At 41.7% G+C, this 72,089-nt stretch overlaps 1 protein-coding gene, 2 pseudogenes and 4 gene segments (V, D, J or C); 1 reads left to right on the top strand and 6 right to left on the bottom strand.

Annotated features, from left to right (window-relative positions):
* Positions 1-1,686: 1,686 nt before the first annotated feature.
* Positions 1,687-2,188, bottom strand: LOC103118584 (immunoglobulin lambda variable 9-49-like). The segment is given in 2 exon segments: positions 1,687-2,015; positions 2,132-2,188. Coding segments are annotated over 2 exon segments (378 nt in total).
* Positions 2,189-30,692: 28,504 nt separating this feature from the next.
* On the bottom strand, positions 30,693-36,110 carry LOC132539103 (uncharacterized). Its single transcript, XM_060193307.1, has 3 exons — positions 35,815-36,110; positions 32,457-32,532; positions 30,693-31,493 (listed from the first exon to the last, which is right to left on the bottom strand). Exons 1-3 carry the CDS (start codon positions 36,033-36,035, stop codon positions 30,807-30,809), a joined length of 984 nt encoding a protein of 327 aa, XP_060049290.1. The 5' UTR covers positions 36,036-36,110; the 3' UTR covers positions 30,693-30,806.
* A 1,838-nt stretch (positions 36,111-37,948) lies between these two features.
* LOC103118560 (leucine-rich repeat-containing protein 19-like) lies at positions 37,949-39,150 on the top strand (annotated as a pseudogene).
* Positions 39,151-42,216: 3,066 nt separating this feature from the next.
* Positions 42,217-42,723, bottom strand: LOC103118580 (immunoglobulin lambda variable 1-40-like). The segment is given in 2 exon segments: positions 42,217-42,518; positions 42,649-42,723. Coding segments are annotated over 2 exon segments (348 nt in total).
* Positions 42,724-47,824: 5,101 nt separating this feature from the next.
* LOC103118579 (immunoglobulin lambda variable 1-40-like) lies at positions 47,825-48,404 on the bottom strand. The segment is given in 2 exon segments: positions 47,825-48,207; positions 48,340-48,404. Coding segments are annotated over 2 exon segments (429 nt in total).
* Positions 48,405-58,599: 10,195 nt separating this feature from the next.
* LOC103118578 (immunoglobulin lambda variable 1-40-like) lies at positions 58,600-59,103 on the bottom strand. The segment is given in 2 exon segments: positions 58,600-58,928; positions 59,058-59,103. Coding segments are annotated over 2 exon segments (375 nt in total).
* A 2,992-nt stretch (positions 59,104-62,095) lies between these two features.
* LOC103118577 (large ribosomal subunit protein uL23-like) lies at positions 62,096-62,542 on the bottom strand (annotated as a pseudogene).
* Between the last annotated feature and the right edge of the window lie 9,547 nt (positions 62,543-72,089).

The following is a 72,089-nucleotide window of genomic DNA, read 5'->3' as shown; positions in this document are numbered from 1 at the left end:
GCACACAGAGTTATTTTGCCAACTCTAGACTCTATTTGGTCCATAAGAGAAGAATATCATAAGACTGTGCAGAGGCACACTTGGTGGAGTACATGTGCTTCAGTACACAAGGACCCAGGTTCAAGCCCCCAGTCCCACCTGCGGGGAGGAAAGCTTCTTGAATGGTGAAACAGTGCTAGAAGTGTCTCTCTTCTCCCACTCTCTTCCTTCCCCTTGTTTCTATCAAATAAGTAAATAAATAAATATTTTAGGGAGTTGGTGGTAGTGCAGCGAGTGAAGCACGTGGCACAAAGTGAAAGGACCGGCAAAAGGATCCCGGTTCGAACCCCCGGCTCCTCACCTGCAGGGGGGTCGCTTCACAAGTGGTGAAGCAGGTCTGTAGGTGTCTCTCTTTCTCTCCCCCTTTGTCTTCCCCTCCTTTCTCCATTTCTCTCTGTCCTACCTAACAACAACGGCATCAACAACAATAAAAACTACAACAATAGAAAACAAAAAGGGATAATAAATATAAAAAATATTTTAAAAAACCACTAGAAAAAGCTTTTTTCCCCCCAAGAGATGAATGGAATAGGGGGGCATAGCTCACACAGCAGAGCACACACCTTCTTGTGAGGCTCTGGGTTCAAGTTCCAGAATCACATGAGAGCACCGTAGACAAGATTGGGGGAATTATATGGATGGTGATTCTTTTTTGTTGTTGATTCTAATAAAGTTTGTCATAGAGACAATAATTGTCCTTGATATATATATGGCATTATCTCTTGACCAATTATATACAGTGTTTCTTCTAAAGATTATCAAGGGGTGATAATAATCCTAAAATTGTCAAAAGAGACTAAGAGATGTACCTTTTTTACTTTCTTTTGTGTGATTAGTTGGGTAGCTAGAGTGATTTGTCCCTCTTAAACATAGAAAATAAATAAATAAAATAATAAAAAAAATAAAAAGGGAGTCAGTCGCGCAGCAGGTTAAGCGTAGGTGGCACAAAGTGCAAGGACCGGCGTAAGGATCCGGGTTCGAGTCCTGAATCCCCACCTGTAAGGGGGTCACTTCATGAGTGGTGAAGCAGGTCTGTAGGTGTCTCTCTTTCTCTCCCCCTCTCTGTCTTCCCCTCCTCTCTCCATTTCTCTCTGTCCTATCCAACAACAATGATATCAACAACAATAATAATAACTACAACAACAAGGGCAACAAAATGGAAAATAAATAAAAAAAGAAAATAAATAAATCAGGGGGCTGAATGGTAGGGGGAATGCTTCACAAGTGGTTAAGCTGGGCTACAGGTATCTCTCTTTCTCTCTCCCTCTACATTACCCCTTCCATCTTGATTTCTGACTCTCTATCTAATAAATAAATAAAGATAATAAAATTAAAAAATAAACCTTTTAAGGTCATAAAAAAGAGACCCTCAGGTGATAATCATGGCAAGACATGCTCAAGCAGAAACTCTCATTTCAACAAGTACTTGTGAAAAGATTTGACAGCCCAAGGGAGATTGTCTGTGTACTAAGAACAGATACGGTGTGCAGTTAGACCATCCAAAGACACCGTCTTATCAAATGTCTGGGAGGATGAAACTCTCAAGGCAGAGTCAGTAATCTCTTCTGACTGTTAGCCAAGACTATGATAGGGGTGGACACAGAGCAGGCCAGGGGAGGTTTTTGTCTCACTTCTCCTTGGCCTGTGTCACTGTGTATAGTTGTCCCAAGTTCCATAGCTAATCCCACAGTAGTAGTCAGCCTCATCCTCTTCCTGGACATTCTGGATGGTCAGGTATCGATCCAGGCCAGAGCCTGAGACTGAGAAGCGATCAGGGATCCCATTACCCTTGTTTCCAACAAGACCATTGGGTCCAACACGCATTACAAACCGGGGGCCCTTCCCTGGGCCCTGATGGTACCATTCTGCATTGTAGCTGTCATAGCCGCTCTGCAGTGTGCAGGAGAGCTTGGCTGAGGCTCCCAGGGAGACACTTATAGAGGGTGACTGAGTCAGCGAATACTGGGAGAGAGACCCTGAAACACAGACACCTTTTACGAACTGGAGGAGAAAAGATGGGGGGACATTCATTTCTGTGGTGGGAGTTATATTTGTGGGGCAGGGGAATGAGGGTACTGAAGGCAGTTCTGACCTGTGCAGTAGAGGAGCAGGGTGAGGAGGGAGAGAAGAGCCCAGGCCATGGTGCAGCTGTCCAGAGCTCTGCTGACACAGACAAGATGTAAGTCTTTTATCCCCTCAGACCCAGAGGAAGGGACCATATATGCAAATGTGCTTCTCTCACAGACCCCCTGCCCCCATACTTTTCTGGTCTCTGTCTATCTGTCTAATGTCAGGGCTTCCTACAGCAGGGAGTGGGCTGAGTCTGGCCTGACAATCCCCAGGGGGCACATTATGCTCCCCACTGCTGGGCCCATGACACTAAGTGGGGGCAGGTGTCTGTTTTCCCAGCTGGGAGGCCCTCCATAGACTTTAACTGAAGATGCATAGCGCCCCCTGCTGTCCTCATACCTCATATACAGCTCCCTCATATCTGTGAGCTGGGGCTTGATTTCACTGAGGATCCTACCTCCACCTTGTCTGGACCTCTGTTCACCTGATCCCTACTCACCGGCTGAGACAGACCCCTCCTCAGATGCAGACTCCCCCTTTGTTATTTTTTTCTGTTTACTTTTTTGTAAAAGTAAACAGAATGCAGGAATGAAATTCACTCCAGTTTATAAGGTACCCCCAGGGAAGGGGTATTCCATATATAAAATGTAAATAAAACAAATAGCAACAACAACCACCACCACCACCACAATTCAGTCATGAAATCACATTTTAGATAGCTCTGGAATACATGCCCCCCTCTCTCTCTCTTTTTAAATTAGCATTTAAACTTTTTTTTTTTTCTTATTATAAGGGTTATCAATGGGGCTTGGTGCTTTCACAATGAATCCTCGGCTCCTGGCAACCATCTTTTTTTTTCTGTCTTTTTCTCTCTCTCCCACCCCTTCTTTCTACTGTTTTATAGAGACAGACAGAAATTAGGAGATATAGAGAGGGAGAGAGAGAGACAACAACTATAGTTGGCGACCAGGGACCTGAACCCAGGACCTTGCACAGGATGATGTGCACTTTACCTGGTGTGCCACTGGCTGGTTCCCTCTCTTCTCCGTGATTTTCTGCTAGATTTGCAACAGGAAACAGTTTGAGTGTTTGGGAGAAAAACTTAGATTGCACAGAAATCCTCTGGGGAATGATGAGAAGACAAATGATGAGATTAGATCATGCTCCCGTGGTTAAAGAAAGTCAATCAGTAGACCTGAGTTTTTATAGGCAGTACAGAACCAGAGAGGTCAAGAAAAAGGGAAGACTGTAGGTATTCACTTCTAAGAAGTTATTTAGAAAGCTGTCCAGGTTTTTTTTTTTTTTCTTTTCTTATAATGTCTTTGATGACTCAGGAGTCACCTGGAAAGAATGAAACAAAGACAAGGAGAGCACAGATTTACAATGATGGCCTGGATCAGAGATGAAAATAGATGGAGGAGGACATTTTAGAGAAGACGACATGAGAGACCTGGAGGCAGTTTGGACACTAGCTCCGTGCAGCTCAAGTCGAGTCATATTTGCTTTTTTTTTTTTTTAAATAAAGCACTTAATTAATACATGTGACTATTGATATTGATATTCTACAATTGTATGAAGCTTCTTTTTTTTTATTTATAAAATGGGAATATTGACAAGACCATAGGATAAGAGGGGTAAATTCCACACAGTTCCCACCACCAGAACTCTGTAGTCATTTGTGCTTTTCTTCCTAAATTAGATCAGTGCTGAACATATCTCAGCTTGGTGGCTGCTTGTCTGGTTATATTTATTTAAGGATTGTGGCTTTCTTCTTCTTTTTTTTTTATTTACTTCACTAGCATCATTTTACTTGGTCTGGCATGATTCCACTTCTCCTAGTAGGCTTTCTCTCTCTTTCTTTCTTTCTTTTCATATTTCAGATAGAAGGCAAGAGAGGAGGACAGAAATTGAAAAATTTGCCCTGGGAAAGGTGGATTTGTTCTGCAAAGATCAAGTCGTAGCGATCACCCTGTGGGTATGGTAGAGCTTTAGCTAAGGAGGAAAGCCCCAGAAACTATGAATTGGACAATGGAAATAGACATGAGATGCCTGTTCTGAAAACCAAACAAAGAATACCATGTGTAGGGCCAGGAAGTGGCACACCTGGCTGAGCACACACCTTACCATACACAAGCACTGGGTTCAAGCCCCTGCTCCCCACCTGCAGGGAGGAAGCTTCAGAAGAGGGAAAGTGGTACTGTGTCATTTTTTTCTCTCCCCCAGGCCCCTTCCCTCTCGATTTCTCTCTATCTCTACCAAAAATAAAATAAAATAAAAGTGTATGGAAAAGAGATATATTTGAAAAAGTCATGTGATATATTTTTATAGCATGAATAGAAAATCACAATGTAGTTCTTCCAGGATTCTGCAGAAGTACAAAACTACCCAATTCAATAATGAATCCTGGCCACAATTTGTGATTCCATTTCTGGGGCTGTCATCTCCAGGGACTATGGTGGTGGGATGCAGAAGAAGCCCTATTCATTATCCCAGGGTCTCATAAATGGCACCACCTATAGAACCCCAGGACTCCTCACCAGAGTCTCCTGTTCTCTGCTGGGAAACAAGGCTGCCTTACCATCATGGTGACACAGGCTGAGGATGAAGTTGAGTATTTCTCAGCTCTGAAGCACAACAGCTTTCCAATAATGACAGGTCAGGTGGGTGAGATAAAAACACTTCTCCCTCTGCTGCTCTGAACTCCTGTTTTCTTTTATAGAAACTGCATCTAGTGGGTGTGAGCTCAGAAGGCTTGTTTTCCTTTGTTTTAGAGGGAAAGGTTAAATCCATTGAGGAAAACTTCAAAACACTTTATCCTTAATCCATTTTATAACAGTGTATGCAAAAAATTCAGTACAGAGATATGTTTCTATCAGTTGTTCATTTTTTTTACAAGAGTCACAAAATAAAAAGTAGACACACACACACACACACACACACACACACACACACACACACACACACACGATATTACCAACATTGAAGAGCAAACTTTGACATCACAGTAGCACCACACATTACACATGTAATGATAAACACACTATCAAAATCCTTAAGATAAAATACAGAGGAAACATTGTAAACAGGCAATTAACATCTCAAAGTCACCAAATTTTGTTAAGTCTAAAAATAAAATTGAGGTCTAGGGAGATAACATAATGGTTATAGAAATGACTTTCATGCCTGAGATTCTAAGGTCCTAGGTTCAATCCCCAGCACCATCATAAATCAGAATTGAACAGAGCTCTGGTCCACCATGCCTGTTTGTTTCTTTTTTCCTTCCTCCCTCCCTCCCTCCCTTTCTTTCTTTCTTTCTTTCTTCTTTCTTTCTTTCTTTCTTTCTTTCTTTCTTTCTTTCTTTCTTTCTTCCTGACTTCAGGATTATCAATGATGCTCAGTGCCCCACACCTATATCATTCTGTCTGTATCTTTCAAGTTATAATAAATATATAAATAAAATATTAAAATTTAAATTAATGAAAACTATCCAAAAAGAAACATTTCAAATGTAATTATGAATGCAGATGTCTTATATAAGTGATAAGCACAATTTATGCTCTGTAGAAGTGTAACAACATATTTGACCTCTTCCTCTAGAACAAGGAAAGCACCAGTGAGACGTGTCCTTCAAAACAAGTCTCTGTGTTTAGCTGCTGTTCTTCCTCTTTGGTTCAACTATGAGGTAAAAGGTTTTGCTCCATCCTAAACATTTTTATGTCAGAGATTCCCTTTAGGTTCTTGTCTGTTAATGAGTCTCCTTATTTTATGTTGCTATAAAAATTACTATTAAGCTACAAGTATAGATTTTATTTGGCAAGAATTGCTTTTTTAAAAATACAAAATCTCTACCCTCTCTCCAGACTCAGAAATCACATTTAGCAAAGTCCTTGGAAGATCCTATATAAAGTTTGAGAGACATTGAACTACAGTTATTTGAAGATACTGGTATATTTAACTATTGTTTTTTTTTAAATAAAGTTGTAAAATATTAATTTTGTATGATAGTGAAAGTTTCATGAGAAGAGAGAAGCCAGATGATCACTTTTTTATTTTTTAATTTTTTTATATTTATTTATTTTCCCTTTTGTTTTTTTATTATTGTTGTTATTGATGTTGTCGTTGTTAGGACAGAGAGAAATGGAGAGAGATGGGGAAGACAGAGAGGGAGAGAGAAAGATACCTGCAAACCTGCTTCACTGCTTGTGAAGTGCCCCCCCCCCAGGTGGGGAGCCAGGGGCTCAAACCAGGAACCTTATGCCTGGGGACACCATCAATGAAGGCTCCTGAGTCACCACAGCTTGAGACCTAGACCCTGAAATGGAAACAGACATAGATCAGGATTAAGGAGCAAAAGCAGAAGTATCCCACCATGGATTGTCATCTAACAGCTATATTAACCTGGACCAGAAAGTGAGGAGGAGGAGGAGGAGGAGGAGGGGGAGGGGGAGGGGGAGGAAGGGGGAGGAGGGGGAGGAGGAAGGGGGAGGAGGAGGAGGGGGAAGAGGAGGAGGGGAGGGGGAGGGGGAGGAAGGGGGAGGAGGGGGAGGAGGAAGGGGGAGGAGGGGGAGGAGGAAGGGGGAGGAGGGGGAGGGGTAGAGGAGGAGGGGGAGGGGGAGGGGGAAGAGGAGGAGGAAGAGGAGGAGAAGGAGGAGGGGAGGAGGATGTCTGGCCATGGTAAAGACTTTAGAAAAACCCTGACCCAGAGCAACGGATGGGTTCTTTAATGACTCTAGCTTCTACTGGGTTTACTAAAGTGTTGGGTGATTTATTGAGTTGTGCATTATGAAAATCTTGTCCCTTTACCCCTCTCTTCTATGAGTCCGATCCTCAACAAGTACACCATCAGGTAGAAGGTCATTTTTGACTATGTGTTAAGGATATAGCCCCAGGAGGAAACAACTACTCTAAAATAGCACACAAATGAGTGAGCAATTGTTCAGGGTTCATTAAATTTTAAACACTTGTTTCCTCAAATCCTCTAAAAGGATGCATAATGCCTCCTGGTGTTCTTTTAGGGTTAAGGGCTCCTCCCCTTATTTAACAAACAACTGTTGATTGATCTGTTTGACATCACAACTATAGTTTCCAGGTCATTTCACCTTTCTTGTTTGTCACTTCTCTGTTCATTTCTGTTTCTGTGTCTTTCTCTATTTGGTGTTGAAATCCCATACAAATGTCCATTTTAGTGTCACTAAATTTTCTTTGGAGTATTTTGAATGACTAACTCTCTTGAAATCCTTTATTTTTGAAATTCATGTTGAATTAACAATTGGCTAAAACCAGAATTATTTTAAGATTTACATTAGAGAATTTGTAAAAAGAAAATGAACAAAGATTGAGGAATTAAGTTTTTTTTTTCCAAAAAATATACTTTTATTTTAATAAAAGACAGTGAAAGAGATGGAGAGAGAGAAAAAAAATGAGAAAGAAGAACAGATCACTGCTTAGCTCTGTTTTCTGGTGGTGCTGGGGACTGACTGAACCTGGGATCATGGTGCCTCAGGCATGAGAGTCATTTGCATAACCATTATGCTGTCTTTCCAGCCCCAAGGGGTAAATACTTAAATGGAAAGTTAGGTGGGGACTATTGATAATTTTAGCTTGGGGAATAGTCAGCCCATTTCCACTCCCCACCTTTAGCTCTCATTCATCATCCCTCCCAAAGGATTTTACATAGCAAGCTTAGTAGAGCCTTTCTGCTTGATAGTACTTCATGCAGTCGTCACACATAGATGCCAGGAGAATGTGGCTGTGTCTCTAATTTCACTGGGAGAAAACATCTGGTAACTTGCACTTAATATTCAGTTGGGGGAGTCGGGCGGTAGTGGAGCAGGTTAAGCACAAGGACTGGCTCAAGGATACTGGTTCGAGCCCCTGGCTCCCCACCTGCAGGGGAGTTGCTTCACGAGCGGTGAAGCAGGTCTGCCGGTGTCTATCTTTCTCTCCCCCTCTCTGTCTTCCCCTCCTCTTTCCATTTCTCTCTGTCCTATCTAGCAATGACGGCATCAATAACAACAATAATAGCTACAATAACAATAAAAAACAAGGGCAACAAAAGGGAAAATAAATAAATTAAAAAAAAATTAAAAAATCAATTGGATCTTGCACATGTGCTTTATTTATCGGTATATTTTAATTTGTGTCTTTCTGGTGGTGTAAGCCACATTTCTGGATACAGACTTTCAGTAAGTAGTAAGTCCGTAAAGGGAATTATTAAAACTGATTAGGTCTTGAATTGAACCCTTGAATTTGTGGTTGATAGTAAATTTGAAAGTGTGTGTGTGTTTTTTTTTAAATTTTATTTTATTACTATTTTTTTTTTCCTCCAGGGTTATTGCTGGGCTCGGTGCCTGCACCATGAATCCACCGCTCCTAGAGGCCAGTTTTTCCCCCTTTTGCTGCCCTTGTAGCCTCGTTGTGATTATTGCCATTGTTGATGTTGTTCGTTGTTGGATAGGACAGAGAGAAATGGAGAAAGGAGTGGAAGATAGAGAGGGGAGAGAAAGATAGACACCCATAGACCTGCTTCACCACCTGTGAAGCGACTCTCCTGCAGGTGGGGAGCCGGGGGATCGAACCGGGATCCTTTTGCAGGTCCTTGTGCCTTGCGCCACATGTGCTTAACCCACTGCACCACCCCCCCTTTTTTTGGGGGAGACGTCTCTTTGGACTTGTAGATCCAAACTCACTTCAGTGATATCGTTCTGAATCACCTGTAATGAGACAATTCTAGGTTTCTTGAAGCTATGGGGGCAGCCGTAAGGGAGGGTATCCTGAGTGCTCATGCACACCTTTCTATTAATGAATTTTTCTAGTCTATTGGAAGTAGAGAAACTGTATCAAGCAGAAACCTTTCACTCTTTTATTGTGGTCATAAATTAAAAAAATGTAATGTTTAAAAAATATTTTTATTGATTTATTAATTGGATAGAGAGAGAAACTGAGAAGAAAGGAGAAAACAGAGAAGGAAAAAGAGATACCTGCAACATTTCTTCACTGCTCATGAAACTTCCTCCTCTGTAGGGGGGTGTTGAAGAGGAGGGAACAGCTAATGGGACCACTTCCCATTTCCCTCCTGTGGGGTTCTAGACTGATTTCTACATGGAAGAATCACAAAGAGGGTCAGGTGATATTTCAGGGAGAACACGAGCATTTATTGGGAGAAAATAAGGGCAGAAAAGAAGAAAGTACAAGCCATGTAGGCATGCAGACCGCTGAGGAAAAGAGAGAAAGGGAGAGGGAGAGAGAGAGAGAGAGAGAGAGAGAGAGAGAGAGTTGAATGCCCCAAGTTTCCTCATCTTCCAAGCTTTATAGTCCCTTCAGAGGAAGGGTGGGACCCTCAGGGATGTGCTTCAGACTTTGTTCTTCATGTGCTCACATCTTCCTCCATCTGCATTTCACAGCTTTTTGTAGTCAGGCAGGGAAGGAGTGCTGGAACAGGATATGCAGACACACTGGTGCTTCTGGCCTTGATTCTGGTTCCTGCAGAATGCGGTTTGAGCCCCCGGCTCCCTACCTGCAGGGGAATTGCTTCACAAGCAATGAAGCAGGACTGTTGGTGTCTATCTCTCTCTCCCCATCTCTATATCCCCTTCCACTATCAATTTCTCTCTGTCCTATTGAACAATAACAACAACAACAACAAATAGAAAAAAGATGGCTGCCAGGTGCAGTATATTTGTGGTGCACGCACTGAGCAGTAACCCTGGAGGCAAGAGAGAGAGAGAGAGAGAGAGGAGAGAGAAGTCTGCATTCACAGCTGAGCTTGTTTTGGGGGGAGGTGCTGGCCCTCAGGCTGTGAAGATGGTGCTTATTTCATTGTACTTAATCACTTTTTGAGCTAAAAAGCTTGGCCTGTTTTCCTGTGAAGACAATGAGTCAACAACCCCTGACACTCACAACACACTAGCTAAGATGTTTTCATACCTCGGTCAACACACTCAGTAGTTTTAAATATTTCCACTTTTGACTTGATTCTATATGAATGTTCAATGGAAAAACAGGCCTTTAAATTTACTCTCAATGTAGCAGACTATAGAAAGTGCTTAAAGTTTCAACACTAAATTTTGAGAGATTTACAGTGGATTTGGTTTTCAAAATATGCATTATATGGATAGGAATTGGCTGTTCATGGATCAAAATATAATATATAGATAAGTATTTAAAACAGTTAAAATATTAAAATTTTACCTCACTTCTTGTGTGTGTGTGTGTTTAAGGTTTTATTTATTTACTAATGAGAAAGATAATATGATGCCACGGACTGAACTCGGGACATCATGCCTGGGAGTCCAGTGCTTTATCCACTGCACCATCTCCCAGACCCCTCTTAATGGGTTTTAGACCACAGGCCTCCCAGCCTGTAAAGCAGAATCTCTACCAGGGAACTATCACCATGTCTCTACTGGCCCTGGATTCTTCTTGTCCTTTATCTTCCTCTAACAAATGAAAGAAAGCTGTTTGAAAGTTTCAGTACTAATGTTGGGAAGTGTCAGAGGCCAAGGGCCAGGTCAAAGGGCAGGCTTGAAGGGTTGAGGGGGAGAGACCTGAGAAGCTGTGTCCTTAGTAATTAAAAGGAAAAAGCACATGGAGTCAGAGCAAGGGAGAGAGAGGCCATGGGAATGTGAGCTCCACTTCAGCTACTTAGCTGTCCTACTTGCTAACTTCTGTTCTTTCTTCCAAACAGCCTTTATATATAACATCAATCAGTATCAGGTGAAAAGGTTAACCTCACATCAATCAAGCAAACCTCAAGCTTTGAGCCAAAGCTATCTATCATGTGCTTTCTGTCAGGGTGTAATCCTGTCCTGACAGGGAGACTTAAAAGTGGATTTGGTTTCAACATATGCAAAACATGGTTATGAGGTGGCTTATAAAAAAATCATGATGTAATTTATACATGTATTTAAAAATTTTCAATATTAAGAGTTTGATTCTTGTCCTTTGGGATTTGAACCTGAGAACTTTTGGCTTGCCAAGCAAAATCTCTATGAATGAGTAGACTATCACCCTGGCTCTCCTGCCCAGGTCTTCTTTTCCCTTAACTTTATCTGATTAATGAGAAAAAGCAGTGATTACTGACTTTACTACCTTTCATCACTTCTGCCTTCCCTTGCCCTGCCCTACCTTTGAAGTTGAAGCATCAATATTCCAACTCTTGGATCTACCATTGAGATACCACCATGGGTATGCTGGCTCAGCTCCACTTGCTTCCTCTAATGATCTCTAGTGAATGAAGGACCACTGTATAAATGCTGCTTTCCTTCACTCTAACTGCAGAGAGATAGCTGCTTCTAAGTGCTTGTAGACACAATCCATTGGGCCCTCCAATATAACACACCCACAAAATGACAAGATACTGACTCCACATGTCCAATGGTATTTTTATGCCTTCCACAACATTTAAGTATTATTATTAGTATTATTTTTTTGGTTGACATATTCCTCTTGATTGTACCTGGAAATTTACTAGGAAAAATAGTCCTTCACATTTTTTATTGATTTAATTATGAACAAGTCCATTGGATAAGAGGGCTACAATTCCATATAATTCCCACCACAAAAATTCTGCATCCCATCCGCTCCATTGGAAGCTTTCCTATTCTTTATCCCTCTGGGAGCATGGATCCAGGATCCTAATGGGGTGCAGAAGGTGGAAGGTCTGGCTTTTGTAATTGCTTCTCTGCTGGAGAAGAGTGTTGGCAGATCAATCCATATTCCCAGCCTCTTTCTTTCTTTCTTTCTTTTTTTTTTTCTCTCTTTCTTTTTTTCTCTTTTTTTTTTTTTTTTTCTAAATCTTTATTTGGTAGATACAGTCAGAAATTGAGAGGGAAGGGGGTGATAGAGAGGGAGAGAGACAGAGAGACATCTACAGCACAGCTTCACTACTTGTGAAACTTTCCCCCTGGAGGTGGAGACCAGGGGCTCCTTGCACATTGTAACACGTGCACTCAACCATGTGCACCACCACCTGGCCCCCTACCCAGCCTCTTTCTGTCTTATCCCTAATGAGGTAGGGCTCTGGGGAGGTGGGGTTCTAGGACACATTGGTGAGGTCATCTGCCCATTGAAGTCAGGTTTGCATCATGGTAGCCCCTGCAATTTGGTGCCTGAAAAATTATTAGGATATAAAGCAGAACAAACTGTTTAATAATCATGTACCTAAAGGTAAGAATACAGATATAAGATTTGAGCTCTCCATTTTGGGAAAAGTTAGGAAGTCTATTTTAGGTATATTCCAATATATTTACTAATTCTTTTTTATTTTTAAAAATTTATTTAAAGAAGGAGACATTAGCAAAACCATAGGATAAGAGGGGTACAACTCCATACAATTCCCACCACCAGATCTCTGTATCCCATCCCCTCCCTGATAGCTTTCCTATTCTTTAACCCTTTGGGAGTATGGACCCAAGGTCACTGTGGGATGCAGGAGGTGGAAAGTCTGGCTTCTGTAATTGCTTCCCTGCTGAACATGGGTGTTGACTGGTTGATCCATACTCCCAGCCTGCCTCTCTATTTCCCTAATAGGGTGGGGCTCTGGGGAAGTGGAGCTCCAGGACATATTGGTGGGGTTGTCTGTCCAGGGAAGTCTGGTCAGCATCATGTTAGCATCTGGAACCTGGTGGCTGAAAAGAGAATTAACATACAAAGTCATACAAATTGTTGAACAATCATGAACCTAAAGGCTGGAATAGTGCAGATGAAGTGCTGGGGGGGGGGGGTCCTCCATTTTGTAGATAGCTAGTAGGCATATTTTAGTTGTATTCCAAAGGGCCTGTAGATATACTAAGGTGTTTTTTTTTTTTTTTTTTACACTAATTCTTGCTTGAGCCTGACAGCTAACACGCAAGAGGGCTGAAGGTATTGTCTGGGGAGATGGTGTCAGAATTGGGAATCAACGCAGTAGACTGTTGAAAGAGCTTGAGAGGCTCATGATCAATCTGGGAAGTCCACAAAGGTTTTATTTAAATGAGTGATTGTATGCTTATTATTTCACTATATCATTTGCACGTGTGCTTAAATCACTTAAGATGAAAAAAAAAAAGTCCCTTCTTTTTATGGAATTTGCACTTACCATCCCTAGATTGCTAACTCCATGATTTAGCACAAAGTGACAGTGCTGGTTTTTCCAAGCAGGGCTTCCCCTCTTCCCCTAATACTCTCACGTGAAAGAGATATAGCTGTGTGAGAATGCTGCTTGCATCAACAGACATTAACCAAATACTGAGAAAAAGCTGGTTCTAACGGGCTGTTTACCCATACTGGCTACTAACCGCTCCTTAATCATTACACATAGTACACTGAGAAGACACTGCTTTCCATGCTGTGTAGTATTTTTATGCCTTGCACAATACACTTATGTAGTTTTTAAAGATATTTCCCCTTGATTTCATGGCACCTGGGATTTTCTTAAAAAAAAGTTCTTTACGTTTCTTATAGAAAGAGTTTGAACATTTTAGTACCCATATGGGAGGCTCAGAGGCTTTTGTTTTGTTTGGTCAAAAGAATACTGTCGTATTCCTTTTTAAAATTTCACTGTATCATTTGCATATGTGCTTACAACACTTACAGTGGAAATAATTTCCATGGACTTTGAATTTGGGATCTCCAGAATGCCAACCCAAAGGTCTACCACAAAGCTACAGCCCTGGCTTTGCTGAACAGGGCCTCATCTCTTCCCCTAAGGCTCTCAGGTAAACAAGACAAAGCTGTGTGGGTACTGCTTAACTGCAACATGGACCTTAACCAAAGACTAACCAAAGCTTAACCAAAGCTGGACCTTAGTGCTGCTAGACAGATGTCTCGGTATGTCTATATTCAAAGCACAGCATTCAACACAGTGACTACACATTGATATTAAATTCTGTCCAGTCTGCTTTTACACCTTGCACAAAGATAGAAAAATATTGTTGAAACATTTCTAATTTAGCTTGTCTCTGGATTTTGTTGATAGTCCTTTAAATTTATTCTACATACAATAAACTAAACAATCTACTTGAAAGTCTAACAACAATTAGAGGAAATCGTTCTTGGATTTTGTCATTATTTTTCACAACAGACATCATTATGGTTTAAAGAAAAATAAGAAAATGAAGGGAAGCTTTCTCATCTACAGAGACCAAGAATGTAGTCTGCAAAGAGTCAAGTAGGTGGAGTTGGGAATATAGGCATCCTTGTAAAAAAATCACCCAGCTATACTTGGTTACTACCTCAATGTCCAAAAAAGAGAGAACTGACTTAAAGATGGTATATAGCTGACACAGAATAATTGCCCATTCGGGGTGGAGGTAGATAGCATAATGTTTATGCATACAGACTGTCACACTTGAGGCTCCAAAGTCCCAGGTTCAATCCTCTGCACTACCATAAGCCAGAGATGATCAGTGCTCTGGTTAAATAAATAAATAAATAAATAAAAAGAATAATTGCCTACATTCAAACAGAATGACAATGTAGGTTTAACAGCATACACAGTATGGTTTGGTTTTCTAAATCTTCACTGCAAAAAAGTACATGCAAAACATCTACTCTTCCTACTCTCTGGACTGGTGATCCTGGGCATAGGCTTGAAACACTCTATAGGGAGGAGGGCATTCTATCCAGGTGGTGATCTGCTTCCAGATATATATAATTTTATTTTGGATCGGACAAAAGCAGGTAGGGAGTATGTGGGAGAAATGGGCACAGACTATAGTCAGGTTTGGGTGAGTTACTCTGCAAGGATGGTCAGTGGTATAATACCAGGGGCACTAAAGAGTCTAGTTCTGAGTATCTCTGCTGTGTCTGCTCTGTGTGAGCTGCATGCTAGTGGACACTGCCCACCCTTTGTGGGCAGTTCTGTTGTGTGGGTTTGGTGCTAAGCTATACTGATGGCTCTGTGCCCTCCTGGCCCCCTGAATCTCCTGTGCCCAGATTTCAGTCTCTCCCTTTCTGCTGGTTACAGGAAGAATCCCAATGTCAGTGCACAACACCTGTATCCCCCAGAGACCAGCAGGAAGACAACACTGGTGGCCACACCAGGACTCAGTTAAGCACAGAACTCTGGGCCACACTTATACTGATCTGATAGCATCCAGGGGTGTTTGAAGAAGAGAACACTGCACCCTAAGGACCAAGCAGCTTACTTAAGCACTCAAAACTGGTAGGAGACTGTGTGGTTTGGTTTCAATACCAGTTCCCTTAACCATCAAGCTAAGTGTCTATGAGGTCTGGAGGAAATGAGAAAGAGGTGTCTACCTTGAGAAATCATGAAAGGCTTTTTGCATGGTGGAGATTTCCAGTGGGTGGCAGGTGAAGGGAAGACTGAAGCCCCTCTGCCAGGCCCCTGAGACCTTCCTGATCCTTCCCCTCCCTGTTCACCTTACCTCCCTGGATCCTTTGCTCTGGCTTCAGGCCATCCCTGCTGCTATGGTTCAGCTGCCTCTGCTGGGCCCAAGGACTCTCATCCCAGCTTTGTCTGCTTCCCTGGCTCAAATGTCAGATCCTCTGATTTGGGGAGAAGGCAGTGACATATCAATGCTATGCAATGCTTGGTAACAGTTTAGAAACTGTTATTTATCCTGATCACAGAGTTTTGTCCCCGAGGCCAGTGCCACTCTGGGAATCACCCCAATGATCTGGACTTCTTTTACTGGCCTGTAGAATGTAGTTACTTTAATCAAAATGCTAGGGAAAATATAGGGAGTCCTGGAGATCCTGGGGCCTCTGGGATTAATCACAAGCAAAGCTCTGCAATGAGGTTTTATATCAACCTGCCATCAAGGGCCAAGCTGCCAGCTTCCAGTTGCCAGCTTGAATCTGACCATAAACTTGAACAACGAAGAATACCTTACAAAAGAAAAAAAATACACATCATTGAAAAAGTAACAATTCTGGGTAATAACAGAATATATTACATTTCTGATAAAAACAATGTCAGGATGCTCAGACTCTGGGGCAAAGATGAAAGGGCAGGGAGAGTCAAAGACACTAAAACAAAGGGGGAAGGGAGCTAAAGATAAGAATATGATAGAAACTATTAAAAAAAAAAACACCCCAGGCTTGCCAGTCACTATCTCCTCGGAGGCCTGCTTCTGTATTATGGAGTGTTGCTTGGACCATCACTTGCTTACTTCATAACTGGAATCTTTGCATAATGATTGTCTACTTACCTACACTGATCTGAGGAACTCCTCAATTCTGTGTCATTTCACCTCTGTGGCCCTACAGGCCGGCAAAGCATTGGTAAGTTTCTCCTGTCTATTATTCCAAAGTCAAGATCCTAACATTTTGGATTGTTGGAAAATTCCAACATGGTTCTTATGGGAAATAAGGACATAGTCACTGCTTGAGGGTCAGGATACCCATAGATCCTTAGTGGATTCAGCCATAAAGAACATTTTATCCAGGGACCTACCTCATGATCTTCCCTGGAGCAGACTCTCTCTTCACCCAGTAAGTCAACTCCCACTGTCCCCTTCCCTAATTTCTTGATCCAGACTTTACAACAGAAGATTCTGGAACATGAAAATGTGACCGACCAGCTCTGTGCTGGTATCCCTCCCAAGCTAAGTCCACACATCATCTTCCATATTAGTAACTCATTCCTTTAATATATGCAATCTCTCCACCATTTAGCACAGAACCTGGGGAGGTGAGGCAGACTCTTCTCTGAACCCTGAAAGATAAAGAGTCTATTCTGTATAGACTATCTCTCTCCTGGGTGGTTCCTTGGTTCTGAGCAAGAAACATAGAAAGGGTCAAATTAACATTTTATTTTATTTTATTTTATTTTATTTTATTTTTGCCTTCAGAGCTATAGCTGAGGCTTGGTGCCTATACTACAAATCCACTGCTCTTGGTGGCCATTTTTCCCATTTTATTGGATAAGACAGAGAAAAATTGAGAAGGAGAGAAAGACACCTGCAGACCTGCTTTACTGCTTATGAAGTGTCCCCACTGTAGGTGGGGAGCTAGGGACTTGAACCCCAATCCTTGTGTGGGTGCTTAACTGGGTGTGCCACTATCCACCCCATTCTCAGATTAATATTTTAAAAACAAAAACAAATCATGATTTACAGATTCTATATCAAAATAAAGATGATCTTTGTGTCATTGTGAGATTTGAATCTTTATTTTTCCTGAGAGTTCAGAGATAGGTTGGACAGGAAACTGAAAGAAAGGGTATTGAATCCAGGGACCTCAAATAAAATTAGAATATATTCAAGTCATTTTATTATTTGTTTATTTATTTATTTATTTTAGAATAGTTGGAAAGTTTTAAAAAATATTTATTTATTTTTCCTTTTTGTTGCCCTTATTTTTTATTGTTGTAGTTATTATTGTTGTTATTGATGTCATCATTGTTGGATGGGACAGAGAGAAATGGAAAGAGGAGGGGAAGATAGAGAGAGAGAGAGAAAGATAGACACCTGCAGACCTGCCTCACTGCCTGTGAAGTGACTCCCCGGCAGGTGGGGAGCCAGGGCTCGAACTGGGATCCTTACAATGGTCCTTGCTCTTTGCGCCACGTGTGCTTAACCTGCTGTGCTACCACCCGACCCCCTGAAGTTATTTTAAATGGGGAAATCAGAAGTCAGGTCTGTGAGCTGGTTGAGTTTTTTGTCCCACTTCCCCATCAGTATGTGTTACTGTGTCGTGGCCACTGTGCCCAATCTTACAGTAATGGTCAGCTTCATCCTCAGCCTAAAGCCTAGAGATGAGCAGAAGCTCTGCATTGCCTGAGGAGTCTTTGGATCCAGAGAAGCGGCTGGGGACCCCAGATCCTCGATGTTTGCTTGAATCTGAGTGGAAACTCAGGAGATATCTGGGAGGGCTCCCTGGATTCTGGTGGTACCAGAATACCCAGGGATTTCCAACATTGACATCACTGCTCAGGGTGCAGGTGAGCCTGGCTGTGGGACCAGGAGATGCCGGGAGGGAGGGAGGCTGAGTCAGCACAGGGTGGGAGAGTGAACTTGCAGACAGACACTCATGTTCTTGGGGCAAGAACTAGGATGAAATTTATCAGGGTTCCAAGCAAGGAAGTGGGGTGAGGATTATTAGGCCTTTTCTCCCAATGTAATCTGTACCTGTACAGTGAGAGAGGATCATGAGGAAGAGTGGAATCAAGGCCATGCTATGCACAACCCCTGCTCCTTAATTGGGGCTGCCTTCCCCGAGCTCCCTTTTTCTTCTTCACTCCTCTGACAGAGGAGGGACTGTACATGCAAATAATGTCCATCCCATGATTCCCTGTTCCCTCCCTGAAACCAGATTGTGGAGAATATAACTCCTGTGGTGTACCACCGTGCCCTCCTCCCCAACTCTCTGTCTCTTTCTATTTGAAAAAGTTTGCCTGTAATGGTGAAGCCCCAATGCTGATATAAATAAGTAAATATATAAGTAAATAAGTGAATCACAATTTATGAGATCAATTTAACTAATCTGTGAATGAACACTGACTTCACTGGTCAGCATTTTCTTTTCTGTCCACATTATGCGTGTTAAGTGTTACTTCTCAAGAACATTGTTAGCACATAGAAGTCACCCCAGCACATGTCTCCGCAGAAATGTCTGAATGAAAAGTGGATCAAAGTCAAGGCTGGTAGCCTCGAGGTTTTGGTCTCACTTCCTGACTATCTGAGATGCTGTGGAGAGTCGTAGTGTCTTTCATTGTCATGATCCATCATGCAGTAATAGTCAGCCTCATCCTCAGGCTGCAGCCCAGAGATGAGTAGAATCCCTGCATTGACCGTAGCATCTTTGGATCCAGAAAAGCGGCTGGGGACCCCAGGCCCCAACTTCAAACTTAAGAAGTGGTACAGGATAGACCTGGGAGGGCCCCCTGACTTCTGCTGGTACCAATACATGCCATAGGTGCCCACACTGAAGCCACTGCTCATTGTGCAGGTGAGAAGGACAGTGGATCCAGGAGTTGCAGAGAGGGAGAGCACAGGCTGGGAGAGCAGACCTGCAAACAGACATCTATTAAGATGGAGTAGGGGAGTGGACTGAAACTAGAGATCAAAGCAGAACAAGTCAGAGGGGCTGAAAACAAACAAACCAAACGGAATTGAGATATATTTCTCAAAATTGTTCCTACCTATGCTGTGAGTGAGTCACAAGGAGGAGAGCCATCCAGGCCATGGTGGACAATGTTCCCAGAACCCTACAATGAGACTGGGTTACTCCAGACCTCCTTTTCTTTTCCCCCAGCCAGAGGAGGGATTGTCAATGCAAATGAGTTCCAATCAGAGACTGACTACCCAGTCCCTTCCTAAACCCAGGTGCTAGAGTGCAGCTCACACCCCAGACTCTTGGGTGGAAGCACCTGCTAAGAACAAACAAAGCTCCCTGCTCAGTGGACTCTGACAGGTCAGACAGGACACACTGTCTCCATCAGTCACCACTAAGCAGTTGTGTAGGACCGTTCCACTGTGCCCCCTGCTGGTCCTAGTACACACTCTCACCATAGTCCACATTCCTGAGAGATTAAGATATTTTTGCAAGCTCTCCAGTCCCTGTTTCTAGTGAAACTTCCATGGTCTGTGCTATAGTTCTGAGAAGTTTTTAATTCCATAAAGAGTTCTGGTCCCTGAAAGAGTTTTTTTGTTTTTTGTTTCCCCCAAGCAGAGCACTACTCAGCTCTGGCTTATGTTGTTACTGAAATTTGTACCTGAGACTTTTTCTACCTCATACATAAAAGTCTTTTTGAATAACCATTATGCTATATATATATAGCATAAATGCCACCCAGAACATATTCTAGATGAGTTTAATGGTCCAGGTGTGTGGTCAGACAAGTATGAATGACAAAGGATATGGTGAACTGGTTATAAGGACGTTTTAGTCCTCTTGAAAAAAATTGTTTAGACACAAGTAGAACCCGAACTGGAATTGGAGTATTGCACCAAAGTAAGAGACTCTGGGGTGGGTGGGGGGGTGGGGAGAATACAGGTCCTTTGGGGGACCTAGTGGGGTTGTATTATTATATGGAAAACTGAGAAATATTATGCATGTACAAACTATTGTATTTACTGTCAAATGTAAAACAAATTCCTCAATAAATTAAAAAAAATTTTTTAGAATGAGAAATTTCATCAGCTACCTCAATTTCATTTTAAAATATAATACACACACATTTCTTTCTCTTTTCCCTTCTTCTCATCCCTCCCTCCTTTTCATCCTCCTCCTGCTGCTGCTGCTGCTCATCCTCCTCCTTTTCCTTTTCTGATGATGATGATGGAAACATGGAGGCCAAAAGGCAGAGGGAGAGTGAAAAACCACAGCACCAAATATTTCTTCATTACCACTGGGGCCAGATTTGAACATGGGCCGCACACATGGCAAAGCAGCACACTATCCAAGAGAGATATTTTGCTGGCCCAAGTCAGCAAAGATATCCAATGTTGTCAGAATTTTGACAGTGTAGTTAATTTGAAAAACAAAACTAACACTTTGTCAGGCATACCACTTACCACTAACAGTGTAAGTTATTTCCTAATTCAGGAAGTTAGCATACTCTTCCAGAAGGGAAAAAGGGTCTATCAAGGAGACTCAACCCATAAATACATGGAGCCAAAGTCTTAGCAAAGAAATAAAAACCAGAAAGTAGGAAAAGATGTGAGAATAGGGATTTCAGGGTAGTAAGAAACTAGGAGGTCTATTTTGGGTATTTCCCTAAGGGCTCATGACTTTGGTAATTCTTGTTTGAGCTTCCTAGCTAACATGGAGGTGGACTAAGATCATTGTCTGGGAAAATGTAGTCAGAATTGAGAATAGGACTAGAACACTGAATTAGGGCAGAGAGTAATTTTCAAATTTGAAGAAAATACATAAATACAATTAACTGTTTAACCCATCATTCTGACCCTGGACCCATGTATATTCATATTTAGTGCAGGGGTGTATTTAACTTTTGAATCTCATCAGTTTGAACTTGCAGTCCATGATCACAGCTGGGAAAATTCTAGGCTGCACTCATTTCAGGACCAGTCTTCCTTGAGTGATAGAGTAGGCTGACTCAGACTCCCTTTAGAGAGTGGGAAACTCCCTCCATCGCTACTTTATCATGTGGACAGTGTTGTAGAGAGAGCCTTGAAAGGGCTTATGATGACATTCCTGATAGAGTAACCAGTGATGGTGGAGAGAAGAGTCTATTAGAAATCTAGGTCCAGGGAGTTGGGCGGTAGCGCATCAGGTTAAGCGCAGGTGGCGCAAAGTACAAGGACCGATGTAAGGATTCCAGTTGGAGCTCCCGGTTCCCCACCTGCAGGGGGGTCGCTTCACAAGTGGTGAAGCAGTCTGCAGGTGTCTATCTTTCTCACCCCGTCTCTGTCTTCCCCTCCTCTTTCCATTTCTCTCTGTCCTATGCAACAACACATCAATAATAACAACAATAAAAATAAATAAAAAATATATTTTAAAAAATTATTTAAAAAAATCTAGGTCCATTGTATCTATGGGGGAATTATAGAATTCCCTGACTGGAGCCCCAGGTGATGGGGTGAAAAGTAATATATACTCCACACACAACAATTTGTTCACACATAGTGTTTTGTTATTAATCACTAGATCTGTACATTCCTATTTTCCTACATTTGATATTCCCAGGAATGTCAAAACTTAATGGTAACACCGTCACCTTTTCTTCTGGAAGCTTCTAGTTAAAGAGGAACTACTTCACACAGTTTGTGTCTTCTTAGAACAATGAGAGTGTCATCAACTCACCAACGCTGCTCAAGTCATCAGTCAATCAATGGGAGATACATTCCCTTCAAACCAGAGAGAGACTCTTTGATTTCCCAAGGAAACCATCCACCAAGTTCCTGTAAAAAGGACAAGAGATTTCAATAAGAAATTAAGAACTGTTGATTATAAAACAACTTTCGAGAGAGACTTCCGGAGGTGGAGCTACGAGCAGCAGCAGATCGCTTTCTCTCCTCTCCTCTCCTCTCCTCTCCTCTCCTCTCCTCTCCTCTCCTCTCCTCTCCTCTCCTCTCCTCTCCTCTCCCGGATCAACTAGGAATACCAAAGGAGACCACCCGGGACTGAAACAAGACAGGACTAGAATGACCATAGGAACCCACTAAATCACCAGTGAGTACAAACATGTGTGGTGGTGACAGAGAGGAGAGAGGAGCATAAGGAGAGATTAAGTGACTGCTAACAGTCCAGCATTTTATCACTTGAGACACCACCTCCAGGCTGCTCCACCAATAAGGGGACAGCTGAAGGGAGGAGAGGACTCCTCAGAGTCTCACCAAGTGCAACTCTGAGTCTCCATTGCTACTACCCTCAGAATCTGGAGCAGCGACAGGGAGGGACACCAGGGGACAGAGATCTAAGCAGGAAACTCAGGAGAAGACCTATACCTCGGTGGCATAGCTGAGGGGCTGTGAAAGTCTCTTTGCATAACCACTGGATTACCTCTGCCACACCCTGCTTTATCTCTTGGCCAGGAGTCAGTGATTAAGCTAAGAAGCCTATTGATAGTTTAAAAGCCCTCAGGCTCCCATAGCCTACAGGGAAGGAAAAAAAAAAGAGGCTTTTAAACCACTGAGCTCCAACTCAGGGATTAAAATACTATTGAAACAACTGTTAACTTCCACCACTGTGAACCCTTTAATTAACTTACTTAGACACAAGTCAATCCAGGCAACAGTAAACAATTTGAAAAGTACTGATAAAGGGAACTCATAACATAATATATAAAATGGTTAAAACAACAAGAAGAAATATAGGAGAATTGAACCAGGACAAGAGTCCAGCTATAAGTCCTCCAGAGGGTGAAGCACAAAATAACGAGTTCAACATCCAAACACTAGCTAAGGAAATAGTAACAGGAGGGAGTAAAGAATTTGAAAAAATTGTAATCAGAAATACAGGAACAACAAATGAAACTATGGAAGAAAATACTTTTTATCTCATGGTTATTAGAGAGCTGAAAGCTGAAATCGCTGAGCTAAGAATGCAACTAGCTGAAAAAGCTAAAACAGTATCAGAACAGGGCAACAAAATAGATGAACTCAACAAGACAAACACAGATTTAAAGTGAAAGGATGGAAAACTATCATACAAGCCCACAAAAAAGGGCAGGAACAGTTATTCTCATATCTGACACGATAGACTTTAAAATAGATAAGATTAAAAAAGATAGGAATGGACACTACTTAATGCTCAGAGGATCAGTCAATCAAGAGGACTTAACAATTATTATTATTATTATTTTATTTTTTTATTTTATTTATTTATTTTTTTAGGACTTAACAATTATTAACATCTATGCACCCAATGAGAAACCATCTAAATACATCAAACTTCTACTGAAAGAGCTACAGCAATTTATTAACAGTAACACAATCATAGTAGGGGACTTCAACACCCCACTCTCTCAACTTGACAGATAATCCAGGCAGAAAATCAATAAAGACATAAGGGAGCTAAATGAAGAGATAGATTTAACTGGAACTATTGGACATTTTCAGAGTGATTCATCCCAAGAAACTGGAATACACATTTTACTCAAATCCACATGGGTCATTCTCAAGGATAGACTATATATTAGGCCACAAAGACAGCATCTGCTTATTAAAGAGCATTGAAATCATCCTAAGCATCTTCTCAGACCACAGTGGAATTAGACTAACACTTAACAATCAACAAAAGATTAGTAACAGTCCCAAAATGTGGAAGCTCAACAGTACACTTCTTAACAACTTCTGGGTCAAAGAGGAAATCAAGGAAATCAAAAAATCAAAATGTTTTGAGACTTCAATGAAAATGAAGACACAAGCTATCAAAATATTTGGGACACAGCTAAAGCAGTCCTAAGAGGGAAGTTCATAGCTATACAAGCACACATTAGGAAACAAGAAAAAGCACAAATAAACAGCCTGATTGCACATCTTAAAGACAAGAAGAACAAAGGAACCCTAAAGCAAGCAGAAGGACAGAAATCACTAAAGTTAGGGAAGAAATAAATAACATTGAGAATAAGAAAACCATACAAAAGATCAATGAAAGTAAATGTTGGTTCTTTGAAAGAGTAAACAAAATCGACAAACCTTTAGCCAGACTCACAAAACAAAAAAGGGAGAAGACCCACATAAATCAGATAGTAAATGAAAGAGGAGATATCACAACAGACACCGCAGAAATTCAACATATCATGCGAGGCTTCTATGAACGACTATATGCCATCAATCTAGAGAACCTGGAAGAAATGAATGATTTCCTAGATACCTACCAACCTCCAAAACTAAGTAAAGAGGACGTAGATAACATGAACAGGCCCATCACAGCTAATGAAATTGAAACAGTTATCAAAAATCTTCTCCAAAATAAAAGTCCTGGACCAGATGGTTTTACAAATGAATTCTACAAAACCTTCAAAGAAGAAGTAATACCTCTACTTTTAAAAGTCTTCCAGAAGATTGAAGACACTGGAATACTCCCTGCCAGCTTCTATGAAGCCAACATCACTCTGATACCAAAAGCAGACAGGGACACAACCAAAAAAGAAAACTACAGACCAATATCTCTGATGAACATTGATGCTAAAATACTGAACAAAATTCTAGCCAACCGGATACAGCAGTATATCAAAAAGATTGTTCATCATGACCAAGTGGGGTTTATCCCAGGCATGCAAGGTTGGTTTAATATACGTAAATCAATCAATGTGATCCACCACATCAACAAAAGCAAGACCAAAAACCACATGGTCATATCAATAGATGCAGAGAAAGCCTTTGACAAAATACAACATCCCTTTATGATCAAAACACTACAAAAAATGGGAATAGATGTAAAATTCCTGAAGATAGTGGAGTCTATATATAGCATACCTACAGCCAACATCATACTCAATGGTGAAAAACTGGAAGCATTTCCACTCAGATCAGGTACTAGACAGGGATGCCCACTATCACCATTACTATTCAACATAGTGTTGGAAGTTCTTGCCATAGCCATCAGGCAGGAGCAAGGAATTAAAGGGATACAGATTGGAAGAGAAGAAGTCAAACCCTCCTTATTTGCAGATGACATGATAGTATACATGGAAAAACCTAAGGAATCCAGCAAGAAGCTTTTGGAAATCATCAGGCAATACAGTAAGGTGTCAGGCTATAAAATTCAAAAGTCAGTGTCATTCCTCTATGCAAACACTAAGTTAGAAGAAATTGAAATCCAGAAATCAATTCCTTTTACTGTAGCAACAAAAACAATAAAATATCTCGGAGTAAATCTAACCAAAGAAGTGAAAGACTTGTATACTGAAAATTATGAGTCACCACTCAAAGAAATTGAAAAAGACACAAAGACGTGGAAAGATATTCCATGTTCATGGGTTGGAAGAATTAACATCATCAAAATGAATATATTACCCAGAGCCATCTACAAATTTAATGCTATCCCCATCAAGATCCCATCCACATTTTTTAGTAGAATAGAACAAATGCTACAAATGTTTATCTGGAACCAGTAAAGACCTAGAATTGCCAAAACAATCTTGAGAAAAAAGAACAGAACCGGAGGCATCACACTCCCAGATTTCAAACTGTATTATAGGGCCATTGTCATAAAAAATGCTTGGTACTGGAACATGAATAGACACACTGACCAGTGGAATAGAATTGAGAGCCCAGAAATGAGGCCCCATACCTATGGACATCTAATCTTTGACAAAGGGGCCCAGACTATTACATGGGGAAAGCAGAGTCTCTTCAACAAATGGTGTTGGAAACAGTGGCTTGAAACATGCAGAAGAATGAAACTGAATCACTGTATTTCACCAAATACAAAAGCAAATTCCAAGTGGATCAAGGACTTGGATGTTAGACCAGAAACTATCAGCTACTTAGAGGAAAATATTGGCATAACTCTTTTCTGCATAAATTTTAAAGACATTTCCAATGAAACGAATCCAATTACAAAGAAGATTAAGGTAAGTATAAGCCTGTGGGACTACATCAAATTAAAAAGCTTCTTCACAGCAAAAGAAACCACTACCCAAACCAAGAGACCCCTCACAGAATGGGAGAAGATCTTTACATGCCATACATCAGGCAAGAGTTTAATAACCAACATATATAAAGAGCTTGCCAGACTCAACAACAAGACAACAAATAACCCCATCCAAAAGTGGGGGGAGGAATTGGACAGAATATTCACCACAGAAGAGATCCAAAAGGCCGAGAAACACATGAAAAAATGCTCCAAGTCTCTGATTGTCAGAGAAATGCAAATCAAGACAACAATGAGATGTCACTTCACTCCTGTGAAAATGTCATACATCAGAAAAGGTAACAGCAGCAAATGCTGGAGAGGGTGTGGGGTCAAAGGAACCCTCCTGCACTGCTGGTGGGAATGTCAATTGGTCCAGCCTCTATGGAGAACAGTCTGGAGAACTCTCAGAAAGCTAGAAATGGACCTACCCTATGATCCTGCAATTCCTCTCCTGGGGATATATCCTAAGGAACCCAACATATCCATCCAAAAAGATCTGTGTACACATATGTTCTTGGCAGCACAATTTGTAATAGCCAAACCTGAAAGCAACCCAGGTGTCCAACAACAGATGAGTGGCTGAGCAAGTTGTGGTCTATATACACAATGGAATACTACTCAGCTGTAAAAAATGGTGACTTCACCGTTTTCAGTTGATCTTGGATGGACCTTGAAAAAATCATGTTGAGTGAAATAAGTCAGAAACAGAAGGATGAATATGGGATGATCTCACTCTCAGGCAGAAGTTGAAAAACAAGTGCAGAAAAGAAAACAGAAGTAGAACCCGAAATGGAATTAGCATATCGCACCAAAGTAAAAGACTCTGGGGTGGGTGGGTGGGAAGAATACAGGTCCATGAAGGATGATAAATGACATAGTGGGGGTTGTATTGTTAAATGGGAAACTGGGGAATGTTATGCATGTACAAACTATTGTATTTACTGTTGAATGTAAAACATTAATTCCCAATAAAGAAATAAATTAATAAAAAAAAAGAAATTAAGAACTGTTTTCAGGAATGGGGTTAGAGTTGGGACAGGTCAACTTATTGGGTAAGAAGTGTGAAAACTCATAGAACTCATCATTTAACCCTTAGGATTTTTAGAGAATAAATGTAGGGTGGAGATCAGCAGGGACATAGGAAACTGTATGGTGAAAATGTCCCTTTTGTCACTCAATCTCAGTCATTGTGCAATAAGTGATTCAGGTGTCCCAGCAGCTGCTTCTTTTAAGACCTACCCCATGGATTACCAGGTGACACTGAACAGGAAGCAAGAGGAAACTGACTTGCATGAAGCTGCTTTCTTTCTGCTAATGGGTCTGAGAAGTATGGCAAGTCCCAGGACACCATCCTCAATCAATAGACGATCATTTCCTATTAGTGCCCTCACCATGGCCTGGAAGATGCTTCTGTACAGGCTCCCGACTCATGGCTCAGGTTTGCCTTAATGAAATTTTAGAGCAAGAATCATCATCTAACTCTCACCAAAATGTTTCAGTTTATAGGAGAAGGCAATAAAGTGAGCTGATGCTACAACTTTGGGTTGTCAGAAAAATCATGATGTAGTTCTCTGTTTTTCTATGTAAGAATGTGTCCTGACTTTTCTCATAACCCAGTAATTCAGTAGAGCCCCCACCACAATCCTGCTCTAACTTAGGTCTTTATGTTGTCACTCACTCCCTAACATGTGATATCAAATATTAGTTCTACCTCCTCACACATTCTTGCCTGGCTAGCTTCATGGGAGGAAGAGAGAGACGACCAGAGACTCGTGACTGAGTGGTACGCAGTTCAGTCTTTATTCATGTGGAACACAGCGTAATCTAAGATACCTCTAATCACAGTCCTGTCCTTATATATCCTGAGGTGGAACTGTCAGGTCAGAAGAGGATGTAAGTAGGATAGGGGGTGGGGAGAAGGAAAAAGCTGGCGAACCAGTGAGGATTAAACCAATGCCCTGGAGGCAGGGTGGTGCTTAGTCAACAGTGTTATGTAAATAGACAGCAGTGTTAAACCGGCAGGGTGGTGCTTAGTTAAGCAGGATTAGAGACAGAGGCTTTAAGCAGGGGGGAGCTGGCTTACTACCCAACACATTCTAATTAGCTAGCATGGCAAACCACTTATAGGTATTCTCAAATTCTATTTTTTTTTTTTAAAGTAATTTGATAGACCTGGGCAGTGGTGCTCCTGGTGGAGCACACATACCATGTACAAGAATCCAGGTTCAAGTCCCTTGCTCCCCACCTGCAGAGAGATGTCTCATGAGTGGTGAAGAAGATGTGCGGGTGTTTTTCTCTCTCCCTTTCTATCTCTCCCCCTCTCAATTTCTTTCTGTCTTATGAAATTTTAAAAAATGCATTTAGTAGCACTGCTCTATACATAGCCTTTCATATCACTGATTATCTTGGGCTCATAATACATGTCAGACACAGTAACAAGGGCCGAAACACAAAGTTAACACACTCTACTGTCACATCCACTGACAACAGAGAAAGTGTGTGGAATTATGTCCCTGTTGTTTCCTAATTTTGTAAATGAATATTAAATCACTAATAAAAAAACCCCAGTAAATAAAAGAGAAATACAACAAAGAAAAAATTTCCACTTAGGAGTCTGAGAGCCCACTGGATAGTATGTGTGCCTTGTCAGACATGTAACCCTGGCTCTCTTCCCGACAGTAAACCTCAAATTAATAAAAGTAAAGACTTCAGAGAGATCTGGGTGGTGGCACAGTGGGTTAAGTGTACATGGCACAAAGTGCAATGACCGGTTTAGGGATCCTGGTTCGAGCCCCCGGCTCCCCACCTTCAGGGGGCATCATTTCCCAGGCAGTGAAGTAGGTCTGCAGGTGGTCTATCTTTCGCTTCCCCTCTCTGTCTTCCCCTCCTCTTTTGATTTCTCTCTGTCCTATCCAACAACAATGACATCAATAACAACAACGACAATAAACAACAAAGGCAACAAAAGGTAAAAATTTTTAAAAGTTTAAAAAATATATTTCAGAAAAAGTCAGTTAGCCATCATTTAAGAATAGAAATGGTGTACATTTTGGTTACCAAAGAAAGTATTATAAAGACAGAGATCTTTATAGAGAGATAATAAGAACAAAGCAGTAATCTAAGTAAATAACAGGATTATTTACTTTTACTGAATATTGTCAATATTTCAGACACAGATTTTTTTGTTTGTTTTTCACATCTGTACTTTGTGAGGAAAGGCAGGGATTTGATATAGTGCAGAGCAGCACATGTGAACAATATAAATCAGTAGCTCTGGGGGATGAGAGGTGGCACACCAGGTTGAGCACACATGTTTCAGTGCACAAGGACCCAGGTTCGAGGCCCCCGGTCCTCACCTCCAGGGGGAAAGCTTCACAAGTGTCTCTGTTCCTCTTTCTCTCTATCCCTCTTCCCCTTTCAATTTCTGGCTTCCTCTATCCAATAAATAAATAAAGATGATGAAAAATTTTATATCCGTAGCTCTTACAGGTGGTGCAGGGCAGGACATGGCAGAGGTAGCAATACAAGACTCTAATTTCTCCATACGGTTTTCCAGGTAGATTAGTTTATATTTCTATTAGATACTGAAAGGAAGCTACAACTCTGATAAGTGATTCGAGAAATAATGTCCAACAGATTGGGGGAGGTGGAGAGAAGTGACAAGGGTGGGGGCAACACAAGTTTGTTCTGTTGACCATCCTTGCAACACCTAGGGGGCAGTGACCACCCAGCCCATAGGAACCATTCCTACTCACTGCTACACAGAGCCCCTCACCTGGACTGGCCTATGCAGTTCTCGCTGATGATGAGGATCTTCGGGGTGGTCAGCAATTTCTCTTCCATCCTGACCCTGCAGGAGCTCTCAGAACGTGCCGAGGCTGTGGGCCATGATGAAAACCTTGGAGGTTCCAAAGCCTGTGGCTGGTTTCTGGCCAGAACTAGCAGAGGTTGAGTGCTGGACACTTGCCTGAATTGGATGCACTAGAACAAAACCCATGTCCAGTGCAGAAGCAGTTACAGAAGCAATTACAGAACTCCCAACTTGTGTACCCCAGAAAGAATTTTGCTCCATACTCCCAAAGGGGGAGAAATGATAAGAGAACAAGAGTAGAGGGGTCTGAACCACAATTCAGGACCCGGAGAGAGAAAAGGAAAAAATAGAAGAATACTCAAAAGGAATAGTAGGTGTAGGTGTGACTTCAGAAGAGAAAGCAGCGCCACAGAAAAGATGGGCAAATATATACAAATATAAATGGATATAGAAATAGTAGTCAACCCATATCTGTGACCTTGGGAGAACTACTACAGTTTCCAATGGAGGGCAAGAGGACACAGAACTCTGGTGGTGGGAACGGTGTGGAATTACATCCCTGTTATCGCAGAATTCTGTAGATCAATATTAAATCACTAATAAAAGAAAAATAAAAGAAATGTGATTAGGGTGTAGATGATGTGGCTGCACTAGTGCCCATGAGAGAAAAATACTTGTCCAGAACCTAAATAAACTTAAATATTATTTTCTAAACTCAACAAATTTAAACTACAGTTGGAACTGAACGAGCTAATTTTTTCAAGAAAAGGTCAGTACCTTCAGGAATACCCTTTCGGGGGGTGGGCTCTGCCTGGGCTCCTCCTGGGTGGACTTCTCCATCTTTTCTGCCACCTGGGTCCTCAGGGACTGGGAAGGTGGTGACCCACTTCTCCTATCTGGAATCTTGGAAGGTCCTTCTGCCCCTGAGCTGTGTGCGCAGAGGAAGGATCTGGCTGGGAATCCTGCTTGCCTCCTTCTCTGCTCTTCTCTGCTCCGTGAGCCTACGGCCTCGCAGCATCCGGTCCTGATGTTCCTTGATCTGCTCAGTCACCTTGGCCATCTGTCGCTTGCTGTTTATCCTCCTAATTGCCATCTGTTCATCTGTGATGGTCACTTCCTTCTTCTCAGCAGCTGCTTTTTTGGGGAGCCCCACCTCACTGGGAATGTCCAGGGCCACCAGTTGGCACTTGTCCCGGAGGCCTCTGGCTCTCTCAGTTCGGTGGATGTGTCTCTGGATATGACTCAACTCCCTTTCAGGGATCTTGCTCTCCCAGCGCTCAGCCTCCTCTGTCCTCAACCTTGGTAATGGCCGCCGTCCCTTCTCTCTGGGTATCGCGTAGTTGGGGTCTATGTTGTAGCACCTGAAGGTGTCTTCTAGCCGCTGCAGCCGCCGCTGCTGCTTCAGGCGGTAAGCATCCAGCCTTTGCTGCCACTGCTGCTTCTGGTCATAGAAAATGTTTCTCTTGCCAGACTGCAAGTTGGAGCCCTTGCCCTGGAGCCCTTGCAGGGATTCCTCATCCACCTGGAGCTCTGTGGCTCCTAGGCTCTTTGATGGCAGACAGTGGTTGCTGCCTAAAGGCTTGTCAGAGGGAAAGGTGAGACCATTTTTTAGTGGGGAGTGCACAGATGTCCAGTGACCGTGGGCTCTGTCTGTCACTCCTACCCTGGGCCCTGGTTGGGCTTCACAACCACTTTTCAAACCTGTCTTCTCCCAACCTCTTCTGCTGCCTCCTGGTTGAAACCTTTACCTTCAACATCCTTGAGAGACAGAAGCAGCCACAGGGGCCCCAGCTCTGCATTCAGGCCTTCCTACCTTTCCAACTCACTGTCTCTTCACCTATGAAAAGCCAGTCCTTACTCCTTTTTCTTTTTCAATACTAGTTTTGTTTCTGCGATGCCTTTGGTTTACAAGGTGAAAACTGCTGCACAAGTATAGTTCCCTACCTCTTTAAAAGTGTATTTCCATACTCATCCCTCACCAAAGTCCACTGGGCCCTCTTAACCTTGTGTTCCATTATCTCCCAGCACCCTTTCCCCATAAGCTCAGTTCTGCAGGGTGAAATGAAAGTCTAAAGCTAATTCTTTCATCTTTGCTTGTGGAGATTCCAAAATATTCCATGTGCAGTAAACTCACCCACTTCAAAAAAGAAAAGGAAAGGAAAAGAAAGGAAAAAGAAAAAAGCACAACCAGGCTTTTCCTGATCATTTTCACTTGCTCTTCCCCTTCATGTAGTCCCAGGGACATAGCTCTGTTGTCTTATCTCTCCAGAGGTCTAGGAAACACCTTAAGAGTCACTTACCTATCTAGGACTCATTCAAGTCAAAATCCTCCTCTGTGACACATCAGTCTAGGGTGACCACCTGTTTAAATTAACACCAGTGATAGGCTGTGAGGGCAGGTGGTGCTGATTCTGTCAAGTCCTGAAATAAGCCTGATGGGCAATCTAGAAACTCATCTCTTCTCCACTAAATCCCAATATTGTAACTTGGCAGAGTCCTATTATTGACTTTTTCCTAGTTTACAGTGGGTGTATATCCTTACCTCAATTTTCATGTCTACTGAATCCAGGAAACCTGATGAGATCCAAGGGTCTTGGGTGTGTTTGATCCATGCCGATCTGGAACATAAAAAGAAGAAATGGATCTCACTCTCAGGCAGAAGTTGAAAAACAAGATCAGAAAAGAAAATACAAGTAGAACCCAAACTGGAATTGGCATATTGCAGCAAAGTAAAAGACTCTGGGGTGGATGGGTGGGGAGAATACAGGTCCAAGAAGGATGACAGAGGACCTAGTGGGGGTTGTATTGTTATATGGAAAACTGGGAAATGTTATGCATGTACAAACTATTGTATTTACTGTTGAATGTAAAACATTAATTCCCCAATAAAGAAATAAAAAAAAAGAATGACAGAAAGAAAGAGAAAGAAATGAAGAAAGAAAGAAAGAAGAGAAAGAAAGAAAGAAATTAGCAAATAAACTGTCTCTAAGATTTTGTGAGAAAAAAAGAGAAGAAATGATGGTGGGATTTGGGGAAAGGCTTCAGGCCACATGCTCTGGCAGAAATTGGATCTTGGAGTTGAGTTGGGTCTCACTGTTCTTATGTAGCATAAAGGAAATTTCTGAAAAGGACTCTTTGATAAGTGTCTTTTTTTTTTTTCTAGATCAAGTAAGGAAATTTTCTTTTTATTTGCTACAGAGAGAAATTGGGAAGGAAGGGGGAGATGGAGATAGAGACCAGATAGAAACCTGCAGACCTGCTTCAGAGCTTGCTAAGCTTCCCTTCTGCAGGTAAGGAAGAAATGTTTTCTGACAAAAAAGCAAAAACAAAACCAAAAAAAACCTAAATAGGACTAGGGAGATAGTACTCCAAGAAGTGTACTTGCATTGTTATGGGCACCACCCAGGTTTAAGCCCTGGAATCACATTGGAGGGCCTATGGCAACAGAGAAAGCTCCAGTGCTAAGTTATCTCTCCGTCCCTTATTCATGAGACATCCGGACTACAAAAAAAGAAGGTGCAAGTAAAGCCACAGTGAGTCTGAGGCTGGGATGGTCAGAAGAACCTTCATCTTCAATACAGCAAACCATGGCCTATGGGGTGCATTGGATCGACCTTCCCGTGGTGCATCCTGTGAGTACCCATTCATTGGGGAAACTGACGATCCTTCCTAGCCGACTGAATCCACATGGATCCCAGTCACTTTCAAAGCCAGCAACAAGCTCCTGACAGCTTTCAAGCTGTTGGTCTTGCTCTTCGAGTCCACCCTGTCCAACGTTTGATGTCTCGTCACCCAATCTGGTCCCCTACGCCTACACTGAACTTCTCTGTTCCAGTCTCTTGGAAACAGAGCTGGCAGTCAACTGAGGTCAAGAACAAACACCTCATCACAGACCCCTGCAAGCGGCTTTGACCTAGCACGTTATGACTGGGCCCTCCTCAATCGCTATCGAACAGGCCATGGCCGGTGCACCGCTATGTTCCATCGCTGGGGAGCCAGAGACGACCCGAACTGCCCCTGCGGCTACAGACAGACTATGACCCACATAGTCAATGACTGCCACCTCTCCAGATTCAAAGGAGGTCTTGAAACTTTACATCAGGCTCAACCTGAGGCTGTTGACTGGCTACGGAAGAAGGGCAAACGCTAGAAGAAGAAGAAGAATAGCAACTCGTTTTTTTAATAATTTCTCTATTGGGGAATTAATGTTTTACATTTGACAGTAAATACAATAGTTTGTACATGCATAACATTTCCCAGATTTCCATGTAACAACACAAGCCCCACTAGAGGTCCTCTGTCATCCTTTTTGGACCTGTATCCCCCCACCCCCACCCCAGAGTCTTTTACTTTGGTGCAATATTCCAATTCCAGTTCAGATTCTACTTGTGTTTTCTGATCAGAACAATAACTCTTGAGGAGAAAACAAACTGGTAAGCCTTTTTTAAGTCTAACTATATACAAAGTCATTACAGTGAATATAATTTATAATCTATTATTTTAAAAAAGCATCAAATATCTAGCATTCTTAACCTATTTCATGATTCTTTCCAAAGGCTCACATTTTAAATAGATAACAGTTTGATGTCAAAGTATGATAGGGGTATGGGGAGGGCTGGAGGAGTTAGCTTGCCTGAGAGGGCACCTGGTTTGCCATGAGAACAACTCAAGTTCAAGTCCCCCCACCCCCATACAGCACATGGGAGCACTAAGGAATTTAAGGAAGCTGTGGTGTTGTGGTATTTCTCTTTATCTTTCCCTTTTCTCTCTGAAAAAGTTGACTCAGAGCATTAGTTAGGTCCAAGAAACAACAGAGAGTATTTTAAAACATTTAAAAATTATATTTATTTATTTATTAGATAGAGGCAGCCAGAAATTGAGAGGGAAGAGAGCTTTAGGGAAGAGAGACAGAGAGACACCTGCAACACTGCTTCACCACTCATGAAGCTTTTTCTCTGCAGGTGGGGACCGAGGGAGGTGTCTGGAACCCAGATCCTTGCACATTACAGGCTGTACACTCAACCAGGTGCACCACCACCTGGCCCCCAGAGTGCTTTTTTAATTCAGAGAATATTTGAAATCTGCTGAAGCACAGTCACATCTAAGACCTTTTGATTCTTAACCTTATTAGATATCAAATAGAGTACATGTTTAGCAATGTTATTTTAAAGTCTTATGCTACTATGACTTAGCAAGAAAGAACAATTTTATATAAAACTGGGCTAAAAGAACTATTTTCTTAAGTACAGTTAATTTATAAAAACTTATAATTTTGATTTCCTTTTTTTTCTTTGCCTGTGAGTTTCTTAATGTTCTTTCCATAGCAGCATTTATTGAGATTTGTGTATACCAACCTTGAGCTGGGAATTTATTTATTTATTTTTGTAAACAAGAAAATTGACCTACTCCTTCCTTTATCAGTGGAATTTTCCTGAAAAGGCCCACTGTGTAGGTGGGGGGATTTTTTTTATTATTGATTTCATTATGATTGACAAATCCGTTGGATAAGAGAGGTATAATTTCACACAATTCCCACCACTTGAGTTCTACAGCACATCTCCCCAATTCCCTCATTGGAAAATTTCTTATTATTTATCCCTCTGGGAGTATGGACCCAGAATCATTATGGGGTACAGAAGGTGGAAGGTCTGGCTTTTGTAATAGCTTCTCCATTGGACATGGACATTGGCAGGTTGATCCATATCCCGAGCTGGGAAGTTAAGTGGGACTTTTAGCTTAATCTCTCAAATGGCCAAGAGGACTAAAGCTGGGAGATATCTACTCAAAGGTCCCAGTGTTAGTTTCAGAGGCCTGTGTGACTCACATTCTTGTGACTCACTGACCCCTGAGAAATGAACATTCCCCTACCTTTACTCACAAGAGAAGGAAAGCAAACCTACTTGTTATATGCATTGAAAGTTTGCCATTCTGAGTCCGTCAATGAGGGAATGCTGGTTGCTGAATGAGTGGATGGGCTATAGGTGGAGCAAGTAGTGCCCTTACTCCCCAGGCCCTGCACTGAGGTTCTGTTTGCCTCTGCTCTCCTCAAGGTCTCCAGCACTCTAGCTGTCCTCTCTGCGGCTTCAACTACTGCTCTGTCCATCGACTGACTTAGGTGCATTAACTGGCTCCCTCCTCTTCCTCCTCTCCTCCCTCCTCCTCCTCTGACCCCTAGTGATCCTAACTGCTCCCCTTTCATCTCGCTTCTATTCTAGCTCCTTATCCACAATACTGTCTACTAGCCGCACAAGTTTCTGGTTTCCGTCAACTGCTCGTTTGCTAGGACGCCATGGCTTGAACCTGAAGCAGTCGCAAGCTCCTTTATGAATCATCACTGCTCTAGGCTGAGACTGTTGTGAAGGAGGCACCTGATTGTGTGATGTCATCTGACTGGTGGCAGATGGGCAGCAGTGGGAGCAGGACTGAGAGGTCAAAGCAGATCCTGGAAGGGGCTCTATATTTACACAGAGGTGTCCCATCTTGGGGCCCTCTGGGAGGTGGCCCATTGGATAAAGAGGGGGACTCTCAAAAGTCACTCTGAGGTCACTCTGAGTTTGATTCCTGGTATCTTATGTGCTCAAGTGATGCTGTTCTGGTCCTTTCTCCTGCACATTCACCTTAAAAAAAATATCCAACTTTTCCCAAGAGGTTCCTGTTCTGAGTTTCTTGTTAAGTTGTTCAAAGAGCTGCTAAATGTGGAGTTGCTAATGGACTGAAAATGAGTGTAAAAATCCTCAGTTATGGGTGAAGGAAATTTTGAGTAGCATTCCTCTGGATAAGTCACTGGGACTCGAGCCCAGGACACACTCATGGCAAGGTGTGAATGTTACACGAGAAACTGCTTCTCTGACTTGGAACATCTTTCTTTGGGAGGAGTAGACTGAATATTTGTCAAGGGAATGGAGCTGGAAAAGACCCTGAGAATGGATTCTGCTTTGCATCACATGCCCTTCTCACTTAGCAGGTGTGTCACTCAGTTAAATGCCACTGCTATGGGGACTGTGAGATTTAATATGACAATGTGTCATAACTTATTCGTTATCCTCATTACTGATCACTCTGTTGTCTCTTGGACTTAACTAATGCTCTGAGCCAACCTTTTCAGAGAGAAAAGGGAAAGAGAAAGAGAAATATCACAGCACCACAGCTTCCTTGAATTCCTTAGTGCTCCAATGTGCTGTATGGGGGTGGAGGGTCTTGAACCTGAGTTGCTTTCATGGCAAACCAGGTGCCCTCTCAGGCAAGCTGACTCCTCCAGCCTTCCCCACAGCCCCATCATGCTGTGCCATCAAACTGTTATCTATTTAAAATGTGAGCCTTTGGAAAGAATTATGAAATAGGTTAAGCAGCTAAATTGCTGTTTTTTAAAATAGTAGCTTATAAATTAAATTCACTAATGACTTTGTACATAATTAAACTTAAAGCAGTAGCACAGGCCATGGCTTGCTGGATTGAAGCAGCAACTCGGTGTCTCTGAAGGTGAAGGTGCTTTTGACGATTCCAGTCTCAGACTCACTGTGACTTTACTCTTTCTTCCTCCCTCCCTCCTTTCCTCCCTTCCTCCCTCCCTCCCTCCCTCCCTTCTTTCCTTCCTTCCTTCCTTCCTTCCTTCCTTCCTTCCTTCCTTCCTTCCTTCCTTCCTTCCTTTCTTCTTTCCTTCTTTCCTTCCTTCCTTCCTTTTTAGTCTGGGTGCCTTACGCATAGAAACAGAGAGACAGAGATACCTCAGTATTGGAGCTTTCTTTGTTAGCCTACCTGCTGTGCTATCTTTCTAATCTACTTAGGTCTTTTTTTTTTTTTTTTTTTTTTTTTTTACAGAAAGCATTCCTTCCTCACCTGCAGGAACAGAAGCTTTCCCAGATGTAAAGAAAGCATGTTTAAGGAGTTTCACTAATAGGGAGGCAGGGCTACGGAGCAGCAACAGCTGTGTTTCTCTCCTCTCTTCTTCTGAGTCAACTAGGAATATCAAAGGAGACCACCTGGGCCTGCAACAAGACAGGACTAGAATGACTTCAGGAACCCACCGTCTCTGACATGAAAACCACATGCATCACCATTGTGTTTTGGCCCTTCTCTATGCTATTATTAACAGATGAAAGCCATACATCTAAAACACAGGGTTATCACTGGGCCTTGGTGCCTGCACAACTAATCTACTACTCCCCAGCCCTTGTACATGATGATGTATGCACTCAACTGGGTATGCCACTGCCTGGCCACTAAAAGAAGTCAAATATAATTTCACAGAAAAGAATTATTCTTTGATTCCAGCAGACATCAATAGAAGTGTTACTATTCTTGATCTCAGTTATAACCAAATTATTCTAAATGTTAGAGACACGATAGTTCTATAGAAATATTTTTTATTCACTCACCTCTATTGGATTCAGAATACTATCTTTATTTTACATACTAATAGCTTTAGTAACCTCTCCAGTCTAGGAGTTTTAAATATCTGTAGAAATTCCATACACATAATATAGCAGGGTACATTTGCAAGTTAAAAAAACCTAAAACAGTTATATCTCTGCCAAAACAAAATATCACAAGTGAATCCTGATATATTCCCACCTCTAAAAGCCCAATACTACTGAATCTGCAAGGCAATGTAATAAGTTATTTTCATGTACCATAACTTTTCCACCTGAACTCAATAACTTTATATGGAAACCCATGAAACTGCTCTTGCAATCTACCGACTTTGCAGAAGTGGTTGAACACATCAAATGTGACACTAGAAAATGAGAACATCACCACATGCAGTGACCCAGATCTCCTGAAAAGCTACAGTATCAAAATAGTGACTTATCCAGAGGAATGCTACTCAAAATTTCCTTCACCCATAACTGAGGATTTTTATACTCATTTTCAGTCCATTAGGAACTCCACATTTAACAGCTCTTTGAGCAACTTAACAAGAAACTCAGAACAGGAACCTCTTGGGAAAAGTTGGATTTTTCTTGTCAGTGTGGTTGTCAGTGTATCGATCACTTCAGTCCCAATTTTTATTGCAATCAAATGCCCAGTGTGGTATAATTATCTGCTTATCTATAGTCATCATCGCCTAGAAGGACATGAGGTGGAAACCTATGAATATTTGTCTTTCACAGATACCAAATATGAATTCTGAAGAAGCTACAGTAATATTGAAACAACCATAATCGTTTGTGATAGATGATGATGGGGTTATTGAAGACAAATACACAGATACTCATGAGTTATGTGAAGAAAATTAATTTCATTCAGTATTTTAAAAATATTTCCTGAATTAGCAAAACAAATTCTGTGTAATTTTTTTTTCTTTTTTTTCCTCCAGGGTTATTGCTGGGCTCGGTGCCTGCACCATGAATCCACCACTCCTGGAGGCCATTTTTTCCCCACTTTTTGTTGCCCTTGTTGTTGTAGCCTCGTTGTGGTTATTATTATTGCCATTGTTGATGTTGTTCGTTGTTGGATAGGACAGAGAAAAATGGAGAGAGGAGGGGAAGACAGAGAGGGGGAGTGAAAGATAGATACCTGCAGACCTGCTTCACCGCCTGTGAAGCGACTCCCCTGCAGGTGGGGAGCCGGGGGCTCGAACCGGGATCCCTATGCCGGTTCCTGGGCTTTGCGCCACATGCGCTTAACGCACTGCGCCACAGCCCGACCCCCTTCTTTGTAATTTTAATAACAACTTAAAGTACAAACACAATGTGTAAACACAATCCCTAAAAAACTATTAATTAAAAAACATCACCATAAAGCATGATTATCACAGCTAAAAAGTTGGTGGTTTCCAAAATGGGCATCACAATTATCTATGAGTTTTGTTTTCAAAAATACACTTGCTTTTCTGTGTATCTTCCCAAGATTTGAAATGAAGTTAAAATCTTATTTAAATGAAAAAAAACAAAATAAAGAAAGCATGTTTACAATTTTTTTATCCCCATCTCCCTCTTCCCTCTCAATTTCTCTCTGTTCTATCAAAGAAAAGAAACATTAATAAAAAAAATTCCTTATTTAGTCCAGAAAAGAAAGAACACCTATCACAGAGTCCTTTCTGCTACATAAGAGCAGCGAGAACCATCTCAACTCCAAGATCCAATTTCTGCTAGAGCACGTAGCCTGAAGCCTTACCCTAAATCCCGCCATCATTTTTTTTTTTAATGTTTCAGATTGGCGTTGATCAAACACACTCAAGACCCTTGGATCACACCAGGTTTCAGGTATTTATTTATTTTTTAATTTTGTTTTCCTTTTTCTGCCTCCAGTGTTATATTGCATAGTGCCTGCACTACAAATCTGCTGCTCCTGGAGGCCATTTTTCCCCCCATGTTGTTGCCCCTGTTGTTGCCCTTGTAGTTATTATTGCCATTACAACTTTGTTTATGAAAATATACTAAAGTTCGAGATTATAATAATATATAATACATATGTGGAAATGGGACCAGATAGTGGCGTCCCCAATAGAGAACCAATGTGCAAGGACCAGGGGATTCAAGATTCTAGCCCTACTTGGGGAGGGAAGTTCACAAGCAGTGTTGTGGATTTTTTTTTCTTTCTCCCTCAGCATTTCCCTCAATTTATAATGGTCTCTATCTATAAAATAAAAGGAAAAAAATGACCACCAAAAGTGGTAGATTTCACTGTGCAGACACTGAGCTTCAGTGATAACCTTGATGGTGATTAAAAAAAAAAGGTAATTGAAGAACAGAAGGGAAACTACAAAGCAGATCTTCGACTGGACTTAAAAGCTACTGCTTTAAGTTTAATTATGTACAAAGTCATTACAGTGAATATAATTTATAAGCTACTATTTTAAAACACAGCAAATATTTAGCTGCTTAACCTATTTCATAATTCTTTCCAAAGGCTCACATTTGAAATAGATAACAGTTTGATGGCAAACATGATGGGGCTGTAGGGAAGGCTGGAGGAGTTAGCTTGCCTGAGAGGGCACCTGGTTTGCCATGAGAGCAACTCAGGTTCAGGTCCTCCCACCCCATACAGCACATGGGATCACTAAGGAGTTCAAGGAAGCAGTGGCGCTGTGGTATTTCTCTGTGGTTTGGGTGTATTGCAGCAAAATAAGATGCTAGGGGTAGGATGGAGATGCGGTTTCTTGTCCTGGAACATGATGGCAGAGGGGTTACATTATTATGTGGAAAACTGAGATATGTTACACATGTACTAACTACTGTTATCTTACTGTTGACTGTAAACAATTAATACCCCAATAAAAGGGGAAAAATAATGTTGTATTAGGTTGCCAACACCCATGTCCAGTGGAGAAGCAATTACAGAAGCCAGAACTTCCACTTTCTGCACGCACAAAAGAATTTTGGTCCATACTCTCAATAGAAGAGAAATGATAAGGGGAAGATGACCAGAGCTCTCTGAACATCAATTCCACCAGAACTGGGAGAGAGAAGAGAAAAAAAGGAGGGACATTTGGATGTAGTAATAGGTGTAGGTGTGACTTAGAAAGGAAGAGAAGATGGGAACATGGAAAAATCTGGCACAAATATACAAATATAGGCAGATAGCTGTAGAAATAATAGTTAACCCCTATCTGGAAACTTAGGGGAACTGCTGTAGCTTCTGATGGAGGGGTTAGGGATTCAGAACTTGGGTGGTGGGAATGGTGCAAAATGATACCCCTGATATCTTTTAATTTTGTAAATCAATATTAAATCACTAATCAATTTAAGAATAAATAAATAATGTTTAATTAAAAGAAGTAATTGACATACAAGAAAACCAAAGGGGGAAAAAGTTGATGTAAAAAATACTATATTGGGAATCGTGACCTTTAACTATTTCACTACTTGTGACACACTTCTTTAGATGCATGCTATAAAAGGGTGAATTTAAATTCACCTTAAATGGGTAAAATGTATTGCATGCCATTTATAGATCAAGAAAGCTATGTAAGACAAGGCAATATGAAAGTGTGACTATCACTAGGCCTATAAAATAGGGCATACTTGGTTGAGCACACATGTTGCAATGTACAAGGACCCAGGTTTGAGCCCCCAGTTCCCACCTGCAGGGGGAAAGCTTTCCACGTGGTGAAGCAGTGTTGCAGGTGTCTCTTGTCTCTCTCTCTATCATCCCTTTCCCTCATGATTTCTGGCTGTCTCTATCCAATAAATAAATAAAACAATAATAAAATAGGTCTGAAATTAAAAAGTCATACTCAGACACTAGTAGGTCCACAGAGTCACCTCTTTGCTGAGGTTTATCATAGACTGTCATGGGGGTGGTCATGGGGAACAAGGAAAGTTTTTTGTCTCAGTTCCCCAAAGGTCTGAAACACGGTGTTAATTACTATTACCATCATATGCAGAACAGCAATAATCGGCTTCATCCTCAGGCTGGAGACTTGAGATGGTGAGGGAGGCTGTGTTACCAGACAGAGAGCCAGAAAAGCGATCTGAGATTCCCGAGGGCCGTGTAGTGCGTATCATGACAGTTTTAGGGGCAGCACCAGGAACCTGCTGGTACCAGCCTGCACCATAGATCCCAACATTGCTCCTACTCCCAGTGCACGTGAGAGTGACCTTCTGTCCCACAGACCCTGACACTGAGGCTTCTTGTGTCAGTTGAGACTGAGCCCAGGACCCTACAACAGAGGAATGAAAACACAAATGTGAGATGAGGATTAATGCACATAATGATTCCCCATTGTATACAGAGAAATCTCTCTTTTCTGCCCCCTGGGACTACCCCCTTTGATTTCAGTAGTCAGATACCTGGAAAATGAGTGAGAAGGGTGAGGAGGAGTGGGGTCCAGTTCATGGTGGCAACACTGCAGGCTCTGCTTCTGAGCTCACAGTAAGAGAACAGCACTGTCTCTTTTATCTTCTCCCTCATGGGAAAACAGAGGGCATACTCCATGCAAATCATCCCCCTCCCCTGATGTAACTGGGACTAAATGGGTAGATAATTGTGCATGTGGTGGGTTTAGTGACTTCTGTGAACCTCTGGGAGTTCTAAGTTATTGGTGCAGCAGGGTCCCAGAGCCTGGTTACCCAGCTGAGCCTCCTCCAGTCTGAAAGGCAGAACCACAGTGCCCCCTGCTGTCGCATATCCAGATGACATCAGAGTGAGGTAAAGCTCCAGAAGACAGACTTCAGTCAGATTCTGCATCCACCCCACAGAAACAAGGAAGACCTTCCCTTTCCCTAGGAAGCAAAGAATTCAATCATTATCTTTGTGCTCCTGATATTGTTGTCAAATCTATGAGTTGCTCATTGGTCACTCAGAAAGTCCAATAAACACTCCCCCCCGCCCCAGAAACTAGTAATAATGGCAATTGTTGTGATGTGCAGTATTACTGCTGGCCATAGGAAGTTGGACACAATTCTCGGCTGACATCAGCCTGGTGATAGCATACAACAATCTACGCAAATGCACACTGGACTGTGGGTGGATGGATTGGAAATTCAGCCTCTTGGGCTGCTGCTTCTTCTCCTGGTCAGATGCATCTTGGTTGAGGCTGTTCGAGGTGTCTGCTTGGCGACTTCTCCTGGGAACTGAACACATGTGACTCAGCTAGCCAGTAAACTCTAAGACTCCTCTACAGCCATGAGTAACCTATATCTTGTCTGATAATTGTTTATCTCATGGGACTGAATTTTGGGTAACAATTTCACGGACTTCTGTGACTAGCTTAATCTCAGGCCTGTGATTAATTGCTTATTTTTTCAGTACCTAAAATATATGTCCCATACCTTTGTACCACCCTAATAAAACCTTGATTTGTTTAAACCCGCTGACAGACACCCCTCAGGTTCTGCTGCAGCCAAAGACCCTTTAATTTTAATTACAACAAATAATAATAATGAAGGATTCAGAGGACCTAGTGGGGGTTGTATTGTTATATGGGAAACTGGGGAATGTTATGCATGTACAAACTATTGTACTTACTGTTGAATGTAAAACATTAATTCCCCAATAGTAAAAAAAAGAATTAGCAATGTGGCGAGTCAGGCAGTAGTACAGTGGGTTAAGCTCACGTGGTGCAAAGCGCAAGCACCAGCCTAAGGATCCTGTTTCAAGTCCCCAGCTCCCCACCTGCAGGGGAGTCGCTTCACAAGCAGTGAAGCATGTCTGCAGGTATCTGTCTTTCTCTCCCCCTCTGTTTTCCCCTACTCTCTCCATTTCTCTCTCTCCTATCCAACAAGGACGACATCAATAACTACAACAATAATAACTACAACAAGGGCAACAAAAGGGAATAAGTAAATAAATAAATAAATATTTAAAACAAAAGAATTAGCAATGTGGATGAATTATAACCACTGTTCTATTCATGAGAAGGAGGTGGATGCCATTTAAGAACAAATGCTTATTTTTCTAATATCCCCACTAGTTGTCACAGGGTGGACATGTTAGGTAAGGTGACGCCAAAGCCAGAATAAATGTAGAGGGATGAATGGTGTTTGTGTATTCAAGTTTATCTACTTATCAAAAGAGAAGACTCTGGTAGAAACTCTGAGGCTCATGACTTTTTCCTACTTAATTATTTTTTTCTTTAACAGAAAGAAAGTAAGTGGTCCATACTTCTTGTCTATTACATTGGCCCCGTGAGGATCCTCTTTGGAGCCTGGCCAGGCTTCTCTACAACAACCATTTTCTCTCACTGTTTATTTTTTATTTGAGACCCTAACTGCTAGGGACCAGGTGGCCACACACCCTCTGGAGCACACACATTGCAGTGCAAGAGGATACAGGTTTAACACCCAAGTTTCTGAATGCAAAGGGACGTTACAGGTATTTTCTTTCTCTCTGTGGATCCCTTTCTCTTTCTCTCTCTACCTTTCTTTGTACCTCACTTTCTTTTTTTTTTAAATATTTATTTATTTTCACTTTTGTTGCCCTTGTTGTTTATCATTGTTATTGTTGCTGTTATTGTTGTTGGATAGGACAGGGAGAAATGGAGAGAGGAGGGGAAGACAGAGGGGGAGAAAAAGACAGACACCTGCAGACCTGCTTCACGGCCTGTGAAGCGACTCCCCTGCAGGTGGGGAGCCAAGGGCTCGAACCAGGATCCTTACGTGTACCTCACTTTCTATCAAAGATAAAGAAAAAAAAAAGCTAACTGGGGAAGTGGAGTCATCATATAGGATATGAGTCCCAGTAATAATTTTTGTGAAAAAAAAATTAAAATCACTCAGCAAATAAACCATTTATTTCAACTTTGGAAACTATATTTGAGTTGCTTCTTGCTTTCTAGTGAAAGGAAGTCTTCTTTCTTGTTTCAGAAGTCAGTGCCTAAATATCATTTGTACCTATGCATTTTATCAGTGAGATATTGCTTACTCACAACACATATTTCTACAGTTAGAATAAGGAAGCAAAGTGCTCGATAAACCAATGCAGACGACAAATAAACATTGGCTTGGGGGAGTGACCTAGGTGCCATGTCTGTGTGATATGAATTTGGAACGTCAGTGATGGGAAAGAAGCAAGCTCTGTGCAAAAATAATATGGTGCTGAGGCAAAAATTCGGTGGAGAGAGATTGAAAGGGTCAACATTGTTGGAGGCACAAAGATATGGATCCCATAAAATGATTTAAAGCTTTCAATTAAAATGATCAATTCCATTGGACTTTGTCTGTTTGCAATTAACCTAAGTAGCTCTCAGTTCAGCAGATCTATATGTTCATTGTCCTTGGAGACAGGGAAGGTAGCATTTAGGATTTGACTAAGTTAGTATACACTTGTGCAAACACAGCTGTGAGTTTACAGAGATGCACTGATATTCTGTTAGCTTAGCTATTTGTCTGCACAAACACTAAGATACACTTAAAGGGACAAATGGTAAATTTGAAACTGGAGGTTTAAAATTAGCCTTAAATGGCATAGCAAATATTCCCCAGATTGGTTTTGTATTAATTTAAATTTTTTTTACATTTATTTATTTATTTTCCCTTTTGTTGCCCTTGGTTTTTATTGTTGTTGTAGTTATTATTGTTGTTGTTATTGATGTCATCGTTGTCAGATAGGACAGAGAGAAATGGAGAGAGGAGGGGAAGACAGAGAAAGGGAGAGAAAGACAGACATCTGCAGACCTGCTTCATTGCCTGTGAAAACGACTCCTCTGCAGGTGGGAAGCCAGGGGCTTGAACTGTGATCCTTCTGCTGGTCCTTGCGCTCTGCACCAGGTGCGCTTAACCTGTTGTGCTACCAACCGACTCCCTATTTTGTATTAATTTTAAATGTAGCTCTTGGCAAATGTCCACCAGATAGTTCATTCTTACACTGGATTCATATTGAAATGATAATGGAAAGACAATCAGGAAATTGCAGAGAGGACTTGCAGAAGCTTGCTTATGGAGTAGCAGCAGAAACACTTTGCACTTCCCTTTAACTTGGAAAAAACCAATGAAAATCACCTGAAATCTCAGCAAACAATGACCAGGATTTCTTTAGAAACTCACCAAGCCACAGCCACCAATTTGCAGCTGCTACTACGATTCTATCTTGACTTCTTTGGGCAGACAACCTCACCAATAAGTCCTGGAACCTTAATTCATGAGAATCCTATTCCAGTAGGAAAAAAGAAGCAGGCTGGGGGTCTGAAGCAACCCGCCAAGACCAATGTCCAGTACAGAAGTCATTACAGATGCCAGAACTCCCACCTCCTACACACCATAAGGAACTCTGGTTCATATTCCCAGAGGGGGAGAAATGTTAAGCGAAGATGAGCAAAGGGCTCTGAATTTCAATTCATCAGAACCCAGAGAAAAGAAGAAGAAAGAAAGGAAGAACATTCAGAAGTAGTAAAAGGTGTAAGTGTGACTTAGAAAGGAAAAGAAAGCAAATATATATAAATATATATAGTAGTTACAGAAATGATAGTTAACTTGTATCTTTGACTTTAGGACGACTGCAGCTTCCAGTAGAGGGAATGGGGACACAGAACTCTGATGGAGCAAATAGTATGGAATTATACCCCTTTTATCTCACAGTTTTATAAATTAGTCTTAAATAACTAATACAAATTTTAAAAAAGGAACTTGCACAGAGTTAGTGTAGTCTCACAATGAGATATATATACACTCTCCCCTCCTAGAACAGAACCCTGCACAAACTTAAGTAGCAGGTCCAGGAGCTGTTGGATCTAAAGACCTCACTGGAGGATATCGGAGGTTGTATGTGTGGTGACTTCCATTTATTGTCTGGTGACATTCTCTCATTAATTGGACTGATAATGGGCAAAGGGAAACTTTTTTTTTTTTTTTTTTCATCAGGGGCAGGAAGGAAACACTGCCTCTAGCTGAGATGGAGGTACACTGTGCTTTGTAGTTTGACCCCAGGGACCTTGAATGGTGTCAGCTGTGACTCATCCATGGACTTTTTTTTTTTTTTTAAATTTATTTTCCCTTTTGTTGCCCTTGTTGTTTAACATTGTTGTCGTTGTTGTTGGATAGGACAGAGAGAAATGGAGAGAGGAAGGGAAGGCAGAGAGGGGGAGAGAAAGATAGACACCTGCAGACCTGCTTCAACGCTTGTGAAGTGATTCCCCTGCAGGTGGGTTGCGGGGGGCTCGAACTAGGATCTTTACTCCTGTCCTTGCACTTTGTGCCACGTGTGCTTAACCCGCTGTGCCACCACCTGACTTCCACCCATGGACCTTCTAAAACACCATCCCTGGGACAGGTTCAGAGATCTTTTCAAACTTCAGGTGACAAAACATTTGTCCTTTTTTTCAAAATGTGCTATCTTGATTTTACCCCTGCAGTATTAGATAAATGAAGATAGGTTTTGTGTTTCTCTGCTGATTTTCCTATTAAATATAGGAATAGCATCTATCATCATAGTATGCTAATGCATTAGTATACCCTATTAAGTGGGCCAGAATGTGGAAAGTCAAATTGAGACCCTTAAGGTCTTTACAATCACCTTTTTGTTGAGGTTTTATCACAGAATCTCATGGCGGTGGTCTTGGGTCACAAGGAAAGGTTTTTGTCTCAGTTCCCCAAAGGCCTGAGTCACTGTGCTATTATAATCACTATCATCATATGTATTACAGTAATAGTCAGCCTCGTCCTCAGGCTGGAGACTTGAGATGGTGAGAGAGGCCGTGTTGCCAGATCTAGAACCGGAGAATCTATCTGGGATTCCTGAAGGCCGTGAATTTCCAATCATGACAGTTTTAGGGGCAGCACCAGGAACCTGCTGGTACCAGCCTGCACCATAGGTCCCAATATTGCTGCTACTCCCAGTGCATGTGAGAGTGACCTTCTGTCCCACAGAGCCTGACACTGAGGCCTCTTGTGTCAGTTGAAACTGAGCCCAGGACCCTGCAACAGAGGAATGAAAACACAAACGTGAGATTAGGATTATTGCACATAGTGATTCCCCAATGTATATAGATAAATCTCTCTTTTCTGTCCCCCCCAGGATGACTCCTTTTGATTTCAATAGTCAGATGCCTGGAAAATGAGTGAGAAGGGTGAGGAGGAGTGGGGTCCAGTTCATGGTGACGACACTGCAAGTTCTTCTGAGCTCACAAGGAAATGGACAGCACTGTCTCTTTTATCTTGTTTCTCACAGGAAAGCAGAGGGCATACTCCATGCAAATCTGCCCCCTCCCTTGATGTAACTGAGACTAAATGGGTTGAGAAGTGTGTATGTGGTGGGGCTGGAGACTGTTCTGAACCTCTGGGATTTCCCAGTTCGTGGTATAGCAGGTCTCAGAGCCTGGCTACCCAACTGAGACTCCTCCATTCTGAAAGGCAGGCCCACAGTGCCCCCTGCTGCCTCATATCCAGACTAAAGAGTGGGGTAAAGCTCCAGAAGTAAAGACAGACTTCCAACAGCCATACACTTCATCCACCCCACAAAAAACAAGAAAAACCATCCCTTTTCCTTTAAAGCAAGGAATTCAATCACTCTTTTTTTTTGTTTTTAATGTTTTATCTTTATTTATTTGTTGGATAGAGACAGTCAGAAATTGAGAGGGAAGGGGGTGAAAGAGAGGGAGAGAGACAGAGAGATACCGGCAGCACTGCTTCACCACTTGTGAAGCTTCCCTCTGCAGATGAGGACCGGGGGCTCGAACCTGGATCCTTGCACACTGTAAAGTGAGCACTCAACCAGGTGCACCACCACCTGGCCCCAATGATTCTCTTTGTGCTCCTGGCAATGTTTCCAAAGCCCTGAGTTCCTCACTGGTCACTCAGAAATTCCAATTAACGCTTTTTCAGAAACTAGTAATAATAATTATAGTTATTATAATAATCATTATTTATTGTTATTAGCATAGATGCTGATTACTGAAATTGCTAATTCAAATGGGTAGAATACTAAGAATTTTGAAAAGGTAGGCAGGGAATGTATATTTCCATGTGCCAGACCATCATCTCAGCTCTGTCAGAGTTGCTGGCAGAGGGAGAAGCAGAATTGTTGTTGTAGACGTCAGGTGTCGGGCTGCACCGCGGAGAAGAGAGTGGACGTCCGGAGCAAAGGGGTACACAAATCTTTATTATAGGATGGGGGGGTGGCTTAGGCCACGTGGAGTCAGCCGACAATGGCCATCCCCACTACCTGACCACGGGGTGAGAGAGGGGAGCGAGATCTGAGAGAGGGGGAGCTGAGAGCCCAGAGGGGGGGGGTGAGGGGGCTTTTTATTGGGCGACAACCAGGGGTGACGTGTGGGGCCAGGATTGGTTGAAGGGGGCACTGCTAGGATTTCACGGGGCGTAGTAAAATCTGGGGGCGGAGACTACATCAGAATAATTCCTCAGCAACATCTCCTATCCCTTTATATCTAAATGGACACAGTAAAGAAAAATGGAATGGAGCAGGCTTAAATGTTTTTAAGGAATGCCGTGCTCAGGTGGTAAGATGTAGGACTTTCTGTGGAGGAGGGAAGGCTTAAATGGCTGCCAACCTTGTGAGATTTATGCATCCTCCTGTGCTCAACCCCTCTTTAGAGAGAGAGACTTACCTGGAGAGACTCATCTCATAGGTTTAAGCGCAGCCTGCTCAACCATCTCTTCACAATATCTCTACATCTTTTCTATCTTTCTATCTAGTAATAGCATAAGATGGTTCAAAGTCTGTAAAAGACTATCATGGAGCAGACACCTCATCACAGACCCCTGCAAGCGTCAACCTGGCTTTGACCTAGCATGGGTTATGATTGGGCCCTCCTCAATCGCTATCGAACAGGCCATGGCCGATGCGCCGCTATGTTCCATTGCTGGGGAGCCAGAGACGACCCGAACTGCGGCTCCAGACAGACTATGACCCACATAGTCAACGACTGCCACCTCTCCAGATTCAAAGGAGGTCTTGAAACTTTACATCAGGCTCAACCTGAGGCTGTTGACTGGCTACGGAAGAAGAGCAAATGCTAGAAGAAGCAGAATGGAGCAGAAACCTTTTGGGCATAAACCTAAATGATATATAAAAAAACAGGAAGGGACAAGTAGGGGAGTAGTAAAAGCCAGTGCGGTGTGAAGGGAAGGATTGGTGTGTAAAGGAACATTCCCTGCTGGGGGGAGGGGGAAGGGCAAGGGTACATAATGAGGGGGAGGCGGGAGGGCAAGACCCACCAAACAGAGGGGCTATTTGGCATTGTATAGTCCTCAAGGCAACAGTCTGTAAAGTCTATGAATTACTCAGGATCAGTCTATAAAAAACCAGCAGCGTGAAGGGAAATAAGCTATTTTAAAATTGTTTAAAATTTCTATAGGGTATGTCAGAAAGTCCAATACAAGTCTCAGTCCAAAGTAGATGGCTAGGGGAAGAATTGGCAGGGGATGAGACTCTGCATGAGGGAGGTCAGCTGCTGGAATTCTGCTTTTCTGTAGATAGCCAGCTGGAACTGCCAACACGTGACAGGCAGATCAGAAGCAGGAATGGCAAGCAGGCGTTAAGAAAATTCTGTCCTTGAAGTCTTGTGTATCAGGTTCTTCAGATCGCGTTAAGTGACATCTAGGGTTTTGGGGGGTGTGTCACTGTAGTCATGCCATCTAGTGGGTGACGTCAGGGTGTGCAGGGGTTCAGATGGTTTTTCCGGGATCCTGTGGAAGAAACACAAACAATCTGCTTCTTGTGGTTAATTTGAACTTGTAACAAGTTATAGGTTTGTTATAGTTGATACCTCAATGACTTCTTGGTCCTGCTTTAGATGAAGATTTTTGACTCCTTGTCTCTGGGAGCATCTTAGGAAAATGGTTTAACATTGTGGATGCGTTTTGATCTCTCCTCCCATTATGTTAATTGTTGTTTTCGACGGGTTATGTTGTTTTCGACGGGCTGGCTTCACAGGCGGGTAACAGATGACCAGGGACTCATGGTTGAGCTGTAGGCAGTATCTCTTTATTCATGCAGGACGCAGCACAATCTAAGACGAGCTAAGTTAAACTCAAAGTACAGTACTCTAAAACTCACAATGCTGTCTTTATATATACTTGCCAAGTAGGGTGGAAACAGGATGTGACATAGAGAGGGTGGAGAGAAAAGTGACTGGTGACAATCAGAGTGTGACAAGGAGAGGATCAGGGTGTGACAAGGAGAGGGGGTGGAGCAAAAACATATCATGAAACAGTGGGGATTGAACCAATGCCCTGGAGGGAGGGTAGGACTTGTTAACAGTGGTTATGTAAATAGAATAGTGTTAAGCAGGGGGGATTTAAACCAAATGAAACAGAAGGGGTCTCATGCATACCAACAGTTAATGAGAAGGAAGTGGTTGCCATTTAAGACCAAATGGTTATTTTTCTTTTTTTTTCTTTTAAAGATTTTATTTATTAATCAGAAAGATAGGAGGAGAGAGAGAAAGACATCACTCTGGTACATGTGCCGTGGGGGATTGAACTCAGGACCTCATACTTGAGAGTCCAATGCTTTTTCCACTGCGCCACTCCTCCAGCCAGAGCAACCCCGCTTTCAGTCAGGGAGCCAAAGACTATGCACTGTTTGTCCAAAATGTCATAAGGGGTTTCATTGGAAGAGAGATTGTTGGTCCCAATTTCATAAAAATGGTTCACCCCTGAATGGTACAAATTCGGAGCCTGAGATTTTGTGGACCACTCCTGTTTTAGAACGGGGTCACCCTTCCATGACAGTAAAGATTGGCAATATTCGTTTTAAATTTTTTATTGACACAGGGGCAGAAAAGACGATTTTAAGGCAAGAAGAGGTTCCCCAAGATTGGGAACTCCTTCCTGGACCCAGTATACATGGAATAGGAGGGATGACCCCATCATTTTGCACACAAGATTCGCTCATGTGGGAAGACCCAGAAGGCTCTACCGGACACTTCCGCCCTCTGGTAGCTAATATTAGCACCATTCTACTGGACAGGGATCTTCTGGAATGTCTTGAAGTTAGGATATCCACAGATGCCTCTGCAGAGCGTAACACTCGTTCCCGCGAGACCAGGTCTAATCAGCACCCCCAATACTAAATGCCACTGTTCGTAGCCAAACACCCCGCTTTAGCTGGCTTTCTAATGAGCCTGTCTGGGTGGAACAGTGGTCTTTACCTAGGGATAAGCTAGACATTTTAAAAGAGCTCGTCCGAGAGCAGTTGTCTTTGGGACACATTCGTCATTCTCGAAGCCCATGAATACTCCTGTCTTTGTGATTAAAAAGCGCTCGGGAAAATGGCGCCTCCTTCAAGATCTCTGTGCAGTAAATAAAACCATGCAGGTCTGGGGCTCCCCCCAAAGGGGTTTGCCTCTTGCTTCTGCAATTCCCACGGGAATTCCAATCATAGCTATTGATATACAAGATTTTTTTTCTCTATTCCCTTGCATCCGCAAGATTGTAAACGTTTTGCCTTCTCTTTTCCGTCTATTAGTCTATTAATAACGCCAGCCCTGCTGATAGATTTGAATGGGTGGTGCTGCCCCAGGGTATGGCCAATAGTCCTACTATCTGTCAGGAGGCTGTTAAATCTGCCCTTGTCCCATATATTCATAAGGGCCTTAATATTTTTCATTATACAGATGATATTTTAATATGGGGAAAATCAGATACATATCTCTATGCCTTATGTGATTTTCTCATTCCTGCATTAAAGAAAAGCGGCCTTAATGTAGCCCCTGAGAAGATACAGCTAATCCCTCCAATATCCTTCCTAGGTTCAGAGATTTCTCTAATGCAAATTCGTCCCTTAAAACCTAATGTTACCTTCCCTTCTAACCTTACTCATTCTGCTTTTCCCTCTGCCACTTCCCAGGCCACTCAAATGGTTATTTTTCTAACATCCACACTAAGTTGTCATTGGGTTTGTGTGTTAGATAATGGTAACTCCCCAGCCAGAATAGAAGTAAAGGGGTGAATAGTGTGTGTGTGTATTCAAGTTAATCTATATATCAAAAATCAGGTCCTAGTCTTTTCTCTTTTTTAATTTTAAGTTTTGATTAGTGATTTAATAATGATAAACAAGATTGTGAGATAAGAAGGGGTACAATTTTATAGAATTCTCACCACCAGAATTCTGCATCCCAACCTCTCCATTAGAAATTTCCCTATTCTTTATCCCTCTGGGAGTATGGACCAAAGATCTTTATGGGGTGCAGAGGGTGAGATGTATGGCTTTTGTAATTGCTTCTCTGCTGAACATGGGTGTTGGCAGGTTGATCCGTACCCCCAGCCTGTTTCTATCTTTCCCTAGTGGGGGCAGGAGTCTGGAGAGGTTGTGTTCCAGGACACATTGGTGAGGTCTTCTGCCCAGGGTAGTCAGGCTGGCATCATGGTAGCATCTGCAACTTGGTGACAGAATTTTGGGCCAGAGGTATGACATCCTAGGCCTGGTGTCTCTGGACATAGTCTGAAGTGAAACATGTTGAAATGGCACTGATTGCATTGAGTTGGTTGAGAGCACTCAGAGATCTTAAAATGTAGGAATGGAACACATATGTGCTAGGCAATCATCTCAGCTGTTAGAGTTGTTGGCAGAGGGAAAAGCAGAATGATTTCTTAGTTTTGCTTTAGAATAAGATTCATGACTCCTTATATCTAGGAGCAATGTAAGAAAATGGTTTAAGAGTTAACAATGTGGATGAATTTTGACAATTCCTCCCAAGTCTTATATTAATGAAAATGAGGCATTTGTGGCTACTTTTCTTATATCCACACTAACTCATCTCAGGGTGTGTGTGTTAGATAATGGTGGCTGCACAGTTCAAATAGATGTAGAAGGGTGAATGGTGTGTACTTATTCATGTTTATCCACAGACCAAAAGAGAGGTCTCTGCTAGAAACTCTGAAGCTCACAACATTTTCCTGCTTAATTTTTTTTTCTTTAACAGAAGGAGAGCAAGAAGTTGATACTTCTTGTCTATTGCACAGCTGAGACTTTATTTAGCCCACTAGGTGACTGACACAGGTTTACAGGGTATTTCCCAGCATCCCTCAGGACCTTGGTGTCAGACCAATACTCCCCTGTTGGTCTGAGGAGATGCTCATTCAGCCTGGGAAGTTCAGGCTGAGCAAAAGATCCTGAGGTGGGCATGATGGTTGTACACTTGGCAGAGCATAGAAGATACTATGAACAAGGACCAGAAATCAAAAGCCAGTCCTTTCACTGGGGAAAACACAGTGGTGGAGCACTGTTGAATGTGTTTCTCATTCAATCTCTCTCTCTCTCCATATATATATGTATGTATATATGTATATGATATACACATATGTAAATCATTCTCTATTCCTTGTACTTCAATCTTTGTAAAGAAAAGAAAAAGAAAAAATAATCCGCAGAGTAATCAGTGGAGTTGTGCATGTACCGATCCCTAACAAAAATTGATTATAAAATAATTTCACATAATAAGAAGTCAAGTGTGATATTTTAATAATTATTGATGTGTTGGATTACTGGGCAGGCAGGACATGAACCCTAAATCCTCCACTGTATTCCATACTCAGTCTGCTTTGATTGGGCAAAGAGACAGCAGACATCTGGTATAACAATATCTTTTAACTTTTACCTGTGTTCTGCATCTCTCCCTTCCTTCAGACAGCCTCTTCTCAGGGTTCTCTGAAAGAGCTTTCTCATTGCCTCAAGCAGTTCACTCTATAGACAGAGACATAAATCACTTCGGTGCTTCCTTAGGCTACTTGCACAAATCTTATTTGTCATCTCCCTATGAATCCCTCTGGTCTGTCCCAGATTCATTTTCATGCCACCCTCCCTCACTTTCTCCTGGTTCCCTCCATCCTCTATCATCAGGAATTCCTTTATTCCTATTAATTCCGTAGTGAGAGTTTGAGCTTCAGTGGAAAGTGAGTGATTGGTTTGCATTGATGGTCAACTTAATGGATAGAAATATTTTGTTAGTGTTTTCTGTATGAGAAAAATCACACATGAGACAGTTGAACTTATTACTTTTCTGGTTAATATAGTTTGCAATTTATCCATTCACCAGGAAATAATAAAAGTAACCAGACCAGAATTCAAGAAAGCATTCTTTGTTCTTTGCGCCAATCCTTGCACTTTGCGCCACCTGTGCTTAACCCAGTGTGCTACCGTCCGACTCCCACGTTCTTTGTTCTTAAGAAATTGTTTTTCGGGAGTCGGGCGGTAGCTCAGTGGATTAAGTGCATGTGGCACAAAGCACAAGGACTGGCTTAAGGATCCCAGTTCAAGCCCCCGGCTCCCCACCTGCAGGGGAGTCACTTCACAGGCAGTGAAGCAGGTCTGCAGGTGTCTATCTTTCTCTCCCCCTCTCTGTCTTCCCCTCCTCTCTCCATTTCTCTCTGTCCTATCCAACAATGACATCATCAACAACAACAGTAATAACTACAACAACAATAAAAACAAGGGCAACAAAAAGAAAATAAATAAATAAATAAATATTAAAAAAAGGAAAGAAATTGTTTTTCAGACCACAAAGCTTGCACTGGTGAAAAAACATGGGCCCGTTAGAACATCCTTCCTAGCATCTCCCCACAAGAAGACCCTTAGTTTAGTTTTCTCTATTCCTACCTCTGGGTTTCTGTTTACTAAACATTTTTTCCTATTTATATTTTACCTCCTTCCATTCATAAATTAGCAGTCCATCCTGACTACCTTGGGCATACTGAAGGTTTACAACCAGTCTTAAAGCACATACCACATGTTACACAGACTGGTTTTGTATTAATATTAAATGTAACTCTTGGCAAATATACACCAGATATGTTACTCCAAAAATGGGTTCAAATTGAAATGAGAATAGAAAAGACAATCAAGATATTGCACAGAGGGGACTTTTATAGGCGTGGCTACGGAGTAGCATCAGAATCATTTTGCTCTTCTGGTCATCTAGGAAAAGCAATGAAACCAACCTGAAAACTCAACAAACTCAACAAACTATGACCAGGATTTCTTTGGAAAGTCTCCATGCCACAGCCACCAAGTTGCAGATGCTACTATGATTCTGTCTAAACTTCCCTGAGCAGATGTCCTCACCAATATGTCCTAGTATCTCATCTTTCCAGAACTCTACCTCAATAGAGAAAGAAAGAAATAGGAAGGGCATATGGATTGATCCCCCAATGTTCATGTTCAGAAAAGGCATAACTACAGATCTTCTACTTTCTGCATCCCATAAGAATTTTGGTCCAAATAGGAAAGACAGATGATCTCAGTGAACCAATGGGGACGTAGCCCCAGCTATGTAGAGGATTGGGGTTTGACGAAAAGGTAAAATACATCATCAGGTCCTTTCTGTTGGCCATTAGAGGGGATTCTTTCTTCATAATCTTTGCACCTGAATATGGCTTTCACATGATTTTTAACTTAGAAATATTTTGTAATAAAGAAGTGTAATTCCTGAACACCTGATCATAGATTCATCAGTATTTCCTGGAACTTCAGCTCCCCAGAGTCCTACCCAACTAGGGAAAGATATGGTTCGACATACCAATACCATCTCCAGCAGAGAATAAGCAATTACAGAAGCCAGAACATCCACCTTCTGTACCCCATAAGGAATTTTGGTCCATACCCCCAGAGGGTTAGAAATATTAATGGAAGATGAGCAGGGGGCTCTGAACTCCTATTCCATTATGACCAAAGAGAGAAGAGGAAAAGAAAGGAAGGACGTTTAGAAATAGTAAACGGTGTAGGTGTGAAAGGATAAAAGACAGGGCCATAGAAAAAAATGGGCATGTATATGTAAATATGGGTATATAGCTATAGAAATAACAGTTAACCCATATCTTTGACTTTAGGGGAACCACTGCAGTTTCCAGTGGGGACACAGAACTCTGGTGGAACAAAATGGTGTGGAATTATGCTCCTGTTATCTCATAATTCTATAAATCAATATTAAATCACTAATACAAGTTTTTTCTTTTTTAAATTATTTTATTTTTTTATTTTCCCTTTTGTTGCCCTTGTAGTTTTTAATGTTGTCGTTGTTAGATAGGACAGAGAGAAATGGAGAGAGGAGAGGAAGACAGAGGTGGGAGAGAAAGATAGACACCTGCCGACCTGCTTCACTACCTGTGAAGCGACTCCCCTGCAGGTAGGGACTAATACAAGTTTTAAAAAGGAAATTGCACAGAGGTAGTGTAATCTCACGATGATATATATATATACACTCTCCCCTCCTAGACCAGAAACCTGCACAAACTTAAATAGCAGGTCCAGGGGCTGTTGGATCTGAAGAGCTCATTGAAGGATATCAGAGGTTGTATGTGTGGTGTCTTCTAATTTATTGTCTGGTGACATTCTCTCATTAATTTGACTGATATATATTTTTTCTTTTCTTTTTTTAATTTCTAAAAAGGAAACACTGACAAAACCATAGGATAAGAAGGGTACAACTCAACACAATTCCAACCACCAGAACTCTGCATCCCATCCCTTCCCCTGATAGCTTTCTTACTCTTTATCCCTCTGGGAGTATGGACCCAGGGTCATTATGGGGTGTAGAAGGTGGAAGGTCTGGCTTCTGTAATTGCTTCCCTGATGAACATGGGTGCTGATAGGTCAATCCATACTCCCAGCCTCTCTCTCTCTTTTCCTACTGGGACAGGGTTCTGGGGAAGTGGAGCTCCAGGACACATTAGTGGGGTTGTCTGTCTAGGGAAGTCTGACTGGAATCCTGCTAGCATCTGGAACCTGGTGGCTGAAAAGAGAGTTAACATAAAAAGCCAAACAAGTTGTTGACTAATCATGAACTTAAAGGCTGGAATAGTGCAGAAGAGTTGGGGTGTGTGTGTCTCCGTTTTGTAGATAGCTAGTAGGCATATTTTAGTTGTATTCCAAAGGGCCTGTGGCTATACTAGTTTTTTTTTTCTCCCTGAGCCTGAAATCTGATATGCAGGTGGATCCAAGTTACTGTCTGGGGAGATGATGTTATGGCTGGAAAAGGGGCTAGAAAGCTGGATCAGGGAAGAGAGTAGCTCCCAAATATGGGAAAGGGGTATAAATATTATTGACTGTAGATATCTTTTCAAACTTCAGGTAACCAAATGTTTTGTCTTTTTTTCAAATCCTGCTACCTTGATTTTACCCATGAAAGATTGGATACATGAAGATAGGTTTTATGCTTCTATGATAGTTTTCCCATCAAATATAGGAATAACATCTATCATCATACTATGCTAATGAATTAGTACTCTATTAAGTGGGCCAGCATGTGGAAAGTCAAATTGAGACACTTAAGGTCTTTACAATCACCTCTTTGTTGAGGTTTATCAGAGACTGTCATGGGAGTGGTCATGGAACACAAAGGAAAGTTTTTGTCACAGTTCCCCAGAGGCTTGAAGCATTGTGCTGTAACTAGTGCTAACATCATATGCAGAACAGTAATAATCAGCCTCGTCTTCAGGCTGGAGACTTGAGATGGTGAGGGAGGCTGTGTTCCCAGACCTAGAGCCAGAGAAGCGGTCTGAGATTCCCGAGGGCTGTGTAGTGTGCATCATGACAGTTTTAGGGGAAGCACCAGGAATCTGCTGGTACCAGCCTGCACCATAGATCCCAACATTGCTCCTACTCCCAGTGCACGTGAGAGTGACCTTCTGTCCCACAGACCCTGACACTGAGGGTGTCAGCTGAGACTGAGCCCAGGACCCTGTAACAGAGGAATGAAAACACAAATGTGAGATGAGGATTAATGCACAGAGTCATTTTTCAAAACATATGGAAGAATATACTCTTCTGTCCCCCATAATCACTCCCCTTGATTCCAGCACTCAAATACCTGGACAATGAAAGAGAAGGGTAAGGAGAAGAAGGGTCCAGTTCATGGTGGTGATATTGCAAGTTTTTCTGAGCTCACAAGAAAAAGGACAGCACTGTCTCTTTTATCTTGTTTCTCACAGGAAGCAGAGGGCATACTCCATGCAAATCATCCCCTTCTCTTGATGTAACTGGGTTGAGAAGTATGTATGTGGTGGGGCTGGAGATTGTTCTAAACCTCTGGGATTTCCCAGCTCGTGGTGTAGCAGGTTTCAGAGCCTGGTTACCCAACTGAGACTCCTCCCTCCTGAAAGATCAACACACAGTGCCCCCTGCTGTCTCATATCCAGATTACATAAGAGTGGGATAGAACACTAGATGTACAGACTTCAAGCAGTCCTACTCTGCACTCAACACCACTCCGGCCACAAAGACAGGGACAAAACTTTCCCTTCCCAAGGGAGCAAGAACTCCAGTCATTATCTTTGTTCCTGGAAATGCTGCCAAATTCCTGAGTTGCTCATTGGTCACTAAGAATGTCCAGTAAATGCACATATATATATATATCCTTATAATAATTACTACTATTATAATTTATTACTATGAGCAGCAGTTCTAATTGTTGAAGTTGTTATTCCAAATGATTAGTATACCCAGAGTTTTTAAAGCAAAGGCAGGGAATCCGTATTTCCATGTGCCAGTCAATTTATCTCAGCTCTGTCATAGTTGCTGGCAGAGGGAGAAGTGAATGGTTTCTTGGTCCTGCTTTTGATGGAGATCCTTGACTCCTGATCATAGGGAAGATCTTAAGAAAAATGGTTTATAATTTAGCAATGTAGATGAATTGTGATCACTTCCCTCAAGATGGATGTGGTTGTCATTTAAGAGCAAATTACTATTTTCCTAATATCCAATCCATGTTATCACTGGGGTGGGTGGAGTGAGTAATAGTGACCCCAGAGCCCAATAGATGTGTAGGGATGAGTGATGATACCTTACTCAGGGGTAATCTACATACTGACAGAGAGGGCTGTGCTGGAAATTCTGAGGCCCATGATGTTTTCCTGCTTGAATTAATTTTCCCTTTAACAAAAAGACAGCAAGAAGAGAGGTTCATATTTGTCTGACACACCTGAGTCTCTTGACTTCTTGGTTCATGCACATATGTCTACATGGCATTTCCCAGCATCCCTCAGGATCTTGGTGTCAGATCTACACTGACCCCTCTTGTCTCCTGTTGGCCTACAGATGTGCTCAGTCAACCTGGGGAAGTTAAGGTAGTGCAAAAGACTCTGAGGTGGGCCAGATGATGGCACACCAAGTGGAACACACAAATTACCATGAATAAGGACCTGGATTCAAAGTCAGTCCTTTTTCCAATTGGGTAGCATCTCGTATACCAACAATATATATATATATATATATATATATGTAATATCAGTAATCCTTTCTCATAAATATAAGCCTTGGAAGGAGTGCTCACAATCCACGCACATTGCTAATTATTAAACCATTTCCTTTTTAAAATTTATTTTATTAGTTATTTAATAATAGTTAACATGATTGTAAGATAACAGAGGTACAAGTCCACACAGCTCCCACCACCAGAGTTCCATGTCCCCTCTCCTCCATAGGAAGTTTCCATATTCTTTTTCCCTTTGGGAATATGGACCAAAATTCTTTATGGGGTGCAGAAGGTAGAAGGTCTGGCTTCTGTAATTGCTTCTCACTGAACTTGGACTTTGACATGTCGATCCATAACCCCAACCTGTTAAATTGTTTTCTTAAGATGCTCGCAGGAAAAAGGAGACAAGAATATTTATCTAAAACAGGACCACGAAACTATTATGCTTTTATTACCACCAGTAATTCATATATATACATATATTTTTGTACCTAAGCCTTTGTTAAAAACCACTATCAAGGTCATCCATCAGTGGTGTTGTGTAGCTACAGAGCTCTAGCAATAAACCTGATTATAAAATTTTTCCACTAGAATTAGAGTCAAGTTATATTTTTGTTTAATGATTTGTTGGACCACCTGGGCATGAATATAAATTTTTGGGTCCATTCTCCCAGAGGGTTAAAGAATAGGAAAGCTATCAGTGGAGGGGATGGTATATGGAGGTTTAGTGGTGGGAATTGTGTGAAGCTGTACCCCTCTTATCCTATGGTTTTGTCAATGTTTCCTTTTTTTAAAAATTTATTTATTTTATTTATTTATTTATTTATTCCCTTTTGTTGCCCTTGTTGTTTTATTGTTGTAGTTATTATCAATGTCATTGTTGTTGGATAGGACAGAGAGAAATGGAGAGAGGAGGGGAAGACAGAGAAGAGGAGAGAAAGACAGACACCTGCAGACCTGCTTCACCGCCTGTGAAGCGACTCCCCTGCAGGTGGGGAGCCGGGGGGGCTCAAACCAGGATCCTTTCGCTGGTCCTTGCGTTTGGCGCCACCTGCGCTTAACCCGCTGTGCTACCGCCCGACTCCCCAATGTTTCCTTTTTATAAATAAAATGTTAATTTTTTTTCACTATATCCCATTACAGAGTTGCTTGAACTGTGCAGAGTCAGCAAACATTTGGACTAACATTTGGGTCTCTTATTAATACCTATGCTTAGGATCTCGCCCAGAGGCATTCAGGCATTCTGGCATTCAGGCATTCAAGCATTCAGGCATTCAGGCATTCTGTCCTCAAGGCTCTGTAAAAAATCTTGCTCAGTTTGCTTAAGTAGCACACCCTGTTTAAAGAAGTTGGCTTCATTCATTCTAGGATTCTTCATTGGTGCTTGCACAATATCAACTTGTCATTCTCCTCAGAAATACCCTTGGACTGTTTCAAATAGCTCCAACCCCCAAACCTGCCCATGAGTTCACACACACACACACACACACACACACACACACACACACACACACACACACACACACACACACACTGCTTGGTTTGTACTCAGTGTCCCCTCCATTCTTTGCCCTTGTGAATTACGTATTTCTACCCTTTTTTTAAAAAAAAATATAGTGACAAGCTGTATTTAGAATTAGGCAGCTGGAGTCAGTTTAAATGAGCCCAATTTTGTTGGCAACATCCAAGGCATCATAGTCAGATGCCAAACAATCTTATGTCTTTTTTTCATCGGGTCTTATAAGAGTGTTGACCTTGGCCACATCAATATCATAGAGGTTCTTTACAGCCTGTTTTATCTGGTGCTTATTGGCCTTGACATCCACAACGAAAACAAGTGTGTTATTGTCTTCTATCTTCTTCACGGCTGATTCTGTGGTCAGGGGGAACTTGATGATGGCATAGTGGTCAAGCTTGTTTCTCCTGGGGGTGCTTTTCCAAGGATACTTAGACTGTCTTTGGAGCTGCAGTGTCTTGTGCCGATGGAAGGTAGGTGACGTGGGGATTTTCTTTTTCTTATGACTGTGGACATCTTTCAGCACTGCTTTCTTGGCTTTCAAAGTTTTGACTTTAGCTTTGGCTTTGGGAAAGGCAGGTGTCATCTTTCGGTGCCATCTTCGTAGAAAAATTTCTCCTTTTGTTTCTGTTGGGAATTTGAATCTCAATGCAAAATCTTCTAATTGATGAACATAATATTTTGTTATTCCTTTATGTATGACAGAATTACACACAAACTATTATGAATAGAAATACATAGACTTACAAACAAAAAAGAATAAAAGAAAATTTTAAAAAAGCAGCTACAGGTGCTTTCCCAAAGTTGAGAAGAAAAATGTTTCAGAGAAGATCCCATTAAATATAAATCAATCAGCAGTATTCCTGTCTTTGTCAATCCCTAAGGGCAGTGAGTTTCATTAGAGAACAAATAAAAATAAAATAAATAAGCAAACAAACAAAACCCAGTAACTTTGCTTTTTAATTTTTTTATTTTAATTTATCTATAAAAAGGAAACACTGACAAAACCATAGGATAAGGGAGGTACAACTCCACATAATTCCCACTACCCATTCTCCCTATCTCATCCCCTCTCCTGATAGCTTTCCTATTCTTTATCTCTCTGGGAGCATGGACCCAAGGTCATTGTGGGGTGTAGAAGGTAGGAGGTCTGGCTTCTGTAATTGCTTCCCCGATGAACATGGGCATTGACATGTTGATTTGTACTCCCAGCCTGCCTCTCTCTTTCCCTAGTAGAGTGGTGGCTCTGGGGAATTGGAGCTCCAGGACACATTGGTGGGGTTGTCTGCCTAGGGAAGTCTGGTTGGCATCATGGTAGCATCTGGAACTTGGTGGCTAAAAAGAGAGTTAATATATAAAGCCAAACAAGTTGTTGACTAATCATGAACCTAAAGGCTGGAGTAGTGCAGATGAAGAGCTGCGGGGGGGATGCCTCCATTTTGTAGATAGCTAGTAGGCATATTTCAGTTATATTTCAAAGGGCCTGTGGCTATACTTGCTTTTTTTTTTTTTTTCCCTGAGCCTGAAATCTGATATGCCAGTGGATCCAAGTTATTGTCTGGGGAGATAATGTCATGGCTGGAAAAAGGACCAGAAAGCTGGATCAGGGAAGAGAGTAGCTCCCAAATATGGGAAAGGGGTATAAATATTGTTGACTGTAAACCCCATCAATTTGATGTGATCTGGGTCCCATATTCAGCTTAGGAGCCTATGTAACCTCTGCATCCCTGTAGATCTGAGCTCACATTCTGTGGTCATGTAGGAACGTTCCAAGCTGCCCCAACATCAAGACCCAACTTCCTCAGGTGTAGCATAGAGTGTGTTGTCCAGCCTCCCTTCAGAGGATAGAGCATTCTCTAATTGTTGTTGACCCAAGTTGAGGGCAAGGTCCTATAGGGGCCCACAAAGGGCTCTGTTTTGTTGTTCCTGATAGAGATGACCAGAAACAATGGAGAGAGGGATTTGTTCACAATCTAAGCCATCATGTCGGTTTGGGAATCTCATGACTCCCCAATTAGGGCCCCAGCTGATGGGGTGGCCTGATAGTGACCAAAGAGTCATCGTTAAAGTATGCCAGTCTCTTGCCCTTATTCAGCTTTTGCAGTCCTTGCTTTGATTAGGTTAGCTTTGGAGTGACTAAGGGAAGTATAATAGGAAATAGGTGAGGAGGGTAACTTTGCTTTTTGATAAACATTTTTATTTTATTTTATGAGTATATTTAACTTCAGAGACCAAGTTCTTGTTAGTAGATTCAGCTTCTTTCTTTCTTTCTTTCTCTCTCTCTCTCTTTCTTTCTTTCCTTCTCTTTCTTCTTTCTTTCTTTCTTTTATACCTCTCTTCTTTTTTTTCCCACCGGGGTTATCATTGGGGCTCTGTGCTTGCACTACATACATATCACTCCTAGTTTGGCTTTTTTTTTTTTTTTTTGGTAGCACGAATTTAGATTGTCAGCTATATAGTCCCACGATGAACAGGAATGCTGAGCCTCATCCTCAGGCTAGAGACATGTGATTGTCAGGGAGGCTGTATCTCCTGATTTGGAACCAGAGAATCCATCTGGGATCCCTGAGGGCTGTGTAGTTCCAAGCACCACAGGTTTGGGGGCCGCACCAAGAATCTGTTGGTACCAGCCAGCACTTTCTATATCACTGTCAGGTCCTTTGCACAGAAGCTGACGTCAAGGCTTCCTGTGTCAACTCAGATTGAGCCCAGCACCCTGGAAGAGAACAGTGAGGAATACAGAGGTGAAACCAGGTGAGGAACAGTGAAGAATACAGAGGTGAAACCTGTGTGTGTGTGAAACACACACACATGCAAATATATATATACCTGGTGACTTCAGTCCATGTTGATACAGTCTAAGAGACTCTGGCTGAGTAAAAGATCCAGATCTAATTTGTCAAGTTATATTGTACTTCTCAATTTTTGTGTAGTAGGAAGCCAACTATTGCATTCTCTCCCTCCTCTCTCTCTCTTCTCTTTGATGTTGTCATTTACCTGGGCAGGTAGGGGGAGAAATCACAACTTCCTCATTATCTCCCATGTTCAAGTCTGCCTTAAGTGTGCAGATAGTCTGCAAACATCTATGCCTCAGCATCTTTTACTAAATCCCCTATGTTTGAAACCTCCCCTAAGAAATCCTTCAGATCTTTCCCAGCTTCCTCCATACCACTCTCTACAGACCCTCCATCCAGACTCTGCTTGCTCCAAGCTCTCCATCTCCTCTGCTCTTGGGAATTCTTATATTCCTGTTCTCATAAAGAACCTGGACTTCAATGAAAAATGAGCTATTGGTTTGTCTTAATGGTCAAATTAATGAATAGAATTTGCTATTTGTTACAGGTCCATGAAGGATGATAAATGATATAGTGGGGGTTGTATTGTTAAATGGGAAACTGGGAAATGTTATGCATGTACAAACTATTGTATTTACTGTTGAATGTAAAACATTAATTCCCCAGGAAATCAAAAAAAAAAAAAAAAAGAAATTGTCTTACAAAAAAAAAAAAAGAATTTGCTATTCGTGCTTTTTGTTTGAGAAGAACACACAAGAAACATTTATCTGTTATTTGTTGATTAATATATGTACATATCTTTAAACATTTTATTAAGAGGAGGTGGGGGTAGATAGCATAATGGTTATGCAAACAGAATCTCATGCCTGAGGCTCCAAAGTCCCAGGTTTAATCCCCCACACCACCATAAGCCAGAGTTTATTTATTAATTTCAAATTTAGCAGTATATCAATACCCACCAGTTATGTCACACCCAAAATAGATTCATATTGAGATAATAATAAAAGGGCAATCAGGAAGTTTATTTATTTATTATTTATAGTGCATAGCTCTGGTTTATGGTGGTATAGTAGGGTGGAACTTAGAGAACTTTGGAGCCTCAGAAAAGAAGGTTTCTTAGCATAACCATTATGCTATCTACTCCTGCCTAACAACCAGAAAATTGTAGAGAGACAATGTAGTCTCATGGTGAGACACAAACACCATTTTCTCCTACAACAGATACCTGCACTAACTTAGATAGTAGTTACAGGACTGTTGGGTCTAGAGAGTTCATTGGAGGATATCAGAGGTTTTATTTGTGGTGGCACTCCTCATTTATTGTCTTGTGACATTGCCTCATTGATTAAACTGGTCCCGGGTAAAGGGTAACCTTCTTGTTCATAAGAGAAATTTAAGCAACACAGGCTTTAGTGGAGATAGAGGTGCACTGAGTTTTGTAGTTTTGCCACAGCGACCTTGAATGGTTTCAGCTATAACTAAACTACTAAAGCACCTTCTCTGGAGAAAGTTCAGAGATCTCTTCATACTCCAGGCTGTAAATCACCCTTTCCCCTTTGCCAAACCTTTCCATATTTATTTTATCCCCAAAGGACTGGATATGTGAACATAGAATTTGTGCTTATATGCTGCTTTTCCCATCAAATACAGGAATAACATCTATTATCAGTAAAAAGAGGTTCATGCTTCTCTCTTGTTATACACTGAGACTTTAGACCACCTGGGTGACTGACCTAATTCCATGGAGTATTTCCCAGCATCCCTCAGAATCTTTCTGTCAGACCCAAATTGATCCCTGTTGGTCTGAGGAGATGCTCAGTCAGCTTGGAAGGTTCAAGCAGAGTAAAAGATTCTGAAGTGGGGCTGGTTAGTATACACCAAGTGGAGCACATGAGTTACCATGAACAAGTACTGGGGACCAGGATTTTGTCCTCTTTTCAGTAAGGGTAACACATCACAATGGTGGAGCAGAGCTGAATATTTTCCTCCTTCTCTCTTTCTCCTCAAGACTCTGAAAGACTTTGCTCATTGGCTCAAACAGGTCATTTTGTTCAAAGATGCTGACATAAACTACTTCAGTGATTCATCAGGCTATTTGCACAAAGCCCAAATTGTTACTATCCTAAGAACCCCTTCTTGTCTGTCTTTGATTACTCTTTCTCTCTCTCTCTCTCTTTTTGTCTTCAGGGTTATTGCTGGGCTAGGTGCCTGCACTAGGAATCCACTACTCCTAGAGACTATTTTTTCCCCTTTTGTTGCCCTTGTTCATCATTTATCATTATTGTTGTTTTTATTGCTGTCGTTGTTGTCTAGGAGAGAGAGAAATCGAGAGAGGACAGGAAGACAGAGGGGGGAGAGAAAGATAGACACCTGTAGATCTGCTTCACTGCTTGTGAAGTGACCCTCCTGCGGGTCGGGGGGGGGGGGAAGAGATGGGGACTCAAACCAGGATTTTTACAATGGTCCTTGTACTTTGTGCCATGTGTGCTTAACCCATTGTACTATCGCCTGGCCCCCTGTCTTTGATTATTCTTCATGCCACCCTTCCTCACTTTCTTCTGGATCTCTTCTTTCATTGTCATTGGGAATTCCTTTATTCCTATTTATTCTAGGCCATTCTCCTTTGGCCCTCAGAGGGACTTCTTCCTCACATCATGTAATAAAGAAATCTAGTTCTTGAACACCTGATACAGCAAAAATAAAAGCTTCTCTTGAGATCTTGTTTGTGGTTATAAAAACAACAAGTTTACTAGGTTCACAAAAAGCATGAAGGGAAAATATTCAGGAGAAAAAAGCTAGTTATAAATGTAGCAGAAGTGAGGAGTCTTAAATATTCTCCAGATTTCAGATTCATGGCATGCAGGTCTCAGGAGAAACTGTATCAAGTTGATTCTGGCAGAAGAACCACACAACCTGGTGCCAGTGCAAGCAGGAAGGAGTGAAGAAGAGAAAGTCAAAAGAAGGAACTCCCATCAGATACTCACTGATAGTCTCTCATACCCACAATTCCTTTTGAGTTTGCATTTGTCTGTCCTGTGCTCTTGTCATCAGTCATATGCTAATTACATCCATATTCATATTTCCTTTTGTTCAAAGTGAGTACAACAGTGTTCCCAATAACCTGATCATGGAGTTCCCTGTAAATCTTTTCAAGAAGGTGGTGTCTGAATCTTCTTAGGAACAGAAAAGTAGTAATTTAGAAAGGACATAATGGTCTTACTATCCCTTATGATGGTGGGTCACCATATGAAGTTTTTTTTAAATTTCATATGTTCCCATTATACAAGCCCTCTGTTTCTTGTTAATTTAAGTTGCTTTAGAATTCCTTTGACGTAGTTTCTTTCTTTTTTTTTTACCAGAGCACTATTTATCACTGGTTTATGGTGGTGCAGTGAACTAGAGACTAGGGCATTAGGGTCTCTTTGCATAACCATTATGCTCTCTCCTCCCTCCTTTCATGTCTCTTGTAACCAGTTAATGAATTGTTGTAGCACAAAACAGTTCTTCTGGCTATAGGTCTGTTAGCCTCACCAGGCCTCTTAAGATTAGGTTGCGTCTTAAGTAAGCATTCATTGTTCCTGCATTGGAATACTTTGAGACATTTACACAGCGTAATATAATTTGCAAATTGTCTCTCAATGTAATTCAGCTACTAGTAGGTATACAAAATGAATTAAAGAGAAACTAGTGTTTTCCCCCAACACAGCTAGATTTTCTGTACTCAGCATTGTTATTAATTGTGGATGTGGAGAGCTTCTCCTGGTGATACCAGCTCCTAGTGCAAAGAGTGACTCTGATGCCTAACTTTTCTCAGGAACATAATGTTATGGGACAAGTGCTTTTTGCTCTTACTCATGTCTCTTTCTTTTTACCGAACATTCTTTGTTAAGGTAGCATATCTCTAACTTCTTGTGAGTGTAACATAACAATACACATTAGTCTATTTACAACTTATTTTTTTCCCAGCTAGGGAGATAGCATAGTGTATATGTAGTAAGACTTTCATGTTGGAGACTCCAAACTCCTGGGTTCAATCCCCAACAAGGATAGGAGACCTCAAACCCCAAATATCTAGAATACGATCACTTTATTTCATGTGACTGCATACTCCTCTATACCAGTGAGGAAGAACTTATAGGTAGCACTGGGAACAAAGTGGGAAAGTTTTTGGGGAACATAAAATGTAGCAAGGTGATCACTGTGGGAGGTGTTTTCTAGCAAAGAAATCACACCTGGGAAGCTGTAACCCACTATGAAAAACAGGTGATTTCAGTGAACCAATTGGAAGCTAGTCCCAGGTGTGACCAGAATTGGGGGTTTAAGAAAAGGTAAGCAACATAATCAGGCCATTCCCTTTAGGCCCTCAGAAGTGATTCTTTCCCCAGGAGCCATCTTTACAACTTAATACTTTCACAGGGCTCCTATCTTACACTTTTGTAATGAAGAAGTTAATTCTTTTTTAAAAATAATTTTTATCTATAAAATGGAAATATTGACAAGACCATGGGATAATTGCTTTCCTGAAGTTTAATTCTTGAACACCTGATCAAGGAGTCCCTCATAAATCTTTTTTTTAAAATAATTGTTACTTTTAATTTATTTATAAAATGAAAATGTTGACAAGACCATAGGGGAAAAGAGGGGTACAATTCCACACAATTCACATGACCAGAACTCCATATCCAATCCCCTCCCTTAATAGCTTTCCTATTTATTATCCCTCTGGGAGTATGGACCCAGGATCCTTGTGAGGTAAAGAAGGTGGAATGTCTGGCTTCTGTAATTGCTTCCTCACTGAACATAGGTGTTGGCAGGTTGATCCATACTCCCAGCCTGTCTCTCTCTTTCCCTAGTGGGGTAGGGATCTGGGGAGGTGAGGTTCCAGGACATACTGGTGGGGTCGTCTGCCCAGGGTTGACATTGTAGTAGCATCTGGAACCTAGTGGCTGAAAAAGAGTTAAGATATAAAACAGAGCAAATTGTTGACTAATCAAGAACCTAAAGGCAAGAATACTGCAGGTGAAGATTTGGGGTCTCCGTTTTGGAAAAAACTAGTAGGTCTGTTTTAGGTATATTCCAAGGGGTCCATGACTTTACTAGTTTTTGCCTGAGCCAGACATCTAATATACATGTGGACCCAAGTTATTGTCTGGGGAGATGGTGTCATAGTTGGAAAAGGGACTAGAAAGCTGGATCAGGGAAGAGAGTAGCTCCCAAATATGGGGAAAGTATATCAATATTGTTGACTGTAAACCCCATCGATTTGATTTGGGGCCCAAATTCAGCATCAGAGCCTATGTAACCTCTGCATCCCTGTAAGTCTGAGCTCACATAGTACTATGCTCAAAGACCTATCTATGCAAGGATGTGGGTTTGAGTCCTTTGCTCCTCATCTGCAGGGAGGACACTTCACTAGTGGGGCTATTAATGCCTTTTTTGTATGAGAAGAATACACATGAAGCAGTTGGATATGTTAGTTTTTTGCTTAGTATATTTAGCAGTTAATTCTCTTGCTAACCCAAATTTGAGTTAAGCAAAAATTAATATTTTCACCATGAACTATAATTTCACCCCCTTAGAACATGTACTTGTGGGAGTCGGGTGGTAGCAAAGTGGATTAAGTACAGGTGGCGCCAAGCGCATGGACCGACTAAGGATCCTGGTTTGAGCCCCTGGCTCCCCACCTGCAGGGGGGTCATTTCACAGGTGGTGAAGCAGGTATGTGGGTGTCTCTCTTTCTCCCCCTCTCTCTGTCTTCCCCATCTCTCTCCATTTATCTCTGTCCTATCCAACAATGACATCATCAATAACAATAATAATAAAAAACAAGGGCAACAAAATGGAAAATAAATAAATATTAAAAAATTTTTTTAAAAAGAACATGTACTTGTAAAAGAATTTGCTGAGATCACTGCAGTGATCACAGAATCTAGTCCTAAAGCCACTGGAAGAACACAAATCTGGAAATACGTTGACACCAGAGTCTATTCTGAATTCAGGAATCCACAGCAAGGATGATCTGATTTGTTATGTGATCTGAATGAAAACCCACCCATCAACATCCTTCTTGTCAACCTTTAATTATTCATTTTTCTTACCTTCTTGACTTATACAATGTTTACTACTTCACAACCTGGAGTCATATTTGAGCTTATCCTCTTTTTTGCAATCACGCTTTGCCAGCAGGTTGTTGTGTGATGGCTTATCATTTATTGGTTTATGACATATTCTCTACAATTAATTTGGTGCTGAATTAAAGGGACCATCTCCCTTTTCCTGGGATGGGGAAACAACAATACCTCTGGTGGAGATGTAAGTGGGTTGAGTCCTATAATTTGATCCCAGTCTAGCTGTGAGTGTGTCTTATCCACAGTCCTACTACATCACTTTCCTTGGAGCAAGGTCAGAGATCTGTTAACATTCAGGTCCTTAACCAACCTCTCCCCTTGCTCAATCCCTCTATTCTGAATTTACTGCTGAAGTATTGGGAACATGAATTGAAATCAGTCAATTCTGTCCTGTGGTTTTTTTTTTTTTTTTTTTATCTAGAGTTTGGAACGGCCTTTTATATCTTAGTCTCTTATCCATGTAACATACAAAACCACCATGGAACCTGGTAACAGGATCTAGGAGAGAAGGAAGTTCTGTGCTTTGACTCCTGAAAGAACAGTTTCAACTCTGGAGGGCTGCCCAGTTTCCCAGCCCCCACCCCCAACCTTTGCTGGGTGGTCCCTGGCTCTAAGCAAGAAATATTGGGAGTGATAAATTGATCTTTTAAAGATAACAAAGACCCAACTCCACTTACCTGATTTTTAATACTTGGAATGATATCTGAATTATCTGGACAATGATGGTATTTTTTTTTTTTGTTTGTATCTTTCTTTTTATACCCAGAGAGTTCAAATATGTTAAAAAAGAAAGTAGGAAATAATGTGATCCAGGAGGTGGCTCAGTGGCTAAGGAACTAGACTGTCAAGCATGAGGTCCTGAGTTTGATCCCGGCAGCACATGAACAAGAGTGATATCTGGTTCTTTCTCTCTCTCCCCCTATCTTTCTTATTAATTAATAAATAAAATCTAAAAAAAAAAGAAAGTAGGAAATAGTATGTTGCAGTCCAGAAACTACTCACATTAAAATTACTGAGTACTGGGAGTCGGGTGCAGCGGGTTAAGTGCACATGGCGCAAAGCACAAGGACCTGTGCAAGGATCCTGGCTTGAACCCCTGGCTCCCCATCTGCAGGGAAGTCACTTCACAGGCAGTGAAGCAGGTCTGCAGGTGTCTATTTTTCTCTCTCCTTTTCTGTCTTCCCCTCCTCTCTCCATTTCTCTCTGTCCT

This window comes from Erinaceus europaeus, chromosome 6 (genome assembly GCF_950295315.1).
Source record: "Erinaceus europaeus chromosome 6, mEriEur2.1, whole genome shotgun sequence".
Taxonomy (NCBI): Eukaryota; Metazoa; Chordata; class Mammalia; order Eulipotyphla; family Erinaceidae; genus Erinaceus; species Erinaceus europaeus.
The sequence above is the reverse complement of the archived record's forward strand: the minus strand, read 5'-3'. Positions and strand labels throughout refer to the sequence as shown.

Excerpts from the sequence above, each read along its gene's own strand:
- LOC132539103 (XM_060193307.1), bottom strand. The coding sequence starts at position 36,035 with ATGCACCTAAGTCAGTCGATGGACAGAGCAGTAGTTGAAGCCGCAGAG. Across the intron at positions 32,533-35,814 it reads ACTTTCAATGCATATAACAA|ATCGGCATGGATCAAACACA; the intron begins GTAGGTTTGCTT and ends TTTATGTTCCAG. Across the intron at positions 31,494-32,456 it reads CAGTAGACATGAAAATTGAG|CCTTTAGGCAGCAACCACTG; the intron begins GTAAGGATATAC and ends CCCTCTGACAAG.